The following is a 72089-nucleotide window of genomic DNA, read 5'->3' as shown; positions in this document are numbered from 1 at the left end:
AATAAAAACTTTCTATATATTTATTGTGGTGGTAGCTACACAGATACATACATTTTTTTCAAAATTCATCAACTATATACCCCAAAATGGGTAAATTGTATTGGATTTAAGTCACACTTCAGTGAACAATAAACGAATGACCAAATCAACAAATAGATGAATACATAAAATTGCTTAAATTATTTTTTAAAGTCAATGTCTATAAAAATTAAATAAATAACTACATGGTATTAAGTGCCCTAGAGGAAAACAAAGCAGCCAAGGGAAGAGGGTGTGCCAGAGTGAGGGAAGGGATGGAATATTAAATAAGGTGTTCAAGAAAAGCCTCACTGAGGTGGTGACATCTGAGCAAAGATCTAAAAGAAGTAAGAGGGAAAGCAAAGAGGCTGTTTGTAGGAAAAGCAGAAGCCTGAGGCAGGCTGATCAACAAGGAAGTCAGTGTACCTGGAGCAGAGTGAGCTGGGGTGGAAGAGTCAGTGAGGTCAGGGAGAAAAGACTGAGCGGGTCCCTTAGAACCATTATAAAGACAAGCTTTTACTTGAGCAAAATAGAAATCCATCATCAAAATTAAGGATTTTTTTGCTTCAAAGTCACCATCAAGAAATTGAAAAGACAATTCACAGGATGGGAAAAAATATTTGAAAATCATGTATCTGATAAGGGACTCATAGTTAAAATATGTAAAGTACTCTTACAACCCAAAAACAGACCAATAACCCAATCTAAAAACTTGGCAAAATATCTCAATAGACATTTATTTAAACATATACAAATGACTAATAAGCATATGAAAAGATGCCCAACATTATTAGTCATCAGGGAAGTGCAAACCAAAATCATAATTACCTATCATTCATATACATTCACACCTGTAATCCCAGCACTTTGGGAGGCCAAGGCAGGTGCATCACCTGAGGTCAGGAGTTTGAGACCACCCTGGCCAACATGGCGAAACCCTGTCTCTACTAAAAATAAAAAAATTAGTTGAACATTGTGGCACATGGCTGTAGTTCCAGCTACTCAGGAGGCTGAGGCAGAAGAATCCCTTAAACCCAGGAGACAGAGGTTGCAGTGAGCCAAGATCACACAACTGTTAACTCCAGCCTGGGGAACAGAGCAAGATTCAGTCTCAAAAAAAAAAAAAAAAAAAAAAGTGGCTATAATCAAAAAGTCAATAATAAGAAGTGTTGACATGGATGACGGATGTGGAGAAATTAGAACCTTCATACATCACAGTTGGGAATGTAGAATGATGCAGCAACTGTGAAAAACAGTGACAGTTCCTCACAAAGTTAAGCACAAAATTATCATATGTCTCAGCAATTTTACTCCCAGGTACATATCCGTAAGAACTGTCAACATATGTTTCCACAAAAACTTGTAAGGCAGTGTTTACTGAAGCACTGTTCATGATAGCAAAGAAGTAGACAAAAACCCAAATGTACATTAACTGAAGAACAAATAAACAAAATGTGGTATATTCATACACTAGAATATATATTATTCAGTAACTGAAATACATGTTACTTAGCAATAAAAGAGGACAAAGTACTGATATATGCTTCAACATGGATAAATCTTAAAAATACTTTGCTAAGGGAAAGGACCCAGTTACAAAAGACCACATAGTATATGATGCTACTTATATGAACTTCCCAGAACAGGCAAATACATAGAGACTGAAAGTAGATTAGTGGTTGCCTGGGGCTGGGAGGATGGGGGTGAGAAAATAAGAAGTGACTGCTAATGGGTAGGGAATTTTATTTGAGCGTGATGAAATTGCTCTAAAATTTATTGTAGTGATGGTTGCACAACTCTGTGACCATACCAAAACCCATTGAATTCTACACTTTAAATGGGTCAATTGTTTATGAATTTTATCTCCATAAAATTGTAAAAAAGTAATCTATCAAAACAGTAGAATCAAAGAGGTGGTTTTGAGGAGAAAAGTGACTTTTTAAACTTTTTATAAGTATCATATTTGCACCTGTTTACTTTCTGACTTATTTTACCAAAGATGAGAGATTATAGGAATTTGGTTTCACTTGGAATATTTCATGGAGATTTTCTTAACTCCTGCTTTTCAGAGTTAATTTCTAATGCATTTGTTTGCTCAATAACTTAATGAATATACATTGAAAATCCATTATTGAAAAGCACTATATCCCAAGTGCTTTTTAGGCACCTGGGAGAAGGAAACACGTCCTTCATTCTTTTCGTTTTCTCTCTCATTAGCCTAGTCAATTTCTTCACTTTCTTTTTCCTTGTTTTTCTTTTCTTAAGTCTTAGAGCAGCATCTGAAAATCCCTTAAACATAGTGATCACTAAGTGGATTTTTTTTTAGTTTTAAGATTAGGTGAGTTTGATTATCTGACTTCAAATTATACTATAGGGCTACAGTAACAAAACAGCATGGTACTAGTATAAACATAGATACATAGAAAAATGGAATAGTCTAGAGAACCCAGAAAGAAACCCAAATATTTATTACTAACTGATCTTTGACAAAGCATAAAAAAACATAAATTTTGGAAAGGACACCCTATTTAATAAATGGTGCTTGGAAAACTGGATAGCCACATGTAGAAGAATGAAATTGAATCTCTATTTCTCACCATATACAAAAATCAACTGAAGGTGGATCAATGACTTAAATCTAAGACCTGTAACCATTAAAGTTCTGGAAGAAAACCTAGAAAAACTCTTCTGGACATTGGCATAGGCAAAGAATTTATGATTAGGACTCCAAAAGCAGAGGTAACAAAAACAAAAATTAATAAGTAGGACCTAATTAAACTAAAAATATTAATTTTTAGTCTGGGAGAAAGTATTTGCAAACTCTCCACATCCAACAAAAGACTAATATCCAGAATCTACAAGGAGCTCAAACAAATCAGCAAGAAAAAAACAAATAATCCCATCAAAAGTGGGCAAAGGACATGAGTGGACATTTCTCAAAATAAGATATATAAATGGACAACAAAAATATGCAAAAAATGTTCAATATCACTGATCATCAGGGAAATGCAAATTAAAACCACAATGAGATACCACCCTATCCCAGCCAAAATGGCCATTACTAAAACGTCAAAAAAACAATAGATGTTGGCATGGATGTGGTGAAAAGGGAAAACTTATACACTGCTGGTGGGAATGTAAATTAGTACAACCTCTGTGGAAAACAGTATAGAGATTTCTTAAAGAATTAGAAGTAGAAATATCATTTGACCCAACAATCCCACTACCAGTATCTACCCAAAATAAAAGAAGTCATTACCTAAAGAAAAGTAAGTCACTGTATTAAAAAGACATCTGCAAGTGTATGTTTGTCACATCACATAATTCACAAAGATTTGAAATACACTTAAGTGCCCCTCAACCAATGAATGCATAAAGAACATGTGGTATATATATACCATGGAATACTACTCAGCCATTAAACAGAATGAAATTATTTGCAGCGACTTAGATGGAGCTGGAGGTCATTATTCTAAGTGAAGTAACTCAAGAACAGAAAACCAAATACCATATGTTCTCACTTATAAGTGAGACCTAAGCTGTGGTTATGTAAGGGCATACAGAGTGCTGTAACGGACTTTGGAGGTTCAGAGAGGAGGAGGTTGGGAGGGGGTTGAGGAATTAAAAAGCTACATATTTGGGTACAATATACTCTACTCAGGTGACAAGTGCACTAAAATTTCAGAATTCACCAACATACAATTCATCCATGTAACCAAACCACTTGTACCCCAAAAGCCATTGAATATATATATATATATATATACACACACACACACACACACACACACACATATACAGAGAGTTTGAAGTATTTGTACCCTATTATGTAATTGGACAGCAATAATGGAACAAAAGTTAACCTTGGGATAGCATGAAGAAGTTGGGTAGAGAAAAGACTATCGGGTGTGAATACTGGCCTGTCTACTCCTTTCCACATTCAGAGAGTACACTATCAGTGTGCCAAAGGGGAAAAAAAGAACTATAACATTATTTCTCCAAAAATATATAGTCTATAGGAAGATGCTCATTTTAAAGTAAAATTTTTAAAGACAGAAAATATGAAAATTTTTATAGATGACACCATCATTTTCAGGCAAAAATATCACATAGTAATAGAAACATTTGGATTAGTGGATGAACAAGAGTTAATAACTAGGCTTTAGTTGATGTTCTTTTCTTTCTCTGATCCTGTCTTCTTTTCTCTGTCATTCATCCTATATGTATTTGCTTTTCTTCCCTCTGACTTACTCTCCCATGCTTAGACCATTGACTGTTTAGAATACTGAGTGATTTCTATAATCAGTGTTAGAACAGCTGCTGCCAACCAGGCACTGATAGGAGGCTGTGTAATGCCCTCCTCGAGAGGAGCTCACAAGTTGTCCAAGGACCATAGCAACAATTAAGGCATAAAGATGGCCTGAAGTTAAGTACAGAGTTTTTTTTTTTAAGTATAAAAAGGAGCAAGGCCCAAATAAGCACCCCCACATAAGAAGTCAAACTCCAGGAATGAAAATTTGACCTTATACAGGTTTTAACAGTGTTGTTAAAATGTGCACACACTAATCCATCTACACACAGCTGCCAAATTAATCTTCTTAAAGTACACCTTCTATATTATCACTCCAGGCTCCCACCAAGAATGATGAATTCTGTCCTGGGCATTGCACATTAAGAAGAATCTGGTGACTGGATTATAAACAAACTGGAGTGAATTCTGGGGAGAGAAACCTGGAAGGCAACAGAAAAGTCTTATCATGCTAAGGACAAGAGATACATCTGTAACCCAGGGGGTGCAGATAATGTAACAAATTTTTTCCACCAAACTTAAAGGAGTACCGTATTATTAGTAAATATATATCTTATAAAGAAAGTTCCTCAGTAACAAACAGAAAACTAAGTGGGTAAAAAACGTGATTTTAATTTTGTCACTTAACATACGCTTTGAATTTAAGTTTGTCTTTTAGACAACCATACTCACAGTATTTGGACCTTTTCCCAAGCGGTATAAAATTTTAATGTGTCAGCTATCCTGAGAAAGCTACTTGTCTGTTCTCTGAAAGAGTTTATCTTCTAAAATTCCAAACCAAACAAATTTTTTCATTCCTAAAAGCCATGATTGTTCCACAGTGCTTTAAATTGGCCCCCACAAAAAAAAATATTCACCGTCACCTCTTAGTTCTACTAATTATACATTTCCTCCCATGCTGCCTATGTTCATGGCTTCTGTTTCTTATTAGCTATTTTGAGGTAAGTCAGAAGTGAGCCAATTTACTGGTAATGGCTTCATGAAGAGAACAGGTCATCAGTGGCTAAATCTCATAGATAAACCATGTTAATAATAGATAGAACCTAATTCAACACTTGCAAGCCATTTGAGAAAAATATGTGTCTGCTCTACCTGCCCCTCATTCTTTTATTTTTATTTTTTCTTTTTGTCAGAAAACTCAACTCAGATGTTTTCCTGCCTTCCTTTGACCATTTCTTCCTCTCCTCTACCAGGCTATAATCTATTCTCCTCCTATTTCTAGTCATTCATTCACATCCAGGCACTTTCTTTCTGCCTTCAAACGTGATTTCACTAACATTTTCTCCTTAGGATCCATCCATTATTGTAATTATCAGTCAATCTTCTTTCTGTCTGTTTCAATGTCCTTAGAGTTTGCTACCTGTTCATTTTCTCTCAACTTTTTCTGATTCCTTGCTTTCACAGAAGAATAAGGGAAGGAAGGTTTTTGTTGATTTTTCTTTAAAAAAAAAAAAATCAGCTTTTATGAAGGATTCGGAGACCCCATTGGATGTACAGCCAGAAAAGTGCTCTATTGAAACTGGGTATTTTTCTACATGAAAGTACACACAAATCTACACTTTCTTATAAAGAGAATCAGAATCTATTCAATTGTAGAAATTTAAAAGCTAAAAAGCATCTTGCAGGCCATCTAGAACCACTTCATTATTTTACCGATGGGGACAAACAGGAGCCAGCTGTTGTGATCTCTTTCATGCATCAAGCTTTTGTATAGATGCTATTGTTGCTGTTGTTGTATATTTGTTATGTATATCTGCATATCCATTACAAGAGTTAAATATTCAATTTTAACAACATATACTTAATATTTAGTAATATTCAATATTTACTAAGCACCTCATCAGTGCCCGTCTTAGGGGAAAAAATAGAGAATCCTCATAGATGGAGCAACTTATATTTTCCAGGTGCTTTCTACCCCAACCCATTTAATCGTCACATTTTGACACAGACAGCAAATGAAACAGCCTCAAAGATGAGCAATTGCTTGCCAAGGATCACAAATCTACAAAACAGCAGAGCCAGAATTTTAAACCAGGCCTGTCTCAATTCAAAGTCTGTTTTTGTTTTTTGCTTGCTTTCTAGCTTGTTTTTACTCTTCAGGGCTGTCTATTCAGTATAAGCCCAGCCAAGTCAGTTTCTCAGACAGACAATCGGTGGTCCCAGAGTATCCAAACCAGATGATCATTTGCTTTCCTAAATTCTGACCTTTACAGTTTTGGTTCATGTTTGCCCCAATTCGATGAACCACTATATCTGTGCTGTGACAGCCTGGGAAGCCTCTTTGTGTGGATGAGGGATATATTTAAGGAAGGCAGTGGTGATGCTATCAAGGAGAAAGACAAGGAAAAAAAAGAGGCAATCATTTAGGTAATTAATTGTAAAGTTTTTATATTAAAATTAATAACCCTCATTATTTTTAAAGATATAGCCTAATATTTGTTCTACTGAAAAAAGATTTTCCACTCTTTTGTAACTTCAGTTTTAGCTGTTTTCGTTCCTTTATCATTTTTTTTTCCATTTTCTTTCCCCAATTTCTCACTCGATAATGTGTGATTCATCTTTTCTGATCCAAGGGTATCTGCTGCTTTCATTTAATGTAACAGCAATTCACATCCGTATTAATGGCATAAAGTTCTACTCCTTCACCTGATTCTTTTTTGGTAGATAAAGAATAACAAAAAAATTACTTCAAACTTGAGAAGTGTCTTGAAATAGATGTCTTTGCAAAATACATGACCTATTAAAAACAAAATCCCTCACATTTTAATTTCTTGGTAGTTCAACATTATTGACTACATTTTCTCATGTCTACTTTGCCTTTGATATTACATTAAGACAATTGAGATTAAAATTTTTTTTCCTATTCATTCTCAATCTTAGACTCTTAGATTTGCATTGGTGTGACAGTTTAATCCTGCAAACACATGTGGCAACGTACATGAACACTGCTGAACAAAAGACCTCTATACAAGGACATAGCACCTCTGTTGTATCTCACTCTGCTCCAGTGGGAGTTACTTGAGGGAAAGGATTTTATTTTGATCATTCATATGGTTTCTAGCACAGAGTAAACAGAAATGTGTGTATTGTATTAAGTTGGAATGAAATTTGGCCGTAGTGCTACAGTCTAGCTCTAATGCACAATTCTCAAAGGAAAAATAGATTGAGTTTGAGAAAAGAGGGAATGGAAGAGAACAGGTAAATGGATACCTGCTATTGCTGCCGTATTTTATTTTCCACAACTTTCAGGAAATAAAGAGGTTGAGGAATGAACAAAAGCAGAAGGAAACTCACTTTCATTCACTTAACAATTATTTTTTAGGATCTACTATGTGTCAGGATCTATGCTATGAACTCGAATTACTTTATATTGTTTGTTTACAGAACAACTATGACTTAGGTTTCGTTATACAAATTTTTAAAATAGGAAACTAAGTCTTATGGTGGTTATGTAACTATATCCAGATTTTACATTTAGCAAAGTGTAGAACTGGAATTTCAACCCAAGTCTTCCTGTCTCAAAAGCCCATGCTCTTTAGACTTCACTGAGCTTCTTCCTGCATGCAAACAAAATCCATAAATGTAAATTACTCATTCTATATTGATAAACAATATAGTTCCTCATACAAACCAATTATCTAAAAGTGAATTACTGAACGTTGCTATATAACTAGCAACTATAGTCTGAGGTGCTCAATAAAATGATAAATTTATTAAGACCTTCAGTCCTGCTGAGTCTGTCTTTGACACCTCATAAATAACACAGCAGTGAAATCTGCAACAGCTTAAAGGTAAAGGATCTGCATTTACAGATGCCAGGGTTACTGCAAGAGCTAAACACAAGTACACGTTTCCACAAGACAGACATGTCTCTGGCCTCTGTCTTCTAAAACGGGCACCTGCTAAGCTCTTCATCTTTCCAAATGTCCCGGAAATATATACTATAGAAAAAATCTCATTTAGATAATACAAATCTCCTCGGGGATAACACTCAATTTCAGAGGGCTTGTGTTGGTCTTTTATAAGATCAAGATTTTAGTTTAGTCGTTTCCTCTGTAGTGAACATGGATACATCCATTTTAATTGTTTGCTTTAGCAAGTAAGCTCTTTTGCAAATATGGTGCTAGTGGTGAGTTAACCTTGGGTCATGTTGTAATCATCCTCTGATGCAGCCGGCCAAAGACCAAGACAAGGTGCAGGTCCTAGACAAAGGCTCCTATCAAAGAATGGAGTGTTAGACTGGAAAGTGATATAATGAGTTTTTTTTGTTTTGTTTTGTTTTGTTTTGTTTTTTGAGATGGAGTTTCGCTCTTGTTGCCCAGGCTCGAGTGCAATGGCGCGATCTACGCTCACTGCAACCTCCGCCTCCTGGGTTCAAATAATTCTCCTGCCTCAGCTTCCTAAGTAGCTAAGACTACAAGTGTGCACCACCACACCCGGCAAATTTTGTATTATTAGTAGAGACGGGGTTTCACCACGTTGGTCAAGCTGCTCTCGAACTTCTGACCTCAAATGATCCACCAGCCTTGGCCTCCCAAAGTGCTGGGATTATAGGCATGAGCCACTGCACTCGACCTGAGTATTTTCTTCAATACTCAGATATTTCATATGAGGAAACTGAGATTTAAAGAAGTTAATTGACTTCCCCAAGATTGTTGCTATTTAGTGGCATAGTTAGTCCTAGGATTCCTTCTACTACATCAATTTGCCTAAGAGAGCTCAGGAGAAGGTGTGACTGAAACTCCAGACACCCAAAAGGGAGGAGCTGGCCAGAGCAAGTTAAATGTATGTTATTGATCTGATAAACATCTGATTCCACAGCAAGCCAAAATGATTCCTGTTAATGCTCCAAAAACATTTAATAGTTCACATCAGATTTTTAATTTTTAATTTACTTTCATCCATATATAGTCAACTTTGTGTTTTTTACTCTCCATTGTTTTTTAATAAACTGGACAGTTTTTCTGATCTAGGAATTGCACATCCACATTTCTCAAAGATGTGAATTCCCTATTAGGTTTCCCATCTTAAAGAACAGCTTCCAGTAGTAAGGTATGTAGAGAGGAAATAAGCCTCCAGAAAACTAAAAGTGGACCCCTTATCCTTATAGAAAACACATTTGTTGCTTTTTTAAAAATGACACACTAGTCTAATGTGAAGAGTATGACGTTGTTTGAATCTATTAAATAAATAACATTTTATCAAATAGCATATATTTTTCCAAAATGCCTGGTTATTAAAATGGACTAAAGTAACCTGTGTTTCTCTATCATATATTCTCCAGCTTCATCTCCATTCCTCTTTTAAATAAACAGTCTGAATAATTGTAAATTCTGTCATTTTAAAGCAAAAGATACTCATCTTTCTCAAAAGCAATTTAAAGATATTTGCTTCTGTATACATGCTCATCCTACATGCCCATTCCAACTGTTCTACATTCTTCCAAAATCCATTCCATTATCCCATCTCTACCTTCACATTTATGCTCTTTCTCATGCCCTGTATGAGCTGAAAGCCTAATCTTTCCAGATAGTCAAATCCTATCCAAATGTTAGAGAGCATATGAAAGATTCCTTTTTTTCCTACAGCCTTTATGAGACACTTGAGCCATTGGAATCCCTCTCTCCTTTCATCATTAGTGGCATTTATTTCTTTCAATTAATTGGCACTTAGTAAATTCTACCTGAATTCAGTAGATACAGGGAACATAGCCCTCAAGATATGTTTTGGCCTTTGACATCATTGACTAGGAGAGCATCATTAATGTAATTATGGCATTTAGGGTGCTGATATGAGACATCAACGCAAAACGGAGTCAGAGAAGAAATTAGGTAGTAAATGTCATTTAGTAAATGAGTGTGTCCATTCAGAGGAAAAGAAAGTGTCCCTGGGACAGAAATGTGATTATCACCCTGGATTCCTCCAATGTTATCATTGCCATTTAACCAACAGAACAGTTAATTCTGTTTACTTAACACCTGTCAAATATAAATTTAGAATTCTTGTTCCACTGGTAACTACATCACTCATTTCTTTATTCAAACAATATTTATTGAGCACCTACTATTTGCCAGACACTATTCTACATTCTGGGGATATGTGTTGAATGTTTTTTAATTCTTTGTCATTTTGGAATATAGAATGAAAGAAAACAAATCAAAAGTAATGATAATAAATGAGCTGTAGAATATATTAGAAGGTAATAATGTCTAAGGAGAAAGGTAAATGAAAAAGGATGGGTAGTGTCTACAGAGTTCAATTTTAACTGGAATCGTGAGATAAAACTTCACTGAGAAAACAATATTTGAGGAGATATTTGAGGAAGAGGAGGAGACATGCCAAAAAGATAAGTGAAAAAAAAAAAATCCTATCCTAGACAAAAGGAAGGGCAAACATAAAGAATATGAGTGCGGACACGTCAGCTCAGTTTCAGAAACCACAGGAAAATCAGCACAGCTGAGAGAAGTGCTGAGAGGAGGAGGAGGTGATGTCAGAGAGGAAATGGTGAGTGAAGCCTCCAGTAGAATTCTGGCTTGTCCCCTGAATGAGTTTAGGATCCATTGAAAGAATTTTAGTAGAGGAATGATAGTATCTGACTTGTATTATTCTCTAGAGAGAACAGACTCTAAAAAGGTTCTACATTCTGTTGTAATCGACTAATTCAGAGCAATCCTCCAGCTGAGAACTAGAGGAGCAGAATTTTTAAAAAGTCATCAGAAGATACTGGAGAGTCAAAAAGGCTTGGAAAATTATAGACACATTTGGGAGTACAAGGCAGTGGAAAGCTCACCTGGCATAGGAGACTACTTTTCTCTTGGGGGGCCTATGTCTTATTTAGGAAGAGATTTCTGGGAGGCTCAGAGCTGGGCAGGCTGAGAGCTGGACAGAGCTCTCAGTAGATACCAGAGGACTAGGGGACAAAAACTGGAATTCAGAACCAGTGACGGGGTGGGGGCTACTCGATGCTCAACCTATGGGAAGAGGGAAAGTCTAATTTTATGTGTAATAGACTTTCATATGTAAAATACTTATGTTATAAATAATAGAATAGTCATGAAAATAATAGTTAAATGATGTGAATCTTCCAAGCCAATTGAAGGAGAAAAATGTAACAATTCTTTTAAAATAGTTAATTCAAAATAAGTCATAAAAGAGAGATAAAGAAACTAACCAGAATAAATAAAAAGCAAATAACAAGATGGTAAGTCTTAATTCAAATGTGCTAGTAATTAATGTAATAGTAATTATATATCATGCAGATTAAATATAAATTCTCTAACCTAAAGAACTGTCAGACTTAATTTTTTTAAATGCAACTATATACTGCTTAAAAGAGATACTTTAATAATATAAGAATAATTATGAAATAGAATAGAATATAAATATATAAATATAGAATATAGATATACTTTTAGAATATAGAATATAAGAAAATATTAAAAGTAAAATACAAGAATATAGGGTGAAAATAAAGGGAGATGTTCCCCTCCCTGTGTCCATGTGTTCTCATTGTTCAACTCCCACTTATGAGTGAGAACATGCGGTGTCTGGTTTTCTGTTCTCATGTTAGTTTGCTGAGAATGATGGTTTCCAGCTTCATCCATGTATCTGCAAAGGACATGAACTCATCCTTTTTTATGGCTTCATAGCATTCCATGGTCTATATGTGCCACATTTTCTTTATCCAGTCTATCATTGATGGGCATTTGGGTTGGTTCCAAGTCTTTGCTATTGTAAATAGTGCTGCAATAAACATACGTGTGCATGTGTCTTCATATTAGAATAATTTATAATCCTTTGGGTATATACTCAGTAACGGGATTCAAATGGTATTTCTAGTTCTAGATCCTTGAGGAATCACCACACTGTCTTCCACAATGGTTGAACTAATTTACACTCCCACCAAGAAATAGAAGAAAAGTAAACATACTAAAATGCATGTTTGATTTAAAAAAATAAAAATAAAGGGAGAAAAACACATGCCATATTTGCTTGTTATTTAACTCTCATCCCTCAGTTCTAAAAACTCCTTGCTATATTGTGCTCTGTGATGCCAGGGCTAGGATGTCAGGCCTAGGACACTGCACACACCTTTCCAGGCTGCCCGCAGAAATCCTGCTAGTTTTTCCAATAAGGGTCACTAGAGAGAATCTGGAAGGCCAGAGAAAGGAAGAAGGGACTCATTTACTATACTCTTGTTTCTGTTAATGTCGTTACTGTTAGGTGGCCCCAGTTGTGGCAGGTCAAACCCATCGCTCTCCATTGCCTCTCCCAGAGCCAGCCTCATCATGGCCCCTCAGTGGTTCAAGCAGCCACTGGGTAGAGTCAGCTCCTCCGAGGTCTGAGAACAGCTCCACAGGCCACATCTCCGTGTTGAACGGCACACTCTTTTTAAAGGTCTTAGCACCAATTCCACAGGGCTCTTCCTTTTACGGCAACATTTTTCTTTTTTTCTCCCAGGCTAAGGAGATTTGCTGTTTTCTATGGTTACTATTTCTGGGTTACCTCGGTTATCCTTTTTCATTACCTTCACCTCTCCAAACCTGTGTAACCAATTTTCTTTGTTAAATCTCTTGCTTACAATATCTAATGTGATTTTTGTCTTCCTGACTGGAAAACTGGTACACCATGCAAACCCTAACCAAAGGAAGCTAGTGTAGCTATAATTATAACAGAGAAACTACACTGAAGTGAAAAAGCCCTTCTAGAAATAAAAAGAGACATTTCATAACGGTAATACACTGGGAAATATTTCAATTCTAGATATATGTGTGCCTAATAGCATGTCCTCGAAATTTATAAGGCAAAACAGAACTAAAGAAAGAACTAGGTGGATCCCTACTTATAGTGCTAGTTTTTAACAAACCTCTCTCAGGAACTGATAGAATAATCAGACAAAAAAGGAATAAAGATGGAGATGGGTTTAGCAAAACAAGTTCAGAGGTGTAGTTGTTGGAGGGGAAGTAATGGGGACAGAAGGGTGTTGGAACCCTTTACAATATCCAGGTGAGAGATGGTGAAGCGAAAGACTGGAGGCACCACATTCTGAATCAATTTTGAAGCCTGAGCCAAGATCTCCTGACATGGATGCAGGCTGTGAGAGAAAGAAAGAGTCAAAAATGACACCAGGCAAATGAAAGGGTGGAATGGCCAAGAAGCAAGAAGTGGAAGACTGTGATAGTAGGTCTGAGGACAGAACAGGGAGTTCAGTTACAACATCGGCATTTGAAATGTCTTTGATTTCTCTATCTAAGACCTTTCCACCTCTAAGTCATTTGCTCACTCCACTTAAAAGTGGAGCCCTGCCACTCTCAGAAGCCCCTTCAGGGCTTGTCTGGGTCTGGCCCCTGCTTGTGCTTCCATCCCATCTCCCCCGCTTTCTCCCTAGCTCCTTCTGGTTCCTCTACAGTGAACCTAATTACAGCTCCCTGGAGTCCTCACTTCTAACCCTTTTACACACTATTCTTGTTACTTGGACTATCTTTTCGTTCTTTGCCTGAATACCTGGATTCATCTTTCAGCCAAATAATCTTATTCCCCGGGAATCTCTTGCTGAAGACTACATCTGGCCTCTGTGCTGCCTTTTGTATATTACCACTATCCTCCATGTTTTCCGCAACTGTATCCCTTACCATACAAAATCATAATTGCTTATTTACTTCTCTGTTTCTCCCACTAACCCAAAAGCCCCTTCAGGGCAAGCAACAGGACCTGTGTGCGCACCTGAAAAAAGGGTGTCTGATACATTGCCTTGTACCTTGTGAAATAAATAAATTCTCTATATAAGGCACAAAAACAATAACTGTTAAAACATATGGATCCCTGAAGATTGGAAAGCATGGCTTTAAAAATCTCATTGTGTGCATCCTGGAAATTTAATTTTTAAGGTTTTATAAGTGATCACATAACAATCAAGGAGAAAAATGAACAGAAAAACAATCCTCAAGGTTTAATATGATCTCACCAAAAGCCTAGATAGACATTAGCTTTTGAATGGAATACAACTCATGCTACCATTGTCATGCCATATGTAGATTCCTGCTAAAAACACATAACAAAACATCCTTCATTTCCTTCTGCTTTCAGTAATGTGTAATTTTTTACTTTCAGGCATATGAAAATAAGCAAGCTAATTATGAATAACATTGTCAGAAGTTTTTCTCCTACAGATAAAGGATCTCCTTGTCAAGTGGAGAATGGAGTATAAATCATAAAGCTTCCTTTTCAGACCCTGTGGGTTTTTAATGTTCCTTGAGCACACCACTTCAAGGATGCATGCCACTTGACATTTTAAGTCACTGTGATCTTGTCTTCCTGGCCAGTGCCTCAAAATCTTTTTATCTGACTATTAAATGTACTTCATCTTACCTAGGATAAAATTTGCCAGCTAAATTTTGTCTAGCCAGCCAATTTTTCTGAGATTCAGAGATGCAGTAGCTACCTACCTCAGATGTTAAAAAAAAAAAAAGAAAGATAAATCTAAAAACAAACAAACTTGAGTAAACACCAAAGGAAGGGACCTTCACTTCCAAGAGTTTGAGATTTAATGGGGTTAAAACCTCTTGAAACCAAATATTTAGCTCTCAACCCTCGAAAAAAGACTTCCAAAGCTGGTATGTTAATTTTTACACCTAACACATAACACAAAGGATGCATGTGGAAGGAAAAATGCAATGAATTTCATACAGAAATTAGGTATAAATTTTCTTTTGTGAAAGCATATGTAACTACGCTTCATAATTATTTTATATTTTTAATCTATTTAATTTTAAGAACAAATAAATGAACTATATCACTCTAATCACTATGTGTTTTTTGTTACTTTATCTACTCAAGATAAGAATTACACATTTAGCAGAGGTGTTCTCAATTGCTTGCTTTATACCAAACATTCCTTTGATGTTCATGTATAGTTTCGTGTTGGAAGGCTCAATAGTGGGGACAAAAAAAGGCAAAAGGAGTTCTAATTGAAGAAGTCCGTCTCACAAGAATCAATATTAACAGGAAAAACAGGTGTGTTGCTAAGCAAAGTATTTTTTTCTATTGCCCTATCCATGCCCTTTTCAAACATCTCATTTATGAGTCCAAAGCAGCTGTCACTGCACTATTTTTTTGCAAGCCAGAGCTCAGCTATTTATGCTGTCTCTGCTTTTACAGATATATATGTTGTTGATTTTTTTTCTACTTAGCGCATAAGAAGCATAATACCGATATGTAACACTTGTTAATTGGAACATAAAGATATCTAATTTTATATATGGGATATTTCAGTGATACATACAATTTCTTATTCAAAAAAACAGATATTTAAGAAAAGACATACAGTCCCTGAAACTGTAGGAGGATAGAGGCTTTAACCGTAAAAATGGTGTACAAGACAAGAAGGATGGGAGGAGAAATTTATTAAGGTTTGCCCTAATGAAGCTTTAGAGGAAGCCGGAGGGGGAGACATGAGGAAGTAACCATCAAGACAGAGAGGCTAGCACTAAGCATCCCTCGATGTGCACCAAGAATTCTCTGTGCTCACATAAGCATGGATCAGGTTTCCTTTTAATTTGTTTTCTAATTTTACCCTTCAAGATATTTTTAACAGATTGCCAACAACAAATTCTTTGGCCACCATCAATTTTCTGCATCAAGGTGATTACATATATTATACAATAAATGGTAGAAATACAATTTCAAAATATATCTAGATGTGTTGGGATATGCTGTTTTTTATCAACATTCATATTCCATTAGGAAACTTGTAGGAGCATATTAAAAGGATTCTAAACCCCAAAGTTCTTGTCAATTCTGGGGTTTCAAAGGCAATACTTATTAGAACTACCAAACAATTTTATGCAAAAATAATTTTAAATTCAAAATAAACTATCATAGCTACTGAACCAAAAATTGACTTGCCTGTGTTCTGAATTCAACACTTCAGTCAAGTCGTAGTAAGGTCTGTTAAAGTAACACACGATCAGCTCTGTCATTTTATTATGCCAAATACAGCAAAGATCTATAGGTCAGTCATGGGACTGTTTGCCTTATATTTTCTGGAGAGGTGAAACCTCTTAACTGAATCCCACATTTAATCATCTCCAAATCCCAAGCTATATCTCCTGATCCCTGTTTCGATTTAAAATAAAATTCATTTTCTGGTGTTCTGTGTGAGTTTGCTTCAAGCTTGACTTAGAGATTTATGAATAGCATTTACTGTTTGCTTACTGACCACTTCCGCAGTTCCGATCCCCATGGGTGATTTCCACAAGGCTGCGGTATATTGGGAGATGGGAAGGAGGTGGATTGGCAAATGATTTCATGCTGTAAAACAAGCACCCTCACTCTTGAAGCAAAAGCAAATATTTTGAGGATAAAGTAACCTCTTAGATCTGAGTAGCACATTTGATATGAGAGTACAGGGTTGCCTGAACAAACGTATGCCATTTTCAATATGCCTGTAGCATCCTGCTTCTGGAGAAAATGTTCCTATATTTCAGGGATGAAATGTGATGGTGGTGATGTAAGCGGTAAGTCCTCCTTTTGTTTGTTGTTTTTGTGTCTTTTTGGTGTGGGACAACATTCAATCTGATTATTGGTAAAAGTGAATTGTTTCCTCATTTGGAAGTCAGTGTCCAGAAATGGAGAAAGAAGGCTGCATTCCCCAGAGAAAGAAAGCCCTTGAGTATTTACTGCATTAAAGAATTGAGGAAAGCAGGTAGCACCGGAAGGAAATAGGGCTGTGCCTCAATGTAGAAAGTGAGCAACACAACAGCCAGCCAGAATAAGCTACCCCTCAGTCCAAGTTACATACTCTCTGAAATTTTCAACGTTGATGATAATGCCTTATTTCTTTAGAGCTTCTCCTCCCTTGACTCCTGAGACTGACAATTCCCTGTTACTTTTTCTTTTCTTTTCATTATTTATTTATTTATTTATTTATTTATTTATTTATTTGAGGTGGAGTCTTGCTTTGTCACCCAGTCTGGAGTGCAGTCGCGCTATCTCAGCTCACTGCAACCTCCGCCTCCCGGGTTCAAGTAATTCTCCTGTTTCAGCCTCCTGAGTAGCTGGGATTACAGAAGCCCACCACCACACCCAGCTAATTTTTGCATTTTTAGTAGAGATGGGGTTTCGCCATGCTGGCCAGGCTGGTCTCGAACTCCTGACCTCAGGTGATCTACCCACTTTGGCCTCCCAAAGTGCCTGGATTACAGGTGTAGGCTACCGTGCCCAGACTTCTGTTACTTTTTCTACCATTTTAGTAACCCTTCTCTCAGATTCCAACTGTTCATCCCATAAATGAATGTTTCCCAAGTGTTATCCACTAACATGAGAATTCCCTGGATGCTCATCAGCATCCCTGGATATAGACTATGGGAAGTGATATTTTCCATGCTACGTAAGTGGGATTTCTACACACAGGAAACAATCTCTGCCTTAAATATACTTGTTCCTCAAGTTTCATCTCTCTCCACTCACTTGTTGAACAATCGCATGCACAATGTGTTCTTCCAGCCACCATTTACATATTTATCAGCACAAATCTGTCTCTCTAGCCCCAAACATTCTCCTGGTCTCCAGGTCCATTTTGTCAACATTCTACTATATATCTCCTCTATAAGTCCCACAGGAATCCCAATCCCTAACCACACATAAAATAAAACATTTGTTCAGGATTCACAATTCTTATCTTCTATGCTAACAGCAATATCTACCCATTTCCCCCATTCACAAACCAAAGAATAATTCTAAACTCTTCTTCCCTACCTTAAGTCATGTACCAAGTCCAGTTAATTCAATCTTTTAACTGTCTATATTTAATTCTATGTCTTTGTCAAGACTTCATGAATTTTTATTTGGATCACTAAAGTATCCTCCTTACTAGTCCCCCAGACTTCAGCAAGACACATCATAATACTGTAGGAAAAAAAATGAGGCGTCACCTCCTCTTTGTATGACCTTGAGTGAGTGATTTAATTTTCCTCCTCCTAGGGTAACGGCTATTGAAGGAGTTAAGGAGGTAAAACAGAAGACCTAGAAGGAATAAACATGAAATACTCACTACTTTGACTTCTTCAGAGTAGGCAAATGTTCATACTGTTTTCAAAATGATTCCCCTAAAATGCAAACGTTACCATGCATGATTCACAGATGCTCATGCCGTTCACCTGCTTATACACATCCAGTGATGGCTCAGAAAAACCTGAAAGTTGAGAGCATGGCATTCAAGGCCCTTCATGTTCTGCTTCCCCTGACATTTTCCTCAGGCACCTGTAACCTGTCTCTACACCAATTATGTCTTGAATGCCATCACTAATTCAAGAATTAGTTCAATCTAGGAAAGGACAGTAAATTTACTTGCTCATGGTAAAGGTTATCTTTCTTTTCTGCTGCCCCCAGCCAGCCGCTAAAGAGAAGAGCCAGTGCTGGTTCATACCCACAGGGACACAGACCACACTTCTTTGCAATTAATCGCAAGTAATGATCTGCCTTGTATAAAAACATATTTGAATATCCAGGGCTGGTTTTACACATAATTTTCAGACTCTTTCAAAGTGACATATGCCGAATAGCAGTGTGAATTTACAGCCAGGCTTGCTAAGCCATTGTCACTGCTTTAATGACAAAATACTGTCACCAGCACCTCAACCTTCATCCAAGTTCAGTTTCTTCAGTTCGCCTGCATCGGGACTTAGAAATAAAACCCCAATTTTCTTTAAAATGTACCCACAGTGCCTACTCACATAAAAGCTAGCCTTAGGGTAGAAGAGAACCTTTATTTTTAAAGGTTCTGTCTTTGGGGCTTGTTTCCAGAGGAGCTCCTAAAGCCTTTTGTAGCTAAAGAAACCACTATTCAAAGAGAAGCACCGAAAGCCCAGTAAGCCTCCAGACGTTTCATTCTCAGGGCTCTGGGAGTATTATAACCTATGCAACAAGCTTGGTGACCCTTGTACACTGTGTTGTGTATAACCTTTCTTTATAATACTAAGATAGGAAAAGATAAGCTAACATAAAAATCGAGGAGAACCATTTTTTTCTTTAACATTTTAGTTTGCCTTTTAAAATACCCCTGCTCATTCATTTGAATTAAAGATGGGATCACATGAGACTACAGAGGAGCATATAACTTATTATATTTAAAAGAATTCTAAATTTGCCTTAGAAGAGATTGTGATCACATAAAAGTATGTTGTCTTATTCTAGTGTTGTGGTCATCAATGCAGATGATTCTGGTGTTGTGATCATCAATGCAGATGAACAGAATAAGACAACACACTTTTTTTTTCTTTTTTTTTTTTTTTTGAGATGGTGTTTCGTTCTTGTTTCCCAAGCTGGAGTGCAATGGCACAATTTCGGCTCACTGCAACCTCCACTCCTGGGTTGAAGTGATTCTCCTGCCTCAGTTTCCCAAGTAGCTCGGATTACAGGCATGCACCACCATGCTCGGCTAACTTTTTTTTTTTTTTAATTTAGTAGAGATAGAGTTTCACCATGTTAGTCAGGCTGGTCTCAAACCCCTGACCACAGGTGATCCACCGACCTTGGCCTCCCAAAGTGCTGGGATTACAGGTGTGCATCACCGCGCCCAGTCCGATAACATATTTTTATGTGATTTATTATCTCTATTGATGATTATCTCTATTGATAATAAATGTGTTCAAAAATCCATCTTTCACAGTCAAATAGAAGTTTAGATGTTTTCTTCCTATGACATCCCTCTACCAAAATGCTTAGTTTCACTAAGGATTATTACATTTAATGCAGTAATATAATATTTCCAAGATACTAATCGGTGCAGTTTACATTTCTTAGTCTCTCATCTTCATCCCAGTCCCCTGTTAGAGCTGCCCGGCTATTTTCTGCTTCTTTCCTCCAAGGAAGAATGTGAGGAAGCAAAGGTCCAGGAAAGCAGATGTATTAATGTCTTTCGGAGTTTTGTGTTTGAACTAACAAATTTCTTAGAGAAATAAGAGAACACCAAATTTTTTTGAGGGGTGCATATTTTTTTAAATAATTTATAGGTGTGGGCTAGGAGGAGACAAGGAGGGAAAGAAACACAGAGGAGAAATTAATGACAATATAGATGCATATATGTCCCAGATAAAGAGATTCTGAAACCTGCCTCTCCAGAGAGTCAGCAGCCCTGGAGGTAAGTATGTTAGAGCCCTGTGTGTGCTAAGTGTGTGAGACCAAGAGCAAAGAAGATATCTTCCCTAGAAAGAATCCTCACAAGGTGGTGTTACACGCCAATAGGTTCCTATGCCCACTAAGCAATAAGAGACCCACTGCACTGAGACACCAGGGTTCAGGGCAGAGAAAGAGTTTAATGATTGCAGGGCACCCAACAAGGAGATAGGAGGAGACACACAAATGCATCTCCCGGAGGAGTTCTGGGCTGGAGGTTTTATGGAGATCTTGGAGGGTGAGGGGCTGAATAATTGGGGTCATTGATGGGTCTGGGTAAGGAGGAGGAAGTCATCAGTACGTGCGAACTGCATTCTTTGATGATTCAGCTCCTTGTGGTCCTGCAGACCAGCTGAGTAAGCAGTTTCATTAGTGGGAAGGACCTGAAAAAATATCTCAAAGGGAAAACTTAATGTTTCATAATGTTCAAGTTGTTACCTGTAGAGCAGTTAGGGCAATCTATAATCTTGTAACAGGGTCTACATGATTCCGAGGCAAGAGGCAATCAACTATGAGGAAGGGGTCAGGCAGTAAGCTGACCAAATAATTAATGTTCAGTGTGCTGCAAGCTGGATTTATTTCATTTCTCTCTCTCCCTTTTTTCTGGTTAATTTTATAAAGTTTATAGGGGCAGATTCAGTGGCATGGGTGGATAATGGACTGAGCTAGCCCAGGCTCTATGTCACTAACAAGGCACTAGAATAGTGGAATGATTCTTATGTCCCCAACAAAGTCCTAGAAGAAGCAAAGATGCCACCAAGATATAAAAGGTCCGGGCAGACAGGGCCAAGCTACATTTCAGCATGATCTTCAGAAATCAAAGACCAAGGTTCAAATGGGACAACCAACATATCACTAGATCTTCACACAGACAGGCAATATATGGTTTCCACTCTTCCAATCTCCTGGAATTCTATTAAGTCACTACAACCCTTATTCCCAGAATCTATATATTTATCCTGGGAAGAAGGCACTGGCAATGATCAAAATGAATTTTTCTCACTGAAGTAAAATGGGCATATGGAGTAAAAATTAGGCTGAATTAGGAAAACAAAATATGGAGCTATTTTTTATAAATAAACTTGTAACCCTTACAATTTACAGTTTATAAATAAGTTTGTAACCCCTATAGTTCATTATAAATCATTCATTCATTAGAATATATGTAACATTCCTACCCTTTGTTAGAGCTCATTACCAGTAGTGTTTCCATGTACATTATTTGTCATCATGACCCAAATATATATTAATCACATACTTGGTACAGGAAATTGAGGTTATGTTGAATTAGACTACATGAATGGTAAGTTTTATGCAATAAAATGTTTCTAATTCCTTAGAGTTTCAGAGAGAACACACTAACCAACATAGAAATTAACAAAGATTCATGAAGAAATCTATCAAAAGACTATACATTTCCTTCTGAGTATAAGAAAGAAAATATAGCCAGCTTGAATTGCTTCAGAGGATGACTATTTGAGATTAACATAAAAGCAGCGTTACCACAGCTCAGGAAACTACAAGACAGGTCTCATGGAGTCTGACCGATTAAGGCAATTTTCATATCCATACATACTTGGGATTTTTCTTTAATGCTGGAAGTATTTCAAAGTTTGAACCACTTATTAGGGTACCAAAAAATATCCTACTCAACTTCCACTTCAGAACTGTTCATTAGAACAGCACTCTACCTTAGATTATACTGCGACTCTCTATCTCAATATTCTTAGATACTTCAAGATGTTCAATGTGTTAAGAATGAATAAAAAGCTCAGGTAGGCTGGCACAGTTTGCAAGTAAGGCTCACAAAGGCTGCCTTTTCTTTATAGCATCAGACTCTTTTCCGCAAGGGGGGAAAAGATCTATTTGACACATTTCTCAAGGATTCTTTTATTCTGTCACTTCTCAAGCAGAGTAAAAAAAACACCTTTCCTCTTCCCCTAGTAATATATTTTGTGATTTTTCCATCAGCCCAGCAACTCTGAAAATCTGCTGAAAGTCACTTTAGTGCACTCACATAGGAAACTGCATTTTCCTCCTAAAAAAATAGATAAAAAGCCACATATCACTGTGAAAATATATACTATATATGGGCATATAATATATGTGTGTGTGTGTATATATATATATTCCTATTATATATATATCCATCTATAGAGACATATATAGAGACACAGATACACATAGTTTAATATAAAATATCCAGAAACAGATATTTTAAATGTAAAATAAGGAGAACATTTCAAGAGACACTGGGAACACAAAAGGAAACACTGTATCACCATTTGTATGATTTGCCAAACATTTGTAAAACAACAAATAGTATAAAATCCTAATTTTAAAATGCAAGCTTCATAATCACCAGATGATTTATGTGAAGCATAGAAATATTTAGGACTTACAGTTAGGAACAGTTTGGTTAACATCACCTCAAGAAGGCTTAAAAATTATTCTACCACAAAGAATGAGATGTGATGGTCTGCTGAAATATTTCCAGGAGCATATTATCATCTTATATGAATCTCTTTCTGATACAAAGCAATCAGCAAGGTGTAGAGAAGTAGACTGAAAAAGTAGAAGCAATAAAATTTAGAAGTTTGCTACAAAGAAGAAAATATTTTTAAACTCATTGATGAAAGCACATTGTAGGCTTTTTAAAAATATGGAAGATCAACACACCCTGTATGCAAATCTTTAAAAGCCCGTGTCTTAGAATAACACTGGATTTTGTTGGCTATTTCAAAAGTCTTAGTCTTTCTTTTTTATTATTATTATATTTTAAGTTCTGGGATACATGTGCAGAATGTACAGGTTTGTTACATAGGTATACATGTGCCATGGTGGTTTGCTGCACCCATGAACCCATCATCTACACTAGGTATTTCTCCTAATGTTATCTGTCACCTAGCCCCCTACCTCCCAAAAGGCCTCAGTATATGATGTTCCTCTCCCTGTGTTCATGTGTTCTCATTGTTCTACTACCACTTACAAGTGAGAACATGCAGCGTTTGGTCTTCTGTTCCTATGTTAGTTTGCTGAGAATGATGGTTTCCAGCTTCATCCTTGTCCCTCCAAAGGACATAAACTCATCCTTTTTTATGGCGGCATTGTATTCCATGGCATATATGTGCCACATTTTCTTTATCCATTCTATCATTGATGGGCATTTGGATTGATTCCAAGTCTTTGCTATTGTGAACAGTGCTGCAATAAACATACATGTGCATGTGTCTTTATAGTAGAATGATTTATAATCCTTTGGGTATATACCCAGTAATGGGATTGCTGAGTCAAATGGTATTTCTGGATCTAGATCCTTGAGGAATTAGCACCCTGTCTTCTACTATGCTTGAACTAATTTACACTCCCACCAACAGTGTAAAAGTGTTCATATTTCTCCACATCCTCTCCAGCATCTGTTGTTTCCTGATGTTTTAATGATCGCCATTCTAACTGGTATGAGATGGTATCTCACTGTGGTTTTGATTTGCGTTTCTCTAATGACCAGTGACTATGAGCTTTTTTTCATATGTTTGTTGGCCACATAAATGTCTTCTTTTCAGAAGTGTCTGTTCATATCTTTCAGCCACTTTTTGATGGGGTTGATTTTTTATTGTAAATTTGTTTAATTTCTTTGTAGATTCTGGATATTAGCCCTTTGTCAGCTGAATAGATTGCAAAAATTTTCTCCCATTCTGTAGGTTGTCTCCTCAGTCAGATGATAGTTTCTTTTGCTGTGTGGAAGCTCTTAAGTTTAATTCTATCTCATTTGTCAATTTTGGCTTTTGTTGCCATTGCTTTTGGTGTTTTAGTCATGAAGTCTTTGCCCATGCCTATGTCCTGAATGGTATTGCCCAGGTTTTCTTCTAGGGTTTTTATGGTTTTATGTCTTACATTTAAGTCTTTAATCCATCTTAAGTTAATTTTTGTATAAGGTATAAGGAAGGGCTCCAGTATCAGTTTTCTGCATATGGCTAGCCAGTTTTCCCAACACCATTTATTAAATAGGTAATCCTTTCCCCATTGCTTGTTTTGGCAGGTTCGTCAAGGATTTCAATAAGTTTATGCACCATGATCTAGATGGCTTCATCCCTGGGATGCAAGGCTAGTTCAACATACACAAATCAATAAATGTAATCTATCATATAAACAGAACCAATGACAAAAATCATATAATTTCCCAATAGATACAGAAAAGTCCTTTGATAAAATTCAATACCCCTTCAGGCTAAAATCTCTCAATAAACTAGGTATTAATGGAATGTATCTCAAAAGAATAAGAGCTATTTATGATAAACCAAACAGCCAATATCATAATGAATGGGCAAAAGCTAGAAGAATTCCCTCTGAAAAGTGGCACAAGACAAAGATGCCCTTTCTCACCACTACTATTCAACTCAGTATTGGAAGTTCTGGCCAGGGCAATCAGGCAAGACAAAGAAATAAAGGATATCCAAATAGGAAGAGAGAAAGTCAAATTGTCTCTGTTTGCAGATGACATGATTGTATATTTAGAAAACCCCATTGTCTCAGCCCAAAATCTCCTTAAGCTAGTAAGCCACTTCAGCAAAGTCTCAGGATACAAAATCAATGTCCAAAAGTCACAAACATTCCTAAACACCAATAACAGACAAACAGAGAGCCAAATCATGAGTGAACTTCCATTCACAATTGCTACAAAGAGAATAAAACAACTAGGGATATAACTTACAAGGGATGTGAAGGAACTCTTCAAGGAGAACTACAAACCACTGTTCAAGGAAATAAGAGAGGACACAAACAAATGGAAAAACATTCCATGCTCATGGATAGAAAAAATCTATATCATGAAAATGGCCATACTTTCTAAAGTAATTTACAGATTCAATGCTATCCCCATCAAGCTACCATTGACTTTCTTCACAGAATTAGAAAACACTACTTTAAATTTCATATGAAACCAAAAAAGAGTCCATATAGCCAAGAGAATCCTAGGTCAAAAGAACAAAGCTGTAGGCATCACTCTACCTGACCTCAAACTATACTACAAGGCTACAGTAACCAAAACAGCATGGTGCTGGTACCAAAACAGATATATAGACCAATGAAACAGAACAGAGGCCTCAGAAATAATGCCACACATCTACATTTCCAGTGAATTTTCTAATAATTACTGAAATGTGGGGGAAAGTCTATAGCACCAATTTTGTAAAACGTATTGTATATTTTGTAAAACATAAAAATAATTGCTTCCAATGACTTTATTTCCTCTCCAATATACAAATATGGCCTCTGTAAAATACAATTCTGAAAATATAATTTATAATCCCCACAGTCTAAGAATATTGGGAAAAACCCTTTAATCTCCTATATTTTATGTAAATTCTCAAGATTCAATATGTTCAATTGTTACCCTTACAAATTACTTTGGAATTGCATGACTAATGTAAAACTGAACAACAAAAAAAAAAAACAGTGAGTCGAACAGTTAAGTAACACTGTCACAATTATTCTTCAATTCATAAAAATAAGAAATGTCATTGATCCTTCTTTCTCAAAAGCTATACAAATTGAATTTTTAAAAATTAACTAACGAAAATTAACACTTTTACTACACAAGTGATCATCTACTAATAATGTATGGAAGTCTTACAGTTTAGGCCTATTATAAGGAAAAAATAACCTCTTCAAAACTTCTCAAATTTAATCTTTTTTAACTTTTATTTTAAGTTTAGGAGTCCAATTGCAGGTTTGTTATATAGGTAAACTTGTGTCATGGAAGTTTGTTGTACAGATTATTTTGTCACCCAGATATTAAGCTAATACCCATTAGTTGTTTTTCCTGATCCTCTCCCTCCTCTTTCCCTCTACCCTCCAAAAGGCCCCAGTGTGTGTTGCTCCCCTCTATGTGTTCATGTGTTCTCAACATTTAGCTCCTACTTTTAAGTGAGAACATGCAGTATTTGGTTTTCTGTTCCTGTGTTAGTTTGCTAAGGATGATGGCCTCCATCCATGTCCCTGCAAAGGACATGATCTCATTTTTTATGGCTGCTTGATATTCTGTGTTCTATATGTACCACATTATTTTATCCAGTCTATTACTGATGGACATTTAGGTTGATTCCACGTCTTTGCTATTGTGAATAGTGCTGCAATGAACATACACATGCACATATCTTTATAATAGAATGATGTATATTCCTTTAGGTACATACCCAGTAATGAAATTGCTGGGTCAAATGGTATTTCTGTCTTTAGGTCTTTAAGGAGGAATCACCACATTGTCTTCCACAGTGGCTGAACTAACTTACACTCACATCAACAGTGTATAAGCATTCCTTTTTTCTCACAACCTTCCCACCATCTGTCGTTTTTTGACTTTTTAATAATCACTATTCTGATGGGTGTGAGATCGTATCTCATTTTGGTTTAAATTTGTATTTCTGTAATGATCAGTGATGCTGAGTTTTTCATATGATTGTTGGCTACATGTATGTCTTCTTTTGAAAAGTGTCTGTTCATGTCCTTTGCCCACTTTTTAATGGAGTTGTTTGTTTTTTCCTACTTAAATATAAGTTTCTTGTAGACTCTGGATATTAGACCTTTGTCAGATAGATAGATTATAAAAATTTTCTCCCATTCTCTAGGTTGTCTGTTCATTCTGATGATAGTTTCTTTTGTTGTATAGAAGCTCTTTAGTTAAATTAGATCCCATTTGTCAATATTGCCTTTTTTTGCAATTGCTTTTGGTGTTTTCATCATAAAATTGTTGCCCATGCCTATGTCCTGAATGGTATTGCCTAAGTTGTCTTCTCAAGTTTTTATAGTTTGGGATTTTACATTTAAGTATTTAATCCATCTTTATTTAATTTTCATATATGGTACAAGGAAGGGGTCCAGTTTCAGTCTTCTGCATATGTCTAGTCAGTTAACCCATCACCATTTATTGAATAGGGAATCCTTTCCCTGTTGTTTGTTTTTGTCAGGTTTGTTGAAGATCAGATGGTTATAGGTTTTCAGTCTTATTCTTGGGTTATCTGTTCTGTTCCATTGGTCTATGTGCTTGCTCTTGTACCAGGACCATGCTGTTTTGGTTACCATAGCTTTGTAGTATAGTCTGAAGTCAGATAGTGTGATGCCTCCGGCTTTGTTCTTTTTGCTTAGGATTTCTTTGGCTATTTGGGCTCTTTTTTGGTTTCATATGAATTTTAAAACAGCTTGTTCTTGCTCTGTGAAGAATGTCAGTGGTAGTTTAATGGGAATAGCATCAAATCTATAAATTGCTTTGGGCAGTGTGGTCACTTTCAATATATTGATTATTGCTATCCATGAGCACAGAATGCTTTTCCATTTGTTTGTGTTATCTATGATTTCTTTGAGTAGTGGTTTATAGTTCTCCCTGTAGAGATAATTCACCTCCCTGGCTAGCTGTATTCCTAGGTATTTTATTCTTTTTTGTGGCAATTGTGAATGGGAGTTCATTCATGATTTGGCTCTCGGCTTGACTGTTTTTGGTATATAGGAATACTAGCATTCTTTGCACATTTATTTTGTATCCTGAAACTTTGCTGAAGTTGTTTATCAGCTTAAGAAGCTTTTGGGCTGAGATGATGGGGTTTTCTAGATATAGGATCTATATATAGGATTATGTCACCTGCAAATGGGGATAGTTTGACTTCCTCTCTTCCTGTTTGAATGCCTTTATATCTTTTCTTGCCTTGATTTCCCTGGTCAGAACTTCCAATACTATGTTGAATGCAAGTGTTGAGACAGGGTACTCTTGTCTTGTGCTGGTTTTCAGTGGGAATGCTTCCAGCTTTTGCCCATTCAGTATGATATTGACTGTGGGTTTGTCATAGATGGTTCTTATTATTTTGAGATATGGTCCTTCAGTACCTAGTTTATTGAGAGTTTTCAACATGAAGGGATATTGCAATTTATCAAAAGCCTTTTTGGCATTTATTGAGATAATCATGTGGTTTTTGTCTTTAGTTCTGTTTATGTGACGAATCACATTTATTGATTTGCATATTTTGAACCAACCTTGCATCCCTAGGATAAAGCCTACTTGATTGTCATGAATAAGCTTTTTGATGTGCTGCTGGATTCAGTTTGCCAATATTCTGTTGAAGATTTTTGCATTAAGGTTCATCAAGAATATTGGCCTGAAGTTTTATTTTTTTATTGTATCTGTGCCAGGTTTGGTATCAGGATGATGCTGGCCTCCTAAAATGAGAAGTTCCCTCATTTTCAGTTTTTTGGAATAGTTTCAGTAGGAATGGTACCAGCTCTTGCAGAATTCAACTGTGAATGCATCTGGTCCTGGGCCTTTTTTGTTGGTAGGCTATTTATTACTGCCTTAATTTCAGAACTCATTACTGGTCTGTTCAGGGATTCAATTTCTTCCTGGTACAGTCTTGGAAGGGTGTATATGTCCAGGAATTTATCCATTTTTTTCTAGGTTTTCTAGTTCATTTGCACAGAGGGGTTTATAATATTCTCTGAGGATTGTTTGTATTTCTATAGCACAACTCTTTTGCAAGATAATGAAACACTAAAATCTTCTCATTAATTAAATTACAAGAAAAGAAAAACTCAAAACAAAGAGAATTAATCTGACTATCTCATTGATAAAAGTGTATATGAAATAGAAAATCCAAAATACATTTCCCCCCTCACTCCTAGCAAATTAATTAAAGTAATTAGTAGTTACATAGCAATACATGAGTCATCTACTAATTTATAGCAATCCCTTTAGTTAGTAGTAATAATATTCATGTATATTTGAAAGCAAGAAGAAGAAAAGAATTAAATCAATGTTTTTAATAAAAGGATGTACTTTCAATTCTAATTTTCTGAGTTATTTTTCTAATTTTAATCAACATGTAATCAACCTTTCTGAATACCTAATGACTTATTGAAATGACTGTCAAGTTTCTTAAGGTTGATTTTTGAGATTTTTTTCCTAACAGCTTACTATTTGAGTCGCCTTGGTTATTTATATATAATGTAATACTTGTTCTATTTTGATGAATGTGCATTCAAACTTTGCATACGAATGCAGGTGACCTGTAACTCTAAAGTGCTAATTTTTCTCAGACTGACAAGTAAACACAGAAGTCTTTTCTTACTGCCTATTAACTTAATGTGATAGGGAAAAAAATATAAACATTATTACATTTTTATGTTCCTTCAGGTGATTTTGACTCAGATCAGTTGTTCATTCAGACCTGAACATCCTCAGAACTCAAGATGAGTAGTCTATATCTAGATTATAAATGTAAATGCAAATGTTTAAAGAGCTGATTGAGATATGGCAACAAGCTATTGATAATGATCTATGCCTTACATCTATGCCATAGAACAGATGCAAACTAATTGTAGTACTTTATTGTTACTCAGAGGTGTTCTGTGAAATCTTTTGTCAAGTGGAAATTCTAAAATTTAGTCTCTCATAATGTATTATAATGTACATCTCAAGCCCTACATTCAATTTACAGTTCACTTGCTACATAATGAAACTTCTATCAATCACATAGAAGCAAATCTACCTAGGTGGATGAGTAGTACTATCATATGACTAAGTCACTTGATTTTCCAAGCCAGACATCCAGAAATCTTCTCAGAATCGTAGCTGTTCCTGAGCCCCCACATCCCTATTCCCCACACACACCCTGTTTCCAAGTCCTACTGATTCCACCACCTTATTAAATCTTCATTCATCAATTTTTCTCTATTTCCACTGTGATTGCTTTATTTTAGTCCCACATCATCTCTCACTCACACTAATGCAATTGTCTGGTCTCCATGTCTCCATTTTCTGCACTTCCTGATGCTGTTGTCCTAATTTTAGTTAGAGTCAGGTTTTTAAATTCCATTCCCTCCTTCAGTTTTACTGTACTGCCTACCCTGTCTACATCCCTGGAATAGACTACAAAACATCTGTGTTCTGGTCTCTACTGGTCTTTTGTCTTCTCCTCAAAGCCCTCTCAATCATATTCCATACTTAAAACTACTACCAGTTTCTTGAACATACCAGAACGCTTCATGCCTCCAAGTTTATGTCACATCTTTTACCTATGTAATTACTCCCTCTCTATTGCATCCCAGCCACAGCCAACTACCTGGGAAATTTAGCTGTTCTTGTAATCCAAGGTAGAAATGATTGTCCATTCCTGGGAATGCCCACTGTGCCCTGCACATATGCTGCCTTATCCCCTGGAACTCTTCACGGCACACTTGGGTGTCTTATCTCCTTGTAAGTTCTTTGAGGTTGAAGACTGTGTCATATTCATCGTGGCTTCCTCAGCACCTGGTACAGTGCCTGGATCATAACACCAAATCAATGTTTACTGAAGGAGCCACTTAACAGAAAACAAAAAAACTTATTCTACCTTTCTGAGGTGATCTCTATGTCAAATTACATGTTGAAACACCTCTCAACATTAGACTTGCTTAATAAAGAATGATATTAGCAGTCTATGAACTGCCATCCATTTTTTGTTTTTAATTTTTTGAGTAGATGTCACTGCTAAGTTAAATCACACAGCAGAGTCACCAAGTGGAAAAGAACTTAACGAGGTTTTTCCATTTGGTCTTTGGGAGCCCGTGTACACATAGTCCAAAGGAAAGCATGTTATGTTTTCCAATGTCATTGACGACTTCAATTTTATATTAATTAAATGCCCTCTCTCTCATCTCTGCCTACTTCTCAGCACTTTCAACTTAACTATGCCCTCCTAAAAGCTTAAAACGTGAACAGCACTGAGTTTTAGGAAGCGGGACGGTATGGGACTAGGAAATTGGTGTTCCACTGCTGGCATTTTCTCATATGAATGTTATGATTTGGGGAGATTGCAACTTATAAGGCATTTAAGAAAAAATCTAACATGAAAACTTTAATTGCTTAGAAAAAAATTTTTGTATTATTGAAGCTCACAAAACAGGAATTACTTAAATGGATAAATATATTAATGCAGGTGGAACTTTATTAAAATGCCAATTATCTTTAACAGATCTATAAATTTCATTTATTTTCAAACAAAATGTCCTTATAAGTTTTTCATGGAACCTGAGAAATGTATTCTAAGACTCATTGTCAAATACACAAGGGTGAAGAATAGCTAAGACAATTTCATTTTGAAGTTTTAGGAAACTTGCCCCAGCAAATGTTAAGACTACTTACAAAGCTGTAGTAATTATGACAACGTAGTAGTGATATGGGAATCAACAAAAAAATCAACATAACAGAATACAAAGCACAGAAACAGTCTTGTACATATATGGACCCTTGATATATGATACAGGTGGCCTTAAAAGTCAATAGAGGAAGGATGGACTCCTCAAACAGTGCTTTTGGGACAATGGTTATGTGATCATAGGAAAAAATGAGATTCATACCCCTTGCCATAAATTTAAAAATACATTCTAGGTCCTTTAAAATCCTAAAAGCAGAAATCATAATCCTCCTATGTGGAAATATACATAAATATGTTTAGGATTTCCAATCAGAGAAAATTCTCTAAAATAAAACATCAAAACCCAAACTATAAATAAAAAGATCAAAAATTTTAACATTAAAAATAAAATATTTCACTTATCAAAAGACACCATAAATAATGACTTCTACAAATGTATCTAGGAAATAAGTAAATAGTGTGAATGTATACAGTGATCTCAGTTCATGTACACTCATTAAAGTATTGTTTATAATAGCAGAAGAGCTTCTGGAGAAGCTTCCCAAACCAGGAACAATTTGATAGGAGTCAAAGCACTGGACCACCCACGTCCCTGTGATCCTGCCATCATTAATCAATCACTACCCTTCCCATCAGACATGTAAAAGAAGAGAAGGAAGATGCCTATAAAGGGGTTTCTTTGAAGAGGGAATTTTCAATGACTGAGTCGAAGATGCCTCTACACACTCTTCGAAACAAGAGAACCACTGGGAAAACTTGGCGTGTGTCCTCTGGAATTTGAAGGACATAGGAACTAGTGTCTGACTTGCACATGAGTCCAACTGGACAGAGCTGACTGGTGGCCAAACGACAAGAGAAAAGGCTTTGTTGGTGATTGCCTGAACTTGCAGAATGTGGTTGGCCGGTCCTGAATATCTGTATTTCTAGTTACGTTCTGAATTGTATCCCCTCAAAGTTTATATGTTGAAGTCCTAACCCCCAGTACCTGAGAATGTTACTCTACTTGGAGATAGGACCTTAAAAGAGATAAAATTAGGTCATTAGGGTAGATCCTAACCCAATATGACTGATGTCCTTATAAGAGGAAATTTAAACACAGACACACCCACAGGGAAAATCATGTGAAGACACTGAGAGAAGACTGCCACTTACAAGACAAGGACAGAGGCCTCAGAAAAAACAACAACAACAACAACAACAACAACAAAAGAAAAAGAAAAACCTGCTGACACCTCAGTCTCACACTTCTGGCCTCCAAAACTGTGAAGATATAAATTTCTGTTGTTAAATTTCTATTCTGTGGTATTCTGTTATGGCAGCTCTAACAAACTAACACACTCATGGGCCAGAGGCAAGCTCCATGGAAGTCAGCTGTTTGGGGTTTGTCTTAATGGAGATTCCACCCAAGATGGTTGTTCTAGATGGACAATGGGACCACAGCAGCAGGACTGGGAGGGGAGCAGGGAGTTAGTTATGAGCATCAGGAAAATTGACTTTGGGCCACTCCAGCAGTGCAGAATTTTCTAGTAATCCATATAAGGATCCCACATGAGAAAACGTAAGCTCACCATCTGCCATACCAAGGGAACACCAATTCCAGATTATAATTGTAAAAGTTGAATGAAAATCTTTCTGTCCTCTTAACTCTCTTTCCTCCCCTAAGTTGCCAACCTTGGGGATCAGTGAAGGTGAAAGTAGCAGAGTGCTAAATAAGTGGAGAGGAAAACAGAAGCATCAACCCCAGCATTCTTTCTCATTACGGGTTGCCCCATCTGAAGTAACCCTGGTCTAGGGGATGGAGGAGCTTTAAATTTGGTGAAGATTGAAGCTGTGATACTAGAGTTGGTCAGACTTTCATAACTACCAATGCAAAGCCACGGGAAACTAGAGAGTGACAGCCTAGGGATGAATCCAGAAGTGGGAAAGTATAACCTGCCTGAAAGAGTGAGCTAACGAGGGATGTTGAGAAAGACTTCTTACTGCAACTGGGCAAGTCCATAGCTTTAATAAGTCAGTTACAGCAGACTAAATACCATAAATAATACCCAGTATTAATATGAGATGTATTATATAATTAATGATTCAAATCAACACCCTTTCCAGCTTAAACAACTACATAAAGTGGATCCTGAACACTCTGCCTCCAAACTCTTTTCTTAATTCACACACTTTTTCATTCTTTATTCACCCAACTAATAGTTTTGGTGGATGTCTCCTGTGCTAGGCACCGTGCTAAGCTCTGGCAATACAATGGTGAACAGAATGCATGCCCTCCTTGACCTCAAAATATGACAGTGAGATGGGAGTTACTGTTACTACTTCACAAGTGATGCTGCATAAGATACAACGAGTCACTTACTCAGGCCTTGGAGACTGCAAGGAAGGCACACAGGGGGCTCTCAAATCCAGGACCAATAAAATCAGATTCTGCATCCTTTTCATTATTATACCTTGATTTTTATTCACCATGAAAATTGTTTTAACTGAATGTTAGCAGAGCCTTCCTACCCAATAGTGCTGAAAGGTTGAAGACCTTTCTATGTTCTATGCTAGGAATGACATATGGAACCTCAGGTATATAAACACTTCCCGGAACACAGTACCTTCATCTGCACAAAACAATGTCTACACTAAATTGCTACAGCTTCCTCAAATGCTACTTTTTAAAACCCTAACAACTAAATTGCAAAATTTGATAAATTGATGCAAATAGTAAGACTAAAAAATTTAATTTTAAGGTACCATTGTTGGGCCACAAATTTCATTAGAACAAAGGGAGGCAGTCATAATGGAAGTTACCATTCACAACATTATATTAAAAATGAAAGTGCAAATTACATCAGGTTAAAATTTTGGAGCCAATGGGAAGATATATTATTATTTCCTTATAGCCCATTAAAAACATGAAATTACATTGGCTGCATTATTCTAGCACTGTTAATGTTAAGATTATATTTTGCATTTATCCAGAATCTTACTGTGATTATTGTTGCCTCTGAAAATGTTCCTTTCAAACTCTAAATTCATTTTATTTGCATAGCTAAAACAGTTATTTATACAGGATAATAGAAGGTCTTGCCTACCAAAGAGGAAAAATTTCAGCTGTTTATATAAACCCATTGTTACTCTCTGAAGCCTATAAAAGTGACACATTCAGTGTTTATTGGAAGGTCTTATTATTAGAATGAATAGTTACACTTTGCTCCCATGATGATCTAAACACGTTTTTAAAAAACAAAAAAGTGAAATATTTATGAAACTATTTTTTTTTCCTTTCTTTCAACTCACCAGTCCTCTCCCTGCTAAGTGGAATAAAGTTAATGGTACAACTATTAACTATTTAATACACAATACTGAATAAATTAGTAAGTCAGTAGCACAGAAAGAGGATATACTCTAAGGCAGGCGTCCCCAACCCCCAGGCTCAATGTGGGCTGTACTGGTCCGTGGCCTGCTAGGAGACTGGCTGCACAGCAGAAGGTGAGTGGAGGGCAAGTGAACATTATTGCCTGAGCTCTGCCTCCTGTCAGAGGAGCTGTGGCATTAGATTCTCGTAGGAGCACAAACTCTATTGTGAACTGCACCGGCGCGAGGGTGGGTTGCACGCTCCTTATGAGACTCTAACAATGCCTGATGATCTGAGGTGGAACAGTTTTATCCCGTGGCACTCCCTGCAACCCCCCGCAGGTCATGGAAAAATTGCCTTCCACTGAACCCCTCCCTGGTGCCAAAAAGGTTGGGGACCACTGCTCTAAGGAATGTTGGTTCATTCTCCAACTTAGTATCAGTGCTTTAGTGAAATGCATTCAGCCTTTATATTGTTCATTCATTCATCAATCCTTTAGTTCATTCAATAGTATTTACTAAATAGCAAAACAGTCTGCTCAGCCCTGGAAATATAAAGAATAAAATTTCCCTTGGCTTAAGCAGCTTACTTGTAAGGCAGAGAAATATAAAAATGCAATGTTGTCATTGCCTTAATACCAATACGTAGGTTCCAAAAGTAAATGTTACTAATGCTGCTTCTGTGAGTGAACACATTTAGAAAAGACGGAGGAAATAACTAAACTTTCTCTCAGAAGAGGAGGAGAATTTAATATATGAGGAAAGCAGAAAGAATTCTAGAAAAAGAGAAGAGAGACTGCAGAGGCATGGTACTGTCAAATAGCAACCAGTGGTCAGAAATGAAACTTTGAACTTCTCTGAAGTTTACTTGGGCCTGGTGTATTAGTCTTCTCAGACTGCCATAACAAAATACCATAGGTTGATTGACTTCAATAACAAAAATTTATTAACTTACAGTCCTGGAGGCTAGAAGTCCCTAACAAAATGCCAACTGATTTGGTTCTTGATGAGATCTCTCTTTCTGGTTTGTAAACAGGAGTGTCCTCATATAGAAGAGAGAGAAAAATATTTCTCTCTCTTTTTCTCTTCTTACAAGGCTACCAGTCCTATCAGATTAGGGCATCACTTACTCCTAATTATCTCCTAAAGGTCCTGTCTCCAAATGCAGTCACGATGGGGTTCAGGGTGTCAACATAATGAGTTTTGTGGTGCCATAAACATTCAGTTCATAAGAGTACTAAATGAGTTCAGAGCAGCTGGGGTGGGGGAAAGGTTGTAGATGTTATAAGAGAAAACGGGGGGTGAGGGAGTGAAAGATTTAGATTCCACTTTTATTTGGCTAGATTTATCAATTAGATAGATTTGACATGGCTGAAAAGGCTTAGGGAAGAGGAAGGTCCCCTTAGAGGCATACATATAGGGTGGCAACATGGATATTAAGGAGCTATTAAGGAAGTAGAGTCAGTGGGACTAGATCAATTGCACACAGTTTGTAAGAAAGAGAGACATTGAGGCTGGTTCTCAGGTTTCAAATTTGGGAAATAGAGGGATCAGTGGTGATGCTTTTAAGTGAAGTAGCAAATGCCAGGCAGGAGCAGATCAGAGAGAGAGTGTGTGCAAATGAGTGAGAGAGAAAGAGTGTGTGTGTCAGAGAGTATGTGAGTGTGTGTGTGTGTGTGTGTGTGAGAGAGAGAGAGAGAGAGAGAGAGGGAGGCTGAGCAAGTTTGAATATGATGACTTTGAGCTATCTTTGGAATTTAATAGTTTAGAATATTTTGTAAACAACTGGAAATGCTACCTTGAGATCCCTAAGAAGAACCAAAAATGAAGCTCTAGGGAATATTTAAAATATGATTAGAAAGAGAAACCTAAAGAAACTAATTTGGAGATCCTGGGAGGTAGAAAAAGACCCAGAGAAAGAGCTAGAAAGAAGGCCAGTGGGAGCACAGTTTCAGGAATGTTATCTGTCTTTAATGCCCTAGAGATGTTACATAAAACACAAAGAATAAGTCATTAACTTATTTAATTAGGAGATCTTTCATAACTTTTATGGAGAGAAGTTTCAGCGGAATAATAGGGACAAGAATTTTTATGCAGGCAGAGTCTGGATGTATTTTATTCACCACCATATCCTCATTCCAAACACAGTGCCCAGCACACGTGTATGTTCAATGAGTATTTATGAGAGTAAAGTTAATTAGAAACTGAGGAATGATTAGGAAAAAAAAGAGGAAATGGAGAATGTCCAAATACTGAAGCTGGCAGAAAAGAGGAAGATAGATTCATACTTAGAGAAAAAAGAACCAAAGAAAGATTTCTTTCTTTACTTTAAAAATGGATAGGAGGACCTTAATTACATTTATAGAAAGTGAGAAAAAGCCATTGAAAATGGAGGAGAAACAAAATTAAGATGCCAAGATGCCTAAAAGGACCTTCATCTGTATCTGTTCCAATCAGAAGATCAAGATATGTATAAAAAAGTAAAAGTGATTTAGGAATTCCCTGGCTATCAATAATTATAAACAAGAATAACTATAATAGCTAATATTTATTATGTGCTTGATAAGTGGGTTTTTTAAATAATAATTAGATGTGTTGTTATGGGTTTTTTGATACTAACAACATATCTTATTGTTAGATATGTTGTTATGAACTATGATCATTATTAGACTGTGTCATGAACTGAACGTTTATGTCCCCACAAAACTCATATATTGACAATGAGACTGCGTTTGGAAACAGAACCTTTAGGAGGTAATTAGGGGTAAATGATGTCCTAATCTAACAGGACTGGTAGCCTTGTAAGAAGATGAATTTACCAGGCTATCAATGGGACAATAATTATAATAGCTAATATTTATTATGTGCTTGATAAGTGGGTTTTTTGATACTAACAACATATCTAATAATAATCTTGTTATTAGATATCACCCTGTTATTAGATATCACCTTAAAAGGTGATACTATTACATTTCCACTTTGCAAAAAAAGAAACTGAAGCAAAGAGAAATTAGGTAACTGGTCAAAGGAAGCATGGCAAATAAGTAGCAAAGTTGGGTTTGAACCCAAGCTTACAGCTTCAATGTCTATGCCATTCATTGTGGCATTAAAGTACTCAGTCGGCCGGGCACGGTGGCTCACACCTGTAATTCCAACACTTTGGGAGGCTGAGGCGGGCAGATCACGAGGTCAGGAGATCGAGACCATCCTGGCTAACACAGTGAAACCCCGTCTCTACTAAAAATACAAAAAGAAATCAGCCGGGCGCAGTGGCGGGCGCCTGTAGTTCCAGCTACTCGGGCGGCTGAGGCAGGAGAATGGTGTGAACCCAGGAGGTGGAGCTTGCAGTGAGCCGAGATGGTGCCACTGCACTCCAGCCTGGGTGACAGAGCGAGACTCCGTCTCTAAATAAATAAATAAAGTACTCAGTCAAGGACAATGTATTATTCAGCCTGCAAGTCCAGCAGGCAGGTGCTGTGTTACTCCAGTGGGAGGCACCCCAGCAGAATGAAGTCTTTTCAGTGGGAAACACATAAATTTATTTCAATACTAATCATAATTATCACTCCTTCGCAGATGTAGTTTTAAAAGAACATTTATGTGTGTGTAAATACCTTTGAACAATGTGGGGATATTTAAAAAAACATATCATGCTTTTATGCCTCAAAATTGACAATAAATTCTGTTCATAATATCATCAGGGCAGCTGAATTTTAGTTGATTTCAAAACACAAGTTTATCAGCTTAAAGTTTTAAAGATGTAGTTTTAAAAGAACATTTTATATGTATGTGAGTACCTTTGAACAATGTGGAGATATTTAAAAAAAATCATGCTTTTATGCCTCAAAATTGACAATAAATTATCTTCATAACATCAGCAGGGCAGCTGAATTTTAGTTGATTTCAAAACACAAGTTTATCAGCTGGAAGTTTTATCCTAAACATAGAAAGTATGACATGATCTGAAGATGGTCAGCATCCCTAGACTTACGACAAATGTATTTTTGGTATATAAAATTGGTCAATGAGGTAAATTGAAGGGAACTTTGTCAAAACGCTAGTAACAACATATTAAACTGTTGTGTTTGATGTTTTCTTTATCTCACTTAACTGCTTTGTAGAAATCCTCAACACTTTTCCATGAAACAGAAAGTAATGGAAAGAAGATGGCTTTTAAAAAAGTGGAAGTTGACTGGGTGCAGTGGCCCATGCCTGTAATCCCAACACTTTAGGAGGCCGAGGCAGGAGGTGTGCTTGAGGACAGGAGTTCAAGATCGGGCCAGGCATCATAGTAAGATCCTCTATCTACAAAAAAATTTTAAAAATTACTCAGGTGTTACAGCACATGCCTGTAATCCCAAGTACTCAGGAGGCTGAGGCGGGAGAATCACTTGAGCCCGGGAGTTTGAAGTTGAAGTGAGTGTTGATTGTGCCACTGTACTCCAGCCTGGGCAACAGAGTGCAGCTCTGTCTTTAAAAAAAAAAAAAAAAAAAAGATAAGTTATTAGGTCCCTAGTCAGATTTGTTCCCTAGGAATCTTTACAAAGTTGTCTCACATGTTTCAATAATGTTTTCTTTTTAATATAAAACACTGCAGTATACACCTGTGATGTCAGGGTGGCTGCATATTTCCCACATCAACCAGGTTTAAGAGAAAAGTATTCAATTAAAGTAACTAAACTTTACTGGCCTTACTAACCCTTTCCCTTGGTGACAGCATGACTTATGTAGATGAGTCTGAGAAAGGAAACTGAGCAAGCTTAGCCATGACCTGCCTCTCTGTCTTGAAGTCCACCTGCCTGAAGAGAGTATATGTTCTGTTCTTCATGATCCATATCTGTGGCTCAGCTCCTTCATGGAGTAGAGGCCTGTCATTGTTCAGCACTGCCTGGAACTGGGTGGATAACTTGGTCCAATCTGGAAAGGATCTATTAGCAAGTCCCATTTGGCTCTCACAAGAAGTTATGACCTTCAGTACCAGCTTCATCAGTAATAAAATTTATATATTCATTCCTATTTGCCTAATTCCCATATCTATCTCTGAAATGGTTATCAACTTGAGTGAGAGAGAAGGGGGGCTATTTATTAGGCCTCTAGAAACTCCATATTAAAAGTTGAGAGAAATAGGATTTGTGACAAAAGTGATGCTTCAACAGCAAACTTCAGCAAACCCAAGGGAATACTGGAGACATTTACAAGGAGTTAATTAATAGGTGTACATATGGTAGCAAAAACACTTGACAGAGTCTTGCATTTGAATACATCACCCAGCAAATTCACTGTAAACAATGTTGATTTTGCTTTTAAAAAATATTTTAATGGAATTTAGTCTTATGTAAGACTTTGCACTGAATAGCCCTAAAGTAAATGGGCTCCTTCAGAATTTAGACACCTGAAATTGTTTAGATGGAGGTAAGACTTTTAGGTCACTTTCTAAAAAACGTAACCTTCACACAATTTTTATTGTCCTTCATTCTCTCTCTTAGATCCTAACAGTGTTTTCAGTTAGAATTCCAGACAACACCAGGACCAGCACATCATGTGGGTTGCCAGGTTCTCTAAACAACAACCACAAATCCGATAGTTCACTTAGGACAAAAGTATGCTGCTCGGAACTTCCTATCCAGCTCAGATAATGTAAGTAATGGCTTCCAAATACTAAGGTGACAGCACTGGTACCTTTCTTTTTTCTAAAGCATTTAACCCATGTATTTTTCAGGTCAAATACTCTATCCTGGAATGGAAAAATATACCCCCATCTACGCTATTTTCTTCCCGTACTTTTAAGAGCTATTTTAATGTAATTTAATTCTTATCTTTTTAGGATCTTTAATGTCTTCATCTTTATGGTGTTCTTCCTCTTTCCTCTGACTTCAATTATATGCAAGACTTCCCCTTAACAACCAGTCCTTGACTTTTCTGTCCCTCTAACTACTGTCTATTCTCTCATTTTCCTTTCATTGCTCCAAATCTATTCCAAATTAGTTGTCTACATCCATAATTCTTTTTCATCTTATTTCTTAATAGGTTGTCAATATGTTACAGCTCTTTGTACAAGTAGATGGTTAATAACTATTAATTATTAGGAGTTTTTTTTTTTTCTGTAATCCAGAAAAATGGGTGATAACATGATTTAGGCTAATTACATTTTTGAATAATCCTGCTATTTTCACAGTTTTCATTCCGGTCAATTTTCCTGGGATTTTCCCTTGAATTTTCTTTGAGTGGATATTTTTTAACTTTTTTTAAAGTAATTTAATACTACTATATCTTCTTCTGCCTTACTAAGCTTGTTCAATTGTAACAGCATAGCAGCAAAAATGTTGAAAAAGGCATTTGAGATTCTTGAATGAATAAAATTTATTCTTGAACAAATAAAAAATAAATAGTAATTTAACATTAAAAATAACACCAATAAAAAATTAATAAATCTTATTGTTTAAACAATCTTTATAAAAATACTTGCATCTAACATAGTATATGGCACAAAATAGGCGCTCAGTGAATAAATGTATATATTCATGCCTGACATATACAGAGGAAAGAGGAAGAACATCATAAAGATGAAGACATTAACGATCCTAAAAAGATAAGAAATAAATTAAATTAAATTAGCTTGACATTTAGCACACTGCTCAGCAAATGGGCTCAAAAAGTAGTCATATCCTCACATTTCTACATGTGTTTTGTATTTCCTAATGATAGAAATTCTTCATAGTTAAATCAAAAACTAAAAAAGGAAAAAACAATCAGTCACTTTTTATATTTATTATACCAAATATGATAATGTATTTTAAAGGAATAAAAAAGTACTGAATGTATATGAGACACTTTCATCATCATCATTATTTTGCATCAGAAGAGACCAGGCTCCTGGGCACTGAGTAAACATGGCAACCAGACTGACCAAGCAAAGCTGGTACAGAGTTTCTCTCAATCTCCCACAGGGCCATTGGTTCATGAAGGAGGAACAGTGTTGTTTTCAGGCCACATCACAATCTGATTACTGTCACTAAAATGAGTTTTTGGGGTGAGGGAATTTGTTGTCTAACAAAGAAACAATATTAGAAAATTGAGTAAGATCAGTAATTGATATAAACCACAAGAAATGGAAGATTATGGCAGTTATCTCAATAATCCAGGCAAACAAATATTTTTGATTAAAAGTTCAGAATCTAAATGACCAGGATAAATTCTACTTAATCAGCACAGAAAAATATTCAAATTTTAGATCTATATATAAAAATAAAACCGAAGCTTTTATTTCCAAATTTTTATTTCCAAATAAGGTCAGATCATACTGAGGTGATTTAGAATATTTATGAAATTCACAATAATAATTATTCAAATAAATTTTTCCTTATTCTTAAGAACTACTTGGGCCGGGCGCGGTGGCTCAAGCCTGTAATCCCAGCACTTTGGGAGGCCGAGGCGGGCGGATCACGAGGTCAGGAGATCGAGACCATCCTGACTAACATGGTGAAACCCCGTCTCTACTAAAAATACCAAAAAAAACTAGCCGGGCGTGGTGGCGGGCGCCTGTAGTCCCAGCTACTCGGAGGCTGAGGCAGGAGAATGGCCTGAACCTGGGAGGCGGAGCTTGCAGTGAGCCGAGATCGCGCCACTGCACTCCAGCCTGGGTGACACAGCGCGAGACTCCGTCTCAAAAAAAAAAAAAAAAAAAAAAAAAGAACTACTTGAACATGTTATGAGTAGTTATCAGTGTTGGCTAATAGCTGCTAGTTTTAAATATATCACGAATGCAATATTCATTCATTCTATAAGTATTCACAAAGCATCTCCTCTGTGCAAAATGCTGTGCTGGAGAGGAAGTAAACAGATGGATAAGACGTATACTCTTGCCTTCCAATCAAATAGGAGAAGGAAGACAAGCACGTAATTAAGTTTCACAGAAGAAAGAAATAGATTAAATTTTCCAGATCAAAGAAGGGAGGATTTGTATTTTTCCTCATCATGACAGATGGAGAAGTGAGGGAGGCACCATGGGGAATTTAAAAATTCGATTTGTACAAGATTTTACTGGTAAGAATATGAACTTCCAAAAACCTGGAAAAGGACATTCTCAGCAAAGAACACAACACGAGCAAAGCAATGCTATGGTAGTAAACAAGACTGTGTGCTTACCAAAAATGGGTCATTTGTACTGGGAGAGAGAACTGCAGGGTGGTGGGAGGGTGGTAAGCTATGGAAGAAAAGTTCGGAGAGGTATACTGGGCCTATTGTGGAGTGCCTGGCATGGCAAACTTCTTATTTGAACATATTTAATGACAAGCTAGAAAACGTTGAACTTTTTTTATTTTTAAAAAATCAAGGTTCTCTTTCAAGTACTGTTGCTAATTATTGTGATTCAATGAACTAATAGTAAAATAATAACTACAATTTGAGAGCTACCATGTGGCAGCTACTGTGCTAAATATATTACATGATTTAACCCATTTATTCTTCACAAGGCTGAGACTATTATTTGGCCTTATTTTTCATGCGAAGCTGCCTACTATGGCTTCCAGTGGGGTCCCAGTGAGCGCTGCTGGCTCGGCTAATGAAACTCCCGAAATACTGGACAACGTGGGAGATTGGCTTCGGGGCGTCTACCGCTTTGCCACTGATAGGAATGACTTCCGGAGGAACTTGATACTAAATTTGGGAATCTTTGTTGCGGGAGTTGGGCTGGCCAGGAACTTGAGTGACATTGACCTCATGGCACCTCAGCTAGGGGTGTAGCCGAATAGACAAATGGAATCCTGTGCTGAACCCGAATCTTCCAAAAAACAGCCTACAATCTGTGACCACCCCAAGATGTGCCCTGATGGCAGCTGAAGTTTGTTTCAGATGGGCGCTTTTCTTCCCTCTCCCTGCCTAGTTTCCTTTTGTTCCTTGAGTCCACGCAGAATTCTATTCTCTAGTCAGCAGACAGGCTTAAGCTGAAGTATTGCCTCTGTTCTATAAAGTTCTGTACATAGTTCCCAAGCTTCTGCAGGGGGTGATCTTTGCTCTTGTCCTGAGAAATAACAGTGCTGTTTTAACAAACATTTAAAATAAATATCGTACACACACCAAAAAAAAAAAAAAAGAAAGAAAAAGAAAAAAGAAAATGTGGAGGCTACTTGGGCAGACAAAAAGCATGCATGAGGTCAGGGGGTGATTAAGTAGCTGAGCTGTAATTTGGCCTGTGGTCCATCAGATTCCCAGTTTCATGCTGTTATCCACCACACCACAGTATTTCTTGGCATTTGTACAAAGTAACACAAGACACTTAGAAAATTGCCATTTTTTTCTACTGTATTTAATGGGAAGAAGTGTCTGGGCTAGTTTCAACCATCAATTTTTCATGTAACAATTTATGTGACAACACTGATATATATCTTTGAAACCGCCTTGCAAATATGTCTTAAAAATAATTCCCCTAAACATATATTTTCTAGACATTTATAATGTATTTGAAAATTAAAATATTGATTTAACTCATACACCTTGATGATCATCTTGCTTCATCGAATTACAATTTTAGAATGCATACATTATTCTTCCTCCAGAGGGGAAAGCGCAATCAGGCAAAGACCTCTAGCCACACACAAATTCTGTTCAGTTCCTTTTTATAATTTAAATAATAAAAATAAAAATATATTCTGGAAGAGAGTCCTTAAAAAAAACAATATTTTTTAAAGTATTTTCTAGTTGTCTCCTTTTGTTTCTCAAACATTTTTTATTACCAATCAATCAGAAAATCACAATGTATGATTCTGCTTTATCTATATTGATCAAATAAGTAGGTTGTTTTTTTTTTTTTACTGGTTTATAATGTGTGATCAGTTTACAAATACAACCCCATTGAAGATTCCCACATAAAAGAACTAGAAATAAAATGCTTAGAGTGTTAATCAAGTAACTATATAATCTAGTTATTTTTATACCCTATATTAGGAAAACAGGAACTTTTCTCCAGAAGAAAAAAAAAAAAAGCAAAACACTTTCCATGTCTAATTATGGTAAGCAAGGCAGAGATAATCACAGTCAATGTGATAAGTGACAGGAGTTTGTATTTACTTGGCATGCCATCTGCTAATTCTCTTTCCCTAGAGATTTCTTGCTGATTTTTTCCTCATTTCCTTGTGAAACTCCCCAACTATATATCTACGCTATCCCTCCTCCAACCTCTACTTTTTGTGCTCTTATTGCTGCTTAAGGGAGGTTGCCTAAAGTTGCGCCAATCAATCTTATCTCTACTCAGCAGAAAAAGACAGCTCAACAAAGCTTGCTGCTGACTTGTTATATGTGATCCACAATTGGCTTGTTTTCTGATAAATTTCTTATTTGTCAGGGCCTTTGTCAGACATTTTGTATTTATAGCCTCTGGAGTGATCAATTCTAATACAGTGTTTTATGCTGAATTTTGAATCCAGATTACTCCTGGCCTTTACTTGCACACAGCATTGTCCAGTAAGGAAGCTCACCCCTGTGGCTTTTTTTTTTTTTTTTTTTTTAGGAGAAGAGGAAGAAGAGTGACAGTTTCATATGTACTAACATTACCAAAGGCCACCTCTTAAAATAATGCACCACTCCACACCTGTGTCACCGTTTCTATTTGTATTAGACAATAATCTAATCATGCAGAGTGTCTCCTTTGGGGAATCTGAAGAGTATAAAATGAACTCTGTCACTTATTTTTAAAATGTGCATTAAGAACCTACAAGTGGCCAGGTGCGGTGGCTCACTGCTATAATCCCAGCACTTTGGGAGGCTGAGGCGGGTGGATAACGAGATCAAGAAATCGAGACCGTCCTGGCCAACATGGTGAAACCCGGTCTCTACTAAAAATACAAAAATTAGCTGGGCGTGGTAGTGCGCCTGTACTCCCAGCTACTTGGAAGGCTGAGGCAGGAGAATAGCTTGAACCTGTGAGACGGAGCTTGCAGTGAGCCAAGATCGCGCCACTGCACTTCAGCCTAACGATACAGCGAGACTCTGTATATAAAAAAAAAAAAAAAAAAAAAAAAAGAACCTACGAGTAATAATAAACTATTTAAGCTTATGATTTGAAAAAATAATACATAAAGTAAATGATATATTCTCATTCCTATGTAATCCACACAGTACCCATGTCAACTCTCATCAAGAACTCATCTATCTCATACTGTAAGAACAGTTTTTTAAAAGGTCAAATGTATCCTTATATGAGGTATAAAGTAGATTAATAAAGGCCCCTGCCAAACTAGGGTGCTGAGACATATTTCAAAGCAAAACAAAGCCTTTCTTCAGTCCTAAATTTACTTTTCCTTGTTGGATTAATCAGTTTATTTAGTCTTGACTTCATTTGGCCTTTGCCATTAAGGAAATGGGAAAATGTTTGACTAAATATAAGACTACATAGTTATTACCTGGCAGTAGTTTAAAGATGACACTGGAATGTATAATAGAATGCACTAATCTTTCTTGTACAAACAATACATCTCATAAAAATACATATTTTATGAATATATTATATATATTATATGTGGGTATACACACATAAATATACGTAGATTATATATATAATAAGTTCAACCAAAGGAATAAAAGTTTATAAGAAAATGAAGATCAAAGATTCATGTCCACGTGATCAGTGCACTAAACGTTGGACATTAAGCCAGACTTTCCTAAAGACACTCTAAATATATCCTTAAATTTTAAAGATTGTTCTCTTAATTTCTTAAAATTTACTTTGACACACCATTTTTTTATTGACATTATTTTATAAACTAAAGCAATCTAATCATGTACCCTCTGCTGCTGTCTCTAGAAATGCATATACTTTGAATCTAACAAAAATTATTAAATGTAGCTCTTAAACATCATATATACTAAATAATTATTTGCACAATTGGTATTAAAAACCTGTGGAATGAATGCTGGCATTTTTGTCATTCATTTCATACAACATTTGCTTAACAAATTTTTACATTACTTTATGCCATATATTTTATACGTGCTGAAGTGACTGAAGATAAATACTACTTTTTCCCTTAAGGAAATTCAACATAAAGGAAAAATTTTTAAATTGTGTATATATAACTGGCATCCCTTTCTGTAGTAAAATTCTATTCACTGTGTTTTTTTGAGGACAATATTGAATTAGCAAATTCTTCTTAGCACCAAGAAACTAGAAAACTGGTAATCCTTTGAATACAATTAAAAGCATAAGAAAAATTTTTTTTAAAAAAAAACAGTTAAGTCAGGTATTTTGACTAGAAATGCTTCTTCTATGCTCACATTCCATAAAGATAAAAAGCTCTTAACTTTTCAAAATATTTTCTGATGGCAAGAGGGAAAAAAATAGAGAAGATACTGCAGAATGATAATTTTATAGGAAGGATTTGATTTTTACATTTCTATGACGGAAAACCAATGCTGCATTTGTATTAAAAGAATGACTTTTAGAGGCCAGGCATGAAGATGCATGTCTGTAACCCTAGCACTTTGGAAGGCAGAGGTGGGAGGATCGCTTGAGCCCAGGGGTTCGAGACCAGCCTAGGTAACATAGTGAGACCATGTCTCTATAAAAAAAAAAAAAAAAAATTGCCGGGTGTGGTAGTGCATGCCTTTGCCTGAAATCCCAGCTACTAGGGAGGCTGAGGTGGGAGGATTACTCAATCCCAGGAGCTCGAGGCTACAGTGAGCCATGATCGTGCCACTGCATTCTAGCCTGTATCACAGAGTGAGACCGTATGTCAAAGGAAGGAAAGGAAAGGAAAAGACAAGGAAAGGAAAGGAAAGGAAAGGAAAGGAAAGGAAAGGAAAAAGGAAAGGAAAAAGGAAAGGGAAAAGGAAAGGGAAAAGGAAAGGGAAAAGGAAAGGGAAAAGGAAAGGGAAAAGGAAAGGGAAAAGGAAAGGAAAGACTTCAAACTCTGCACCAATTGAATTGAGTACCCAACTTAAAATCGACCTAGAACAGCAGTTACTTGTCATAGTTGCATTCTAGAACATGGTGGGAGCAATTTTAAAATGCTGGTTCCTGGGCCCCACTTCAAACTGACTGGATCTTGGGAGCAAGGGACAGGTATTGGTATTTTTCAAAAGCTTCCCAGGTGATTCTACACAATCAGTCACTCCTTAAATCCTCTTAATAACTGAGCATCTAGGATAGCACAGCCATCTTCCAGAATATGAGTGAGAGGGCCCAAATCTGCATGGATCTAACACTTTGCAGAAATAGTGAAGGGAAGATATAGGGAATTCTGATGATCTCGAGTGCCTCCAAGCTTTATTTTATGTATTTCTAACGAATACCCCCAAAAAGAGAGGATTCTACTAGGGGTGGAATAAATAGCAATCACAGTTTAGCATGACCAGAAAAGATGGCATAGACTCAGCAACAGTCTCCTGAAGAAGCAGGATTTTCTGAGGCTGCTTAAATACTTGAGCACCTCAGAAATACTCAGCAGTCTCTCTTTCATAAACTCAAAAACTCACACTGAGGGAGAAAACATTCCGGAAATAGAATCCAAATTGAACAGGTCAGGAGGCCAAGGATACAGTTACTGGATGTAAAATGTGCTGAGAAGGCAGATACCAGATCTGTGGACATTTCTACACAAAGAGGCCACAGTTTTAATACTTCATGGTAACCATAGAAGAGAAAGTCCTTGAGCAAAAAACAGAGAAAGCTACCCTAACCTACCCACCCCCTGCACAGGAACCTACTTCTGAGAATAGAGAAAAACCCATCTGATTAGCCATGAAAAGAAGAAAAGGCTAGCTATCCAACCTCATGAAATTATATCCTAAGAACTAAAGGAAAAAGTCCTGATTCATGTATTAACAGATAATGAAAGAACAGCAACAAAATATAGCTGCAAAGTAGAAGAAAACTGTAACCTAATATTAAATATGAGATAAAATAAGTAGAGTAAATCATTTATTCTTTTGATTAAAGAATAAATCAAAAATGAAAAAGATAAGGAAAAAACTTGCCTAAACAATAGACCATCATGAAAAGGGAATTGACGGAGCTCAGGAAATATTTAGGAGGAGAAAAAGAATAATGTCATTACTTAAATACTATTTAAGGTTTAAAAAGCCTAAATGGAATTCAATGATGTGAAAAACTGTTCCCCTTCTATTAAAAATAATCTGGAAGATGGTCAGTAAATAGCCTGAGTCAGCTTTGGTGCCACAGATAGAACTTCTCAGTTTCTAGCTAATTTATAACAAAAGGTATATTATAACCCAATTGGAATCCATAAAATACCTATATTGTGTAGCACTGGACACACCTCAAGCCAACAGTAATGAAATCAATAAAAATATTTTAATAGATCCCTGTATTAAGCTCTTCTCACATAGCTGAGCTAGATGTTTTACTTATTCCTCTCAATAACCCCATGTACAGAAAAAGAATCTCCATAAATATAATAAAGCTTGTATGTGTTGATCCTGTTTTTGGTTTTTATATCCCTCCAAAATACATGGATAGATTTTTGCAACATTTAGTAGGGTATTTTAAGAATCATCCAGCTTAACATGGGAAATGTTAAGCATACATACATTTTATCTTGGACAGTCCTTCAAAGCCTGTGACAATAAGGGGAAAAGCCAGCCCTTGGTATCTGCGGACAGAGAGATGCACTACTTGTATTAAGAGAGTGACACAAAGAAAACAAATGTGAGCTTCAGATATGAACCCAAAATCAAAAGTCACAAGGGACAGATCCTATCAAGTGAAGGCTGTAACTTGCAATTGAGTTGCTTCTCTGAGAGAGTATCCATCTAGTGTGTCCCAGGCTGAGTAGCCACAGCGATTTATCTATCTAAAGATGGTTAATGAATTGCTGATGGAAAGCCAGATAGGCCAGCCAGCAAATAAATGAAACTGGAGGAAGAAGTGGCAACATGAACATAGCAGTTCATGGCTGAGGTGTTCTAACAGCTGCTTCTCAAAATGTCTAATGACAACTGTGGCATCATCCACGTGCTTGTTAGAAATGCAGTTTCAGGCCCTGTCCCATCTCTGCTAAAGCCAACTGCATTTTTGTTGTTTGTTGGTTTTGAGATGGAGTATCGCTCTTTCGCCCAGGTTGGTGGCTCGGCTCACTGCAAGTTCCACCTCCCGGGTTCACGACATTCTCCTGCCTCAGCCTTCTGAGTAGCTGGGCCTACAGGCACCCGCCACCACGCCCAGCTTTTTTTGTATTTTTAGTAGAGACGGGGTTTTACCGTGTTAACCAGGATGGTCTCGATCTCCTGATCTCCTGATCTGCCTGCCTCCGCCTCCCAAAGTTCTGGGATTATAGGCGTGAGCCACCGCGCCCGGCCAGCCAACTGCATTTTAACAAGATCCTCAGGTAATTCAGATACATGAAAGTTTGAGAAGCACTGTTCTAAAGAATATAGTGATTATTTGCCTTTTTTGTACCAGAGTGGAGAATTTTGTAATAGTCAAAAATATTGCATGTTTATAACTTATTCATCCAGTAATTGTCCTTTTAACTGCTTACTCCACGCCATGATCCATGTGAGATGCTAGCAGTAAAGTGTTGAGAAAGGCAACCAAGATTTTTTGTACGGATAGAGTTGACAATCTAGAAGGTGATAAAGAGATTAGTAAAGAAATTAAAAGAGTAATAAATGCTATGAACACCTGTATTAGGTGTTAAATAAATGTATAAAGGAAGAAACTAAGCTCAGTTTTGCTCACCTACATTTCAGAAAAATGTGGCTTACGTAATGATTCTTGGTGGCTTCCAGGGCAATGCATTTGAAACAAACTTTACTTAAGTTAGCTGATATTAGTAGATTGGTTTTACATGTTTCACCCTCTCTCTCGACATCTCCAAACATAATCAGAGGAGAAACCACAAGAAATTGGCACATTCCAGGCAACCATTGTGTGATTCTGCCATTCTAAGAAGAATGACTAGAAAAGCAATACAGGAACTAAAGGATTACCCACTGCTGGTGATAGAGGATGAAAAGAAAAATGACTCAGATAGCTTTTACAAATAGGTAGCTCAATAGCCTTCAGCAGCAGCACTTTTATACTGAAATTTCCTTTGGCAGAAGTATTTGCCAGCTGCACTTTGAATGGCATCCCAAATAATGTAACAGGCTGTGTGCTATATTGGCTCTCTCCATAAACACATGATTCTAGCAGGTCAAAGAACCACTGCGAAACTGAAAAAAATCTGGGTTCACTGGTATTGTGTGTAAGCTTTAAAATATGACCTAAACCTTCAAGTAAGGAATCAGTGAAAGAGTGATTACTTCAAATAACCATTTACAGCAATTACTTCTGTTAGATTACTTAACACAATATAGAAAGACCTCAGAGACAGATTGTAGTTTAAAGACCCACTCCATTTTTTGCCAACTTTGTGATACTGAGAAAGCTATTTGTCATCCCTGAGCATCAATTATGTCTTTTATATATATATATATAAAATACATATATATATATGCAATAATCCCTACCCCCAAAGACAGAAAAATTAGGTATTCCTAAGACCTAATTTATACAGCATGTTTAACCACTTTATTGAGGTATGACTGGCATGCAAAAGCTGCACATATTTAATATATACTACTACTTTGATGAGTTTGAAGATTATATACCTGTGGAACTATCACCACAATCTATGCTGTAAATGTATCCATCACCTCTGAAAGTTGCCTCCCACCATCTTTGTATGTGCGTGTGTGTGTTAACAACACTTATCATGAGATCTATCCTCTTAACAAAGTTTTAAGTATATAATACAATATTATTAACTATAGGCACTATGTTGTACTGTACATCTCTAGGGCTTATTCATCCTATGTAACTGAAACATTGTGACCTTTAATTAATACTTCCCTCCCCTCAGCCCCTGGCAACCACCATTCTACTCTCTGCTTCTATGAGTTTGACTATTTTAGATCCATCAGAGATGTAGTGTTATCTAGTGTTTGCCTTTCTATATCTTATTTCAGTTAGCAAAATGTCTTCCAGGTTCATCCATGTTGTCCCAAATAGTAATAGTTCCTATTTAAGGCTGAATAATATGCCATTACATGAATATATCACCTTTTCTTCATCGATCTATCCATTGGTGGTCATTTATGTTGCTTCTATGTTTCAGTTATTGTGAATAATGTTTCAGTGGTCATGGGAGTGCAGATATCGCTTCAAGATTATGATCGCAATATTTTTGAATATATATCCAGAAGTGGGATTGCTGGAATATACATGTGTACTGGTCAGGGTTCTCCAGGGGGACACAACTAATAGGAGATGTGTGTGTGTGTGTGTGTGTGTGTGTGTGTGTGTGTGTGTGTGTATATATATATATAAAGGGGAGTTTATTAAGTATTAACTCACATAATCACAAGGTCCTACAACAGGCCATCTGCAAGCTGAGGAGCAAGAAGAGCCAGTCCGGCTCCCAAAACTGAACAACTTGGAGTCCAATGTCTGAGGGCAGGAAGCATCCAGAATGGGAGAAAGATGTAGGCTAGGAGGCTAGGTCAGTCTAGTCTTTTCATGTTTTTCTGCCTGCCTTATATTCTAGCTGCACTGGCAGCTGATTAGATGGTGCCCACCCAGATTAAGAGTGGGTCTGCCTTTCCCAGCCCACTGACTCAAATGGTAATCTCCTTTGGCAGCACCCTCACAGACACACCCAGGATCAATACTTTGCATCCTTCAACCCAATCAAATTGACACTCAGCATTAACTATCACAAAATGGTAGTTCTATTTTAAATTTTTTGAGAAATTTACATACATTTTTCCATAATGGTGGCACCAATTTACATTTCTACCAAAAGTATATAAGTTTTCCTTATCTGTACATCCTCCTCAACATGTACCTTTTGGTTTTATGATTATAGCTACCCTAATAGATGGAAAATGATATCTCCTTGTGGTTTTGATTTGCATCTCCCTGATGATTAGTGATATTGAACACCTTTTCATATACCTCTTGGTATTTCTAAGCTTCTTTGGAAGAACTGTTTATTCAGATCCTTTGCCCATTTTTTAATGGGGCTATTTGTGGTTTTGGTTTGGTTTCAAGGTTTTTTGTTGTATTTTGTTTTTGCTTTTGCTTTGTTTGCTATCAAACTATAGAATTTGCTTATATGTTTCGGGCATTAACACTTTAGCAGATGTATGATTTGTGAATCTTTTCTCCTAGTCTATAAGTTGCCTTTTCTTTTTATTGATTATTTTATTTGCTGTGCAGAAGCCTGTTAGTTTAATGTAACTCCACTGTTTATTTTTGCTTTTTTCCCCTGTGCTTTTAGTACCATATTCAAGAAACAATTACCAAGGCCAATATTAAGAAGTTTTTTTTTTGTATATTTTCTCCTATGAGTTTTATGGTTTCGACATTTATGTTTAAGTCTTTAATACATTTTGAGTTCATTTTTAAATAAGATATAACATAAGGGTTCAATTTCATTCTTTTGCATGTAGATACCCAGTTTACTCAATACTATTTATTGAAGAAACTCTCCTTTTCTCATCATGCATTCTTTTCACCTGGGTAGAAGATCAGTTTATCTATAGGTGTGGATTTATTTCTAGGCTCTCTATTCTGTTCAATTGGCCTATCTGTCATAAAGCATTTTTAAGTGCCTAGTAAAACTTAGGTGTTCACAAAATTTAGAGTAGCTTCCTATTACACATAGCCTACATTTTTGAGCCTGGTATTCTCAGCCTCCCTAAGCAAGCTATCTGGTCTTTCAAAAAATTTCCCCAATTTTGCAACCTCTACTCTTACCAGTTCTCTTCAATTGAAGATATTATTATATGTTAGGCATTCTGCTAAGTACAAGGAATACAATGATCAATATTCAATATAACATGGTTACAATTATTACACAGTTTACATTTTAGTGATGAAGACAGAAATCCAAACAGATAATTTCAATATACTATGGAAAGTGTAATGATAAAAGTATAGTCACATTTATGTGAAAGCACAGAGACATTAAACCTCATCATACAAGGTTAAGGAAGGTGTTTTGTAGCAGTTGATGCCTAAGCCAAATTTCTAAAGACAGGGAAAAATTAAACACATTGAAACAGGTTTGAGGAGAATCTTTTAGGTGAAAAAAGAACATTAGCAAAGACAGTGTGATGTGAAACAGCATAATGCCTGCAGCAAACTACTAGAAAATCACTGAGCATAAGTATACCTCTTAGCAAGGTGAGAGAAGACAGCAAAGAGGTGGACAGGGGACAAGACTTTGGATGACAAATTAAAAGCACAGATATAATAGTGAGCCACTGAATTATTTCTATAAAGGTAATAAAACCAGATTTGCATTTTACATTTATCTACCTATTGTCTGGACAAAACAGCCATCCTCAATACTCGTATCAAAACTCACAGATGTTTTCCCAAAATGTAAAGATATGTTGACATTTATTTATTATTAATATAGTTAACAAAGTTTGTGAACATATTTAAAATATATATATATAGGAGCAAATTAACAACCTTCTCAACTGATTACCAACAATTTGTTTTCTGATATGCTCTTCCACTTTCAAGTTAGAAGCCATCACTATTATTCATCATTATTTTTCACTTACTTATTGATAAGTATTTCCAGTAAAGAAAGAAAAGGGCAGAACCATGACATGAAATGTTAATAACGTTGGGTAAATACTTGAGAGTGTGTAATAAAAATGAGGGTCTTCATGTGTCAAGGTAGGGGGGCAAAGTGAAGAACTATTGGTAATAGGTATGGCAAATGAACTGACAGGGCAAATTTAGAGATGAAGTTATTTTAGGAGGTTGTTGAAAAACTTCCCACTATTCCCTGACATGCTCGTTCCAGTCCTTCCTTACAGCATTCTCCCCTCCATACATACACCTTGAATGTTCCTCCCTTCCTCTCACTGCCCCAATTACTATCCATCTTTAAGGCTCAGACAGACACCTTCTTCCATTACTCTACACACACCAATATTTTCTTCCATGTTACAAAACCAAGCATATTATTAATATACAGCATATTTGTTCCCAGTTTGTTCTATGTGCTTTAATCTTGTTTCCTCAGCTAGGTCTTCAAGTACCATAATGTAGAAAACAGTATTTTTCTCCTTTCTTAAATCTTCAAAGGGCAGACATCATCCAGAATCAATGGAAATTTCATTCAGCCCTTTCACCTTTTCTCTTATAATGCTCTTATCATTTTTGCTACATGTGAGAAAAACAGAGAGAATGGATTTGAGAAATCGTGTCTGAATCAGACATTCAGTGGGACAAGAATCCTTTAATCAAGAACTTCCTAGAGAAGAAAATTTTATTCTCAGGGCATCTGCTTTGCTTTGCAGTTGTTAACCATCCATCTGGAGGTAAGGGGGGGATATGTATTTAGTTTGTCTTGCACATTGCTTGCTTCGTTTTTGTTTGTTTTTGTTTTTGTTTTGTTTGGTTTGGTGGGGTTTTTTTTTTTTTTTCTTTTTGCTTATTTTGGCAACCAAGATTTATCTATAAAACTATCCATGTTCTTTCTTGAATGTCAGGGGCTAGAAGCCTGAAAAATATCTTTTCCAGACTTCCTTGTTTCCAGGGCTTAGATATGAGTTACATTCTGCCAGTGAGTTCAATTTGTATAAGATTTAGAAGTATAAGAGAAGCAGAATTAATTGCCTTCACCCTCCAGAGCAGTAGTGAATCGATGTGTGGCTTTGACAGATGTAAGATCTTGCAGTGGCCCCGTTGTCTCCTTCTTTAAGTTCCCATCTAATACTCCCCACCTGGATGTGGCTGGGGAAAAATGAGAAATCTGAGAAAGTTTCTCGGTAATTCCTGAAGAGGTAACAGCACAAAGTTCCTGATGTTCTAGACCATACCTGAAAGGTCACACAACATTTGTTGACATCCATAACCTTGGCCTTTCTAGTGGTTTTATAAGAATCTCAATAACTGTGGTAAAATTTTGGTGTGACATATTCTTAACTCCTTCCCAGCTTTATTCATAATTGTTCAACCTTAGAAGCAACCAAGATGTCTTTCAGTAGGTAAATGGATAAACAAACTGTGGTACATCCAGACAATAAACTATTATTTAGTACTAAAAAGAAATGAGCTATCAAGTCATGAAAAAACATGAAGGAAGTTTAAATACATATTACAAAGTAAAAGAAGCCAATCTAAAAAGGCTGCATACTCTATGATTCTAACCATATGGCATTCTGGAAAAGACAAAATTAAGGAGACGGTAACAAGATCTGTGGTTGCCAGGGATTAAGGGGATTTATCCATTTCACCATGGATAAATAGGTGGAACACCAAGGATTTTTAGAGCAGTGAAAATATTCAGTATGAGACTATAATGTTGGATACATGGCATCATATATTTGTCCAAACCCACAGAATGCGCAACCCTAAGAGTGAACCCTAACGTAAACTATTGATGCTGGATAATAATTTGTCAATGTAGTTCATCAATTGTAACAAATGTACCATTGTGGTGTGGGTTGTTGATAGTAGGTGAAGCTGTGCATATGTGGGGATAGAGGGCATATGGGGGATCTCTGCATCTTCAGCTCAATTTTGCTATGAACTAAAAACTGTTCTAAAAAATAAAGCCTATTAAGAAAAATTTTTGTGGCCCAAGAATACCTGGCTAAGTAAGGCATCTGTCATCAAGGTGTTTTAAGCAGGGAAGCGACATGACCTGATTTATATTTTTGAAAAATTGCTATACTAAGCAAGGAGCGAATGTAGGGAGACAAGACAAGGAAGAATGGAGTCCAGTTAAGAGAAATTGCCAATAGCCTAGGCAATGAATAATGGTGACAATGGATTAGGATGGTGACAGTGAAAGTGGAGAGTAATTTATATTTTAAGTAGAGATGACAGGACTTGATTGTCTGGATTTAGAAGACAAAAAAAAGTAACCAAGCATGACTACTAGGTTTTAGGATTTTCCAACAGATTGAATGATTATATCATTTACCAGGACAGAGAAGACTGAGAGGGTGACACGGTCATGAGAGGGAGAGCTGTGAAAAGAGAATAGCAAGAGTTTTTTTTTTTTTAGATGTGCTGCATATAAGAAGCATAATAGCAGTGGTATGCTGGCAAATGTTTAACATTTGTTAAACTCTCCAGGAAAAAAAAAAAGATATACAAATGCATTTCAAACAAAGTCTTATTATAAATTTTACTCAAAGATATAGTACATAATTTACATATAATAACAAATATGAAATACTCTTTATTGTAATGACCATATGGCTAATTGACCCTCTCAGGAACTTTCATTAATTTTGCCAGCAGGAAGTCTGAAAAAGCTGCTCCCTTTTCAGCCTAAGTTCCAGAATGGGAAGACGCATGAGAGAAGCAATGCCTATGAGTAGGATGTATCAGAAGAACCTCCGTAGCCTACTAAGGCCAACCTTACAAAATATGAAAGATTAATAAATGGGGTTTTAGGCCACTGAGACGTTAGAATTACTTACTGTACAGCATTGAGAGTGATGACAAGAATGGTTTCCAAAACAGTTTCAAAAAAGTGGAGACCAGTATGGAGGTGGTATATACAATCTAGACTTGCAAGGAGACAACCCTCAGAACTAGGGAAGTACAGACTTTACCTGGGGGAAGAAGGGAAGTGTCATTTAATGGTTGATTGGAGAACATGTTTATTATATGCATTGTTGAATGATCATAGAGGGTGGGAAACACAGTAATAAAGCAGAAAGAGGGAAAAAGAGCTGCAGAGATGAATTTGGGGAAGTTGAGGAGGGATGAGACGCATAGGCACATAGGAAGTGGCCTCTGATAGAAAGAGGGACACTCCAATTACTGTGCAAGTAGCAAGGCAGAAACTATGAGTACACATACAACAGATTTGTCAACTGGAAGTATGATGTGAGTTCATCAGCTGACATGATAAGAGAATATGATCAGGAGAGAAAAGGTACTAGAATAGTTTACAGAGAGTGGAAAACTAAACTCACTAGGAAAAGGTAGCAAAATTATCTGATGGAGTTAAGTGCTAACTAAATTTGTATGCTAATTAATTTAAAGAAAAAGAAGTCAACAGGGTTCTGTGATTCTTATTTTTTAAAATATCCAGGTTCTCTAGGACAGCCACAGAGAAGGAAACAATTTGGTATAAATCAAGTTTAGAATTTTGACAGTTGAATAAATAGAGGAAAAAAGAGGAAAAGAAGTTGAGATTGTTACAGAAGCTATTTAACTGAACTGTAGACTCTCTGATAGGTGTGAAGGAAGCAAAACTTAGAGAAGCATGATGGAATGTAAATATGAATATAAGGTTTTCATTAAATAAAAGGACTTTTGGAATATGGAAATACTAGAGTAAATGAATTGGAAAAACAGGAGCTGACATAGTTACCAAAGTGAAAAGGTCTAGGATATATATGACCATGGCAGTAGAGAACAGATTTTTCAAAATGAGAAGATTCACGATTTAAGAAGTCAGAATATTGGGTGTGTCATCCACGTGAATGTTGAATTGACCATAAATAATGACGGCTGTAGCGGTAGAGAGGAAGACAATAATAAGCTGGGAGCTAATTTTTCAGTGAATGAGAGACTTGTAAGAAGCTTAGTAGAAGTTGTGGATGGTGGGTGGCATATACTTCAAAGGAGCTGGGACTCTTGAATAAAAAAGGAAGAAGATGAGATGGAAGAGACACTGATAATTACGGTCCTGGGAGTCACAGGATAGGGAGGGAGGGAGGGAATGGGTTTCTTCAAATGCAACGTTTTGTATTAGTACAAGATGAGTGATTGTTCAATGTTGATGATGATGTAAACTTTAAGGGTTACAACTCATCATTGGATGTGCTGAGAAAATTAACAGAATGCTAAAAATATTTTGGGAGACTACAGAAAACTTTCTAAACTATAAAACTGAGGGAAATAGTGTTTGATTTTCAAAAGTAAAAATCTTCTACTAAAAGATTATTTAAAACTGCTCTGACATGAAGGATAACAAGAACCGAATTCCAAGTGTCATGTGTGGTTTATAAAATCAACCAGAGGCACTGTTATCATAAAAGGTTAGGAACCAGTAGGATAAAATACCAAAAAGGATGAAATAAGATTATAATGTGAAAGCATTTGAAAAGGTAAATGTTTATATACACATACAAGCTCATCATATTATTATGAAATGCAAATTGAGTATGAAATAAGAGAAGTTTGGGCCGGGCGCGGTGGCTCAAGCCTGTAATCCCAGCACTTTGGGAGGCCGAGGCGGGTGGATCACGAGGTCAGGAGATCGAGACCATCCTGGCTAACACGGTGAAATGCCCTCTGTACTAAAAATACAAAAAACTAGCCGGGCGTGGTGGTGGGCGCCTGTGGTCCCAGCTACTCGGAGGCTGAGGCAGGAGAATGGCGTGAACCTGGGAGGCGGAGCTTGCAGTGAGCCGAGATCGCGCCACTGCACTCCAGCCTGGGTGACACAGTGCGAGACTCCGTCTCAAAAAAAAAAAAGAAATAAGAGAAGTTTCAGGCACCTTCCTCTGTAGAAATATTGTTCATTTTTCAGTTGTGTCTAAGCACAGGTTTGAATGCTAAACAGCTAAGTGTTTAGGGTGCCCAGCACAGTGGGATCCACAAGTATTTGCAAGAACAGATTCTGTCCTTATGAGGTCAACTAATTCTGCATAAAAATTACTAGAAGAAAAAATAGCATGCAACTAACTACTTAATAGTGTGGCACAGACCACAAATGTAACAAGAATTTAGAAAAAAGATTAATCATTAGTCACAGTAACAACTGATTAGATTATCCTTGCACCAAGCGTTGTCTCTCAATTTAATGATTTATTTAAGTGACTTTCATCAGGAAGAGCTTTTGACAAAGGAAAAAGAAATTAAATAAAACTAACTAGAAAAGTACAAATCGGCCAGGCGCAGTGGCTTACTCATGTAATCCCAGCTTTGGGAGGCCAAGGTGGGCGGATCACCTGAGGTTAGGAGTTCAAGAGCAGCCTGGCCAACATGACAAAACCCTGTCTCTACTAAAAATAAAAAATTAGCCAAGCATGGTGATGTGCATCTGTAATCCCAGCTACTAGACAGACTGTGGCACGAGGATTGCTTGAACCCAGGGAGGCAGAGTTTGCAGTGAGCTGAGATCACACCACTGCACTCCAGCCTGGGTGACAGAGCAAGACTGTCTCAAAAAAAAGAAAAGAAAAAAAAAGTACAAATGAAAGCACATTTTATTACTCTTTTCACTAGAAGGTCACTCTGAGTTATCTGTCCTTACTAATCATGGTCATGTATTTTGAAAAATGAAAATCCAACTATCAGAACAAAAACATCAACAATTTTCACCTTTTCAACTCTTGTCAGTAGTTTAAGAAACCTTCTACAACCAACCACGTATGTAACTATTTCATACTCAGAAAAATATTAAGTGTTCTTCGTATCTTCGTTCACTGCACCATGCCCCTTACCCTTTAAGGAATTTTTAGTCCATGTCAAAACAATTAAAACAGACGGAATGTGCCAAACACTGAACAATTGATACTTTCCTTTTCCAAATAAGATATTCAATAAATTATGGGGAAATGTTTCATATTTTAAGAGTTAAAAAAAGAGGAACACCTACAAAGCCTGGAGTACACCAAGTAGTCTTCAAAGAGGAAGTGGGAGATGAGATTGTCTGTGAGTCGAATAAGTAAAAATCTTAATACCAAAGAAGCACACAGTGTAAAAACCAGCTTCCTCAACTGAAGACTGTACTACATGAAATACTGGGTAGTATGTTTGGGTCCTCAAAAGTCCACAGAATAAACATGGTACGTATTCCAGAACTATAACTTTATTCAATGGCAATTGACTTGAAGTGTTTTTAGGTGGACACAAATGGATTATGGAGTAAAATGTAAATGTGTGGAATACTTTTCAAATGGTAGATGCGATTGTGTTCTTTGAAATTATCTAGAAATATGAAATAATTGTCCACAAATAATGAGAGTAGTTTATCAGAAAAGATTGCAAATTATCTACCAAAACCAAAACACACACACACATAGAACTGGGTCTGGCAGTAGAATAAATATATTTTTAAATAAGATAAAGAACAGAAAAATAACTGGATAAGTAGGTCATTGAAGCCACTTTTATCTCCTGGCACACTGCTACCTACTCCCTAAATTACATTAGATTTAATATAGTAGAAATATTAAAAGTTGTTTAAGTTTCCTAAGCAGAAACTATAACATGAAGATTAATCCGCCACCAATATGCAGGATGGAATAACAGGAAGTGGGAATGAGAGGGAGGGTTGTCTTGGGAGCACTACAGTAAGAGGATTATTGCAGGAGTCCAAACTTCCACTGATGAAGACATGGATTGAAATGAATCATGTATGTGCTTACAGTTAACAACAACAAGAAAAGACTGGAGAAAACAGAGGTAAGAGCACTATGAGACAAATATGAAGACTTATTAAAATCTAAATTTTAAGTTATGCCTGTAGATAAACCTCTCAATCTTACTAATCAAAAGAACTTCAGGTAGTACCGGATAGTGTAGCTAATTAAATGTTGTATTTACATTTTCTCTCCCTCAAATCTCAAGCAAGAAGCACATGAAGCTAAGATAGCTCTACGTCCCCTTTGCCACTTTGACTAGATTTCACCTGTGTCTATGCTTGGATGCCAGAGGAGGGGGCAAGAAGCAGGCCCCGCTGGTGTGGCTTGGCTCTGGCAAGAGGACGACTGCTTGGACAGGTTATGCTGGTCATTCCCAGACTCACAGCTCATTAGGAGAAAGCGAGAGACAGATGGGCCCCACTGGTCAGCTCTAGTTGCTGAATTTAATGTATTCACTGGTGAAAAAGAGAAAAAGGAGCAGTGGCCTAACAGTTAACACATAGGCCAAGAATACGAGACTGTCAGACTGCACAATGCTATTAATTTTGAAAGTGGGAGCATAATTGGCTACCACTTACCACCTGTGGTTGATGTTAGTGCTTCAATAAAGGAGAAAAAAGATAATCTGAGGCTAGTGATTTTAGAGACTATAGCAGCTTCCAGCTGAGTCTCTTAAAGAGAGTGTTGACAATTTTATTATAAACCTCTCCTAGAGGGGTTTCTCACTTTCATCTATAATTTGTCATCTCCTTGCACTCATGTGACTAATAATTTGCTTGAATCCCTTTTGCCGTATTTGAAAAACAGAGAACCCAAAAGTGGCTTTTTTAGTGTAGCTGAGATCACATGCGTGTTTCTTTCTTTGCATTCTTCTAATATAAAAACAGTGGCGGAAAGCAGGAAGGAGTCTCTGATTTCAGCTGCTCTTCACCCATTTACTTGTTTTACGAGAGTAAGCCTTCAACAGTGTAAAAGAACATATTGTAAGAATTTTAAGGTTCTGTATGGTATAATTTCTCCTCACTCTGTGACTTTCACTGATGTCACACTCATATCTTCTCTGGCATGACAGAAAGGGGATCATGAACTTCTTTCCACCAGCCATAATGAAGCCAAGATCATTGTATATAACAAAATATACTACAGAAAGTAAGATTTAATTTAACATTAAAACATTCACCTTTCATGGAAAGTAATGATTCACGTCACATAAAGTTCAGAGGGGCAGTAGGTCCAGGGTAAAACTGAATTCCAAACGTCTTTTACAAATCATTTGATCACTGAATAACTACTTCTATTCCTGAGCAAACTGTTCATTCTTCTATTTCTCTGGCTTTACTCAGGATGTACCCTTTGACTGAAAAAGTGTCTCACACCTTACTCCCTTCTCCCTAAGTTACCCTCTCTCAGCCAAACAAAAAGGAAAAACTAGCACACGGTAAGCATTATGTAAATATCAGCTACTAATTCGTCATTATTATCTTTTTTTTTTTTTTTTTTTTTTTTTTGAGACGGAGTCTCACTCTGTCGCCCAGGCTGGAGTGCAGTGGCCGGATCTCAGCTCACTGCAAGCTCCGCCTCCCAGGTTCACGCCATTCTCCTGCCTCAGCCTCCCGAGTAGCTGGGACTACAGGCGCCCGCCGCCTCGCCCGGCTAGTTTTTTGTATTTTTAGTAGAGACGGGGTTTCACCGTGTTAGCCAGGATGGTCTCGATCTCCTGACCTCGTGATCCGCCCGTCTCGGCCTCCCAAAGTGCTGGGATTACAGGCTTGAGCCACCGCGCCCGGCCACGTCATTATTATCTTTAAGGATTGTTTAAAACATTATACATAATAGACATAAAATGGCTGCATAGTTAGTCTCCCACAAAAGAAATGCTTACTAAGTGGTTATTATTATTAACATGTAATTAAGACTTCTTTCCATGTCTGTCTCTCCAGCAGTTAGGTACTTAAGGGTGGGCATGATATCTTCATGTATTCATTTAACAAATATTTGTTAAACATCTGAAATGTTCATGGCATTGTGATGTGTATCAGTGGAGATACTTGGAGGACAAGCTAGTTAGGGTCTCAGAATTTCCTAAACTACCTGCCTGAGTTATTAGTACACCGTCATTTTTTGTATTTCCTATCACCAGGCACTTTACACACTTTATTTAAAATATCTAATTGTTTGTCATGTGGAGTCAGGGAATGCTTTCCTTGCCTTATTAATTATTGTGCCAATTTCATAAATATTAGTTGATCAACTTATTAAGCCTTCTGCTTTTATTTCTAGAAAACATCATTGTATCTATGAAACATTAACATGTTCATGAAAATTTTCTCTTATACTTATTAGCCTTAGTATACAAATTATCAAATTTTTGAACTAGCAGATTATATATGTTATTTTTGTTAACTAGTTAATTTTCAACAACTCACATGATTGATTAAATACTGAAAATACATTTTGTGTATATAGCCTTTGACATTTTCCAGAATACAAAAAGAAAGATAGGAAGTTATATGAAGATATTATTTCCAGGTTGTGATGTGAGATATTTTTTTCAGTTCAAGATCCAAGTCATTTGGAAGACAACAATAAAATAAAATCGTAAACTCCAAATTATCATTTGCTGGGCGAGACTTCTGAGGAATCTCTGGATAAAAAATTAAGTGGACCATCAATCCAGGTTTCTTTTATCAGGGTCAATAACCCTTAATTTTCATCATAACACTCAGACTAAACCTACTCAAGCAACTTTTCAGCTTAGAGAATAAGTAACTGCTATATATTCATCTTAAACTCTACTCACATTTTTAATGTAGAAGGGAAGTTACAATTCCACTCTAATTGCAGTCACTGAAAGTAAAAGACGAACTTTTTAGTGTCTTTATTTTATCCCCAACCTCTATACCAAAGCTACTTTTATAAACAGGAGACTTGAATGGCTTTCAGAGAAAGAAATTTATATCAGAGTCTTAAACTACAAGGTAGATGCAGGAAAAGAAGACATGTCTATACATCAGTAGAAATTCTGCACATATTAAAAGATAGGTAAAAATTAACAATCTTACAGTAATTAATTTCAACCTTTGTTAGTTGATATAATAAATAACATCATTATCCGCATGTAATCTTCTTCAACAATAGAACCTATTTTAAAGACTTTCAAGATATAGAAATAGTTTTAGCTTTTAAATCCTCTTAAAATTTTTCTAAAATTCATCTATATGTTCTGCTCACACTTTCTCTCCATTAAGACAAATCACATTTTCTTTGATAACACCACATCATTTCCACTGACATACTAATGGATCCCACTGTGTGTTACAAGTTTATGGCTATATGATTCATTTCTATGATAATCTCGCTTTCATTAATATAACAGCTCCAAATGTAGTACATCAATTCCTGAGATATCCACATTCACGTTCTAATGACTTTTTCATCCCTTAATGGGTTTTAAAAGAGAAGAGTCACATTGTTCTGGAAAAAAAAAATAAACCTCACAAGGAGACTTAAAGACTTAAATCAACTACATTACCAGTGTCCTCAGCAAAATGGTAATGATTCAAGAACGTAGTGCTCCAACAATTTGCATATATGCAGAACATTTCCTCAGCCCTCAAAGAACATAACAAAAAACCGACACTATGGAAAAAAGTAGATTTTCAAAGTAATTCAGCACATATTGTTACCTATTCTAGATTTTAGTAATTGTACTGTGAAGATACTTAGTCTGGTGTCTGTGGGCCTGGGAAATTATAGGTGGGCTTCAAAGAGTAAGTCAATCCCCTGATGGTACAGAAGTAATATGTTATATATGTGTATATTTATGGAGATAGTACACATCTTTCATCACGTTCTAAAAATAGTCTTTATGGTCAATACACACACAAATATATATAAAGACCTCACTGTGAGTCTACTTCTATAACATAACTAGAAGAAAACAGATTGAGTACTTAGACTGTAGGAAGTGATTCATATGTAAATAGAAAATGGGAGCAAATGGAAATAGTACTTTCAGCCCTAATCATCTATGTCATGAGTACCAATATGAATTTGGAATTTTAAAAAAGAGAATGATACAAAATTATAGTTTTGACTTAAGAAGAGAGAAATGAGTTTAAATTATAATATAGCAATAGATGATTATACCATTTTCATAAAAAACAGACCAGTTGATATTTTCATGGAAATAAGTTGGAGAGTCTGTGTTCAATGCTGAAAGTAAATGGAAGTAAAAATCTGTGAAAGAGGTTGGCATGGGGCCAGGCACAGTGGCTCACACTTGTAATCCCAGCACTTTAGGAGGCCAAGGCTGGCAGATCACGAGGTCAGGAGTTCGAGAGCAGCCTGACCAACATGGCAAAACCCCGTCTCTACTAAAAATACAAAAATTAGCCAGTTGTGCTGGCACGCATCTGTAATCCCAGTTACTCAGGAGGCTAAGGCAGGAGAATTACTTGAACCCAGAGGGTGGAGGTTGCAGTGAGCCGAGATGGTGCCACTGCACTCCAGCCTGGGCAACAGAGCAAGACTCTTTCTCAGAAAAAAGAAAAAAAAAAAAAGTTGATATAATAATTCCTTTACTTGTGGGATCTATCCTTGAGAAAAATATCCCACTTTGGGGGAAACCTATTTGAAGACCAAAACATGGGAGAAAAGAGATAAATTCATCCAAATAAGACAAAGAGATGGTTTTTAATCAGAGAGAAAAGGGAATACAAGAGGAGCAGGAGAAAGAACTTAGAGAGGGTGAAAAATTCAAAAAGTTTGGAAATAAAGGCCAATAAAACTTCCTGGTGGAAGAATAGGTAAACAAAATTAACAAAAAAAAAAATGATTCGCAAGAGCAGATGTAAGTTTTTTGGGAATACACTTACACAATTTTGGTGGTCCTTGTTAAAAAAAAAAAAAAAAGAACTCAGAATTTTAAATCACTAATTAGGGAACAAATCTTTGGAGGAAACATGTAAGATGGGGTCCTTAAAGCCATAGCTTTATTAGTTTCATGGAAATTCATGACAAGTCATGTCTAACATTCCATTTGAAATTCTTATATGCAGAATATCTACTAAAATTCATGTCTTCCTTCATATACCCTTATGTTCATCGCAATGCTATTCATAATAGCAAAGACATGGAATCAACCTAGCTGGCCATCAGTGGTGGATTGAACAAAGAAAATACAGTAAAAATACACCGTGGAATACTATATAGCCATAAAAAATACATTTCCAACAATGTGGATACATCTGGAAACCTTTATTCTAAGCAAACTAACACAGGAACAGAAAATCAAATACCATATGCTCTCACTTATAAGTGAGGGCTAAACACTGGGTACAGATGGATACAAAGATAGAACCAATAGACACTGGGAACTACAAAAGGGAGGAGAAGGGAGCAGGAAAGGGGTTGAAAAACTACCTTTTGGGTACTATGCTCACTAGCTGGGTGATGAATTCATTCATACACACCATTTCCCAGTATTGCATAATATACCTTTGTATCAAACTTGTACATGTACCCATTGATCCTGAAATAAAAGTTGAGACAAAAAGTTCATGTCCTCCTTACTAACAAGTTTATCTTCCTGGCAGGCATTGAGGCATTGCATTAGACAGGAGACGCAATGGTTCCGATTTTCATGGAGGGTAATGTAACATGATGGTTAGGATATCAGGGAGTCCCTGCAGCCCTCATAAGTTATATGATTTTTTGTCAAGTTACTTAATACTCTATGATTCTCTTTCCTCATACATACGATGGGGATAATATAGGACCTACTTCATGAAGCTATTGTGAAGATAAAGTAAAATAGTTAAACACTTGATATTGTGTATTAAAGTTAGTAAGTGATGAGTGAAGCTATTATTATTGCCTGTGCTACAACTACTTCCATCTCTATTAAAAGCCAATGAACTTAACATTATCACAAGAAGGACCCTAATCCTGAGCAATATAATGGAAGTCCTTGGAAGACTAACTAGGATCTTCTATCTCTAACAATACATTAAATTCATTTCCTTCTTAGAGAGACTGGAGCGATGGCACAGTGAAAGATGGAAGGCATAATATATCAGGAATTCAGGTTGAATTGCAAAGTTCAGGAATAATTATTATGCTGGTTAAATGACACAGTACTTATTAATCTACTAAAGAGAGTTTTGTGAAAGGTTTCCAGAAATGTGCCACTCTACTCCACTCTTAGCCTTGAACTCTTTACTCTTAAATGCTTGGATTAAGACAGAAAAAAAATGATGTGCTCATATTCTAGGGTGAAATAAAGTCACTAGAATATGCACTCCTTGAGAGCAAGCAGCTCACTTTCTTGTCTACCATGTGTATCTAATACAGATGCTCAATAAATATTTTGTCAATGAATGAAAATCCAAAATAATTTTAGTCTGGATAAACTGAATCTTTATTTTTTAAAAAGTGATGACTAAAACATTTATTTCATGGTAACTTGAGAGAGACAAGGCAATTGAGCTGAAGCATATGTTAGAAAGAAGACAAAAGGTTTTTATTTGACACTGAACACCATTTATTCAATGTTATAATAAAATCCCCAAAGCTTCCTCAACCCTGGGCTCTATTAATGTCTGGTCTGTAACTAGAGACAAAAGACTGAGCTAGCTGATTACTCCCTGATGGTCTGAGTCTATGCAGTACATAAATGGCTCTCAGTTTGCAAAATGGTATTTGAACAGAAAAAGAAGACACAGCAAAGTTACCATCAATCCAAATAATAAAGGGTCTTTAAAACAAGTCAGGTAAGAAACAGTTAAGGAAATTATGGAGTGTATCCTGGAGAAGAGTATAAAAAAGCATGCTAGTCTTATATAAACTTGTGAAAGGCTAGACATCTGCATAGCTCCAGATTTAGAGAGATAGGATCAATAAATATAATCTATAGGAAAGCAGATTTGGAATCAATAAAAGGTAGAACAAATATTTCTTTTTTTTTTTTTTTTTTTTTTTGAGACGGAGTCTCGCTGTGTCGCCCAGGCTGGAGCGCAGTGGCGCGATCTCGGCTCACTGCAAGCTCCGCCTCCCGGGTTCCCGCCATTCTCCCGCCTCAGCCTCCGAGTAGCTGGGACTACAGGCGCCCGCCACCACGCCCGGCTAGTTTTTTGTATTTTTAGTAGAGACGGGGTTTCACCGTGTTAACCAGGATGGTCTCGATCTCCTGACCTCGTGATCCACCCGCCTCGGCCTCCCAAAGTGCTGGGATTACAGGCTTGAGCCACCGCGCCCGGCCAGAACAAATATTTCTAACAAGGAAATAATTCAAATCATAATGATTTTGAGAGGTTATAAGTTATTTTCAATGAAGTTTCCAATCCTTACTTCCTTTATTTATTCATTCATTCAAGCAAATTTTTAGTGCCTCCCTACATGTTTGATATGATCTGTCTCTGTTTAATAGCAATTTTGTTCCCTAATTCCTATTCATATTTTAGGTCTAAGCTTAAATTTTATTTCCTTAGACTTTTCTTGATCTCAAAATTTAAATAAAATCTCTCTCTTTCATCAGATTTACTGAAATATAATTTTTTTTTTTTTTTTTTTTTTTTTTTTTTTTTTTTTTTTTTTTTTTGAGACGGAGTCTCGCTCTGTAGCCCAGGCTGGAGTGCAGTGGCCGGATCTCAGCTCACTGCAGGCTCCGCCTCCCGGGTTCACGCCATTCTCCGGCCTCAGCCTCCCGAGTAGCTGGGACTACAGGCGCCCGCCATCTCGCCCGGCTATTTTTTGTATTTCTTAGTAGAGACGGGGTTTCACTGTGTTCGCCAGGATGGTCTCGATCTCCTGACCTCGTGATCCGCCCATCTCGGCCTCCCAAAGTGCTGGGATTACAGGCTTGAGCCACCGCGCCCGGCCTGAAATATAATTTATATACCATGACATACACCCACTATCAGTGTAACAGTGAGTTTTATTAAATTAGTACAGGGTTAAAAACAATATTTCGATTCTATTTTAAAACATTTTCATTATCCCCAGAAAGCTCCAGCATGACCATTTGTTGGCACCAGGCAACCACTGATCTGTTTTGTCTCTATAGTTTTGTCATATGTAGAAACTTACAGGTTGAATCATTACATACATAAATATTCTTTCACTTAAGATGTTTCTGAAGTTCATAAATGTTGTTACATGCACCAGTATTTTGTTCCTTTTCATTGCCAGAAAATATTCCCTTGTAAGGATACGCTTCATTTTGTTCACATATTCATCAGTTGGATATATTTGGATTGCTTTCAGTTTGGAGCTATTATGAACAATGCTACTATCCACATTAACTTAGAAGTCTCTGTGGAGAGACTTGTTTTCATTTCTATTGGGTAAATACCTAAAGGTAAAATTTCTACATCACATGGCAAGTGTATGTTTACCTTTATAATGATATGATAAAACTGCTTTCCAATGTGGCTGTGTTACATTCCATTTCCATGAACAATGTCTCAGGATTCTCATTTCTCCATATTCTAGACAGCAATTGGTTTACTCTGTCTTTATTCATATATTCTGGGTACAAGTCCTTTCTCAGATATGATTAATATATACCTTCTCAAATTCTCTGGGTTGTCTTGTCTTCTCTCTTACTAGTGTCTTTTGGGGAATAAACATTTAATTTTTAATTTAAAGTCTAATTTACCATTTTCTCTCTATAGATCTTGCTATTGATGTCAAATCTAAGACCTCTTGGCATAATTCAAGAACAAAAAGATTTTCTTTGTGTGATCTATTAGGGGTTAATTTTTGTTATTGGTGAAATAAGAGTTTTAATTCCTTTTTTGTTTTATTTTGCTTTGCTTTTGGCATAAGTTATCCAAATGTTCCAGAACTGTTGGTTGAAAAAAAAATGTCATTTCCCAATAGAATCACCTTGGCACTTTTGCCAAAATCAATTAACCATAATGATGATAAGTATGCCAAAATCATGGATACCTATTATATTCCTTACTGTACATAACAATTATTGAAAAATGCATGTCTTTCACAAGCAGAAGCATGACAATTCATACGCTTTCAGTTTGTTTAATAAACAAGCAATTGTTTTATATTTACAATGCAGGAAATTTTGTAAATATAAAAGTAAATGAGACATAGAATCTGCTACCAAAAAAAAAGTTTATAATCTGATTAGGAAGTGACAGAGGTCTCAAGAGGGCAAACATAAAGTGGAATGAATGTGGAAAGAGGTTACCTCTATCTGAGGATATCTGCATAGGCTCCATAGAGGCAGTGGCATTAGGGACAGAACTTGACAGATGGGTGGAATTGGCTTCCATAGAGGTAAGTTGAAGGACATTTCAAAATGACCATAAAGCCTGGACACAGGTAAGGTAGCAAGAGAGGGGGGAAAGAGGGAAGTTGGGTGATACATAAGAAATATCCAACAGAAGCAAGATTGTAATGTGGAAAATAAATTTGAAAAGGTTAGTCCCACACTAAAGAAATGGATTTTATTTTCTAAGCAATAGGAGCAATGGGAGTTACTTAAGGTTTATGAGCAGAAAGACGTCATGATTGATGCTTATATCTGTGCTAATACAAATAAAAAAAACATTTACCACCATTTCTAAAAATATTTAATTTCATGTAGGAGATGCTATAATTCAGTTCTTGTTCTAACAGTTTCTGTGCTTATTATTTACCTGATATTGATTAAATTAGAATAAAGTCTTTAGATTTGAACATTCTAAGTTCATTCATCTATTCATTCAGTATATATTTATTAAGTGTCTTCTATGTGCTGGGCACTGGACATGTACTGGTTTAAAAAGAAATATAAAGGTCTACACTCATCCTTCATGAAGGATATTTACATATACATATATAATATACTCACATACACATCACACATGTAGATTTACATACATTAACTAAATCATAATGATTGTTAAAGAGCAATAGCATCTTATATTTAAATATACTTTTTTATTTATTTATTTATTTTTTTTTTTTGAGACGGAGTCTCGCTCTGTCGCCCAGGCTGGAGTGCAGTGGCCGGATCTCAGCTCACTGCAAGCTCCGCCTCCCGGGTTTATGCCATTCTCCTGCCTCAACCTCCAGAGTAGCTAGGACTACAGGTGCCTGCCACCTCGCCCAGCTAGCTTTTTTGTATTTTTTAGTAGAGATAGGGTTTCACCGTGTTAGCCAGGACGGTCTCGATCTCCTGACCTTGTGATCCGCCCATCTCAGCCTCCCAAAGTGCTGGGATTACAGGCTTGAGCCACCATGCCCCGCTTTAAATAGACTTTTATATTTTGAAATGTTATTTCACATGTATATTAACCTATTTAATCTTCATGAAAGCTATTTTAAGACAGTATTACAGGCCTCACTTTACACATGAGAGTATTAAAGAACACAAAATTAACTTCATACAAGATCATAAAACTGGAAAATTAGAAAGTCAGTCTGGGTTAGACAGCTCTAGCCCAGATCTCCTGATTATAAACCCAGTACTCTTACCATAGCATGTAGAGGTTTTAAATTATAAATTTTTCCTAAATTAATATGGAGAAATTTGTGTCTGGTCTAATCCATGGCAAAATATGCAACACTGAAAAAACTATCCTGTCCATTTTGGTACATGTCTTGGCCACTTTATTCTTCCTACTCAAACAGCCATCCCACACACACCATCCACACACATACATTGCAGAAGAATGCTTAATAAATGCCACTCTGGTCTA

At 36.6% G+C, this 72089-nt stretch overlaps 1 pseudogene across 1 annotated transcript; it reads left to right on the top strand.

Annotated features, from left to right (window-relative positions):
* The first annotated feature begins 43527 nt into the window (after positions 1 to 43527).
* On the top strand, positions 43528 to 43840 carry LOC112625372 (annotated as a pseudogene). Its single transcript, XR_003119573.1, has one exon. The product of XR_003119573.1 is annotated as a mitochondrial import receptor subunit TOM6 homolog pseudogene (transcript).
* The last annotated feature ends 28249 nt before the right edge of the window (positions 43841 to 72089 follow it).

The sequence above is a fragment of the Theropithecus gelada genome, chromosome 5 (assembly GCF_003255815.1).
Source record: "Theropithecus gelada isolate Dixy chromosome 5, Tgel_1.0, whole genome shotgun sequence".
Taxonomy (NCBI): Eukaryota; Metazoa; Chordata; class Mammalia; order Primates; family Cercopithecidae; genus Theropithecus; species Theropithecus gelada.
The sequence above is the reverse complement of the archived record's forward strand: the minus strand, read 5'-3'. Positions and strand labels throughout refer to the sequence as shown.